The sequence below is a fragment of the Antechinus flavipes genome, chromosome X (assembly GCF_016432865.1).
Source record: "Antechinus flavipes isolate AdamAnt ecotype Samford, QLD, Australia chromosome X, AdamAnt_v2, whole genome shotgun sequence".
NCBI classification, from domain to species: Eukaryota; Metazoa; Chordata; class Mammalia; order Dasyuromorphia; family Dasyuridae; genus Antechinus; species Antechinus flavipes.
The window spans coordinates 31,167,812-31,239,900 of NC_067404.1; the positions used below are offsets into that span (position 1 = coordinate 31,167,812).

General features: G+C 40.7%; 1 protein-coding gene across 1 annotated transcript; it reads left to right on the forward strand.

The window, feature by feature from the left end:
- The first annotated feature begins 17,198 nt into the window (after positions 1-17,198).
- IRS4 (insulin receptor substrate 4) lies at positions 17,199-53,791 on the forward strand. Its single transcript, XM_051968362.1, has 3 exons — positions 17,199-17,902; positions 18,032-20,656; positions 52,167-53,791. The coding sequence occupies exons 1-3, from the start codon at positions 17,350-17,352 to the stop codon at positions 52,169-52,171; spliced, it is 3,183 nt and encodes a 1,060-aa protein (XP_051824322.1). The 5' UTR covers positions 17,199-17,349; the 3' UTR covers positions 52,172-53,791.
- Positions 53,792-72,089: the final 18,298 nt, after the last annotated feature.

Here is a 72,089-nt window from a genome sequence, read left to right on the forward strand (position 1 = left end):
AGATCTTATCTTTCATCATTTCTTAAGGGGCAATCATATGGCATTCGATTCCTATATCACAATTTGTTCAGCCATTCTCCAATTGTCTAAGGAACAATTCAAGGCAACCTCTTAAATTCTAGTTCTTTTCTTTTCCCCCTCCCTTTTCAGTATCATGAATTTTTTTGCTTGTAATAATACTCCTCCAAGTATTATCCTCCCTCTTATACTCTCCCCTTGTTTCCCTACTGAGGTTGGCGTATTTCTATACCAAAACAGGTGTTTTCAACCATCATTTGTTCACTTTGGATTAGAGTTAGATTCTCCTGATGCTCACTATCCTTACATGTTCCTCCATGTTTATACTCTTTATTCATTCAATTACGAAAAAAAGTATTCTCTCTTCTTTCTCATTTCTATACCAGTGTATTCCTTCTTTATCCTCACTTCTCTTTCTCTTCCTCCTCTTCAGACCCTCAAAATACAATCATATCCACCCTGACACTTACCATTTTCTAACTTAACTCTCTTTCAATAGTCATTAAGGTTCTCAAGGGACACTTGTTTCTGTTTTTCCCCTCCCCCATTAGAATGTTAGCACAGCATCACCATTCACCTTCCTCCAATTGCTCAAATAAATTTCCCTTTCCAGATCTCTCTGAACTTGTGTGTTTGTATGTCAAAGTCCCAAAGTTCCTATGCAGCTCTGGTCCTTTCATTAGAAATGCTTCAAAGTCCTCTATTCCATCATTGGAATATTTTTCCCCTTGGAGGATTTTATTCAGAGTTGCAAAACCAATCATTCTTGATTGTAAACCTGTCTCTTTTTACTTTTTGAATGTGATATTCCAAAATGTCCTCATCTATTGTAGATGCTATCATGTATTATACGATCCTGAATGTCATTCCTTGGTACTTCAAATGATTTTTCGTAAATGTTTGTATTAATTTTTCTTTGACCTGGGAGCTCTAGATTTTGGCTGTAACATTCCTGGATCTTGTCATTTGGGAGTTCCTTTCAGGAAGGGATCTGTAGATTCTTTCTATCTTTACTTTGCTCTCTGGTTTGAATATATCTGAGCAGTTTTCATTATGATTTCTTGAAAAATAGTATCCAGACTTTTAAAAATTATCATTATGATTTTCAAGGAGTCTAGTGATTCTTAAATTATCTCCCCTTGACCTGTTTTGCCAGGTCAATTGTTTCTGATAATCATACATCTTACATTTTCTTCCATTTTTCAATCTTTTGACAGTGTTCTAATAAGACTTGCTATCTCATGGAGTCATTGATTTCAGTTGTCAATTTATCTAATATAGGTTAAATATGTACAATCCTTCCAAACATATATTCCATATTTGTCATGTTGTGCAAGAAAAATCAATTAAAGGGAAAAACATAAGAAAGAAAAAACAAACAAAAGAAAAAAGGTGAAAATACTATTCTTCGACCCACATTTAGTCCTCATATTTCTCTTTCTGGATACGGATGACATTTTCCATTCCAAATCTATTGGAATTGTCTTAGATCACCAAATTGCTGAGTAGCTAAGTCCATTATAGTTGATCATCACATAATCTTGCTATTACTGTGTTGTACTTTTCTTTTTTATTATAATTTAATAGTATTTATTTTTCCAAATATATGTATAGTTTTTAACATTCATTTTTGTAACACTTGGTGTTCCAAATTTTTCTCCTTCCTTCCCTTCTCTTTCCCCTCCTCAAGACAGCAAGCAATCTGATATAGGTTAAATATGTGCAATTCTTTTCAACGTATTTCCATATTTGTTGTGTTGTGTAATTTTCTCTTTGTCAATGATTGGAAACATTCTTTCATGTGGTTGTTGATATGAATTTTTTTTATTTTGAAAACTGACCACATCTTTGACCACTTCAATCACATGGTTTCACAAAGCAGGACATGTCCAAATTTCATTGGCAGATCTACAGAGAACTGGGTGATTACAAACTTACTACGTAAGCCTCAGACCACAGGTCTTACTACAGTATGAAATCGGGGGAGTACCTTTCTCCTCCCTGCCTTGTAAAAAATTCTATTTCCTATGTGTCTTTGGACACCATGCCTCTCACACATACCTGTTGGTTTTCATATTTAAATTTTTCTATTCCTTTCTTTTTTGGGGAGAGGGGGAAGTTAAGTCCTTATTCCTATATATTTGTTTCAGCTATATACATATATGTGTATGTGTATATATATATATATATATATATATATATATATATATATATAATATCAAACTCCTATCAGACAAAAATATTAAGAAAATTCTCAATTAATTACTTTTCTCCTTATTCTAGCAACATTGGTTTTGTCTGTGTACAAACTTTTCAATAGTACATAATTGAAATTATCTATTTTATCATTTATGGTAACTAATTAAGAATTGCCCTTTTACTAGTTGGTGATGGAGGAGATATAATATTGGCCAAGTTGTGAATTGGTCTAATAATTTTGTAAAGCAATTTGGAATTATTCAAAGAAAGTGACTAAAATGTCCAGAACTTGTGATTGTACAAATTCCCCTTTCTAGATATAATCCCCCAAGAAGGGTAAAGACAGAAAAAAAAGTCCTACCTACAACAAAATGTATATGAAAGGCCATGGCCATTATATAACTCTTTCCAGTTGTTCATCATTATTTATCTTTTTAGGTTTCTCTTAGGTTACATTTGTATTTCAAAGGACCAATATAGCCCTGGTTTTGACGACAGGAATATTTGGAAGCCATTGAATGTATTCCAGTTTATGGATTCTTCAAGTACTGAAGTAAAAATATTACACATATAAAATAACTTTATTTTCTCAAGTGGATGCCCATCAGTTGGAAAATGGATGAATAAGTTATGGTATATGTATTTTATGGATTATTATTATTCTATAAGAAACGATCAGCAAAATAATTTCAGAAAGGCCTGGAGAGACTTACATGAATTGATGCTAAGTGAGGTGAGTAGAACCAAGAGAACATTGTGTACAGCAACTACAAGATTTCATGATGATCAACTCTGATGGACGTGGCTCTTTTCAACAATGAGGTAATTCAGGCCAGTTCCAATAGACTCGCGATAAAGAGAGCCATCTGCATCCAGAGAGAGGACTATGGGGACTGAATCTGTATCACAAGATAGTATTTTCATCTTTGCTTTTATTCTTTCTTTTTTTTTCCTTTTTGATATGATTTCTTGTTGTGCAGCATGATAAATGTAGAAATATGTAGAGAAGAACTGCACATGTTTAACCTATATTGAATTACTTGCTATCTAGAGGAGGAAGGTGAGAGGAAGGGAGGAAGAAAAATTTGGAACACAAGATTTTGTAAGGGTGAATGTTGAAAATTATCTTTGCATGTATTTTGAAAATAAAAAGCTATTACCAAATAAAAAATCAAATAAAGGAAATATATGGAAACATTAAGTAGCATGCAAATAACACAGCCTTCCAAATAATCTAGACAACATAGTCCAGAGATTCTTAATCTCTGTTGTGTCCTGGATCCCTTTCCTTTGGCAGTTGAAGAGGCCAAAACTATGAACCCCTTTCCAAATTCATGATTTTAAATACATAGAGTAAAATACAAAGTAAAGCAACACTACTTGGGGGGAAAGATGGCTTTTTTTCCTATCTACGATCATGGACTCCTTGAAATCTATTAATGTATCTGTGGGCCCCAATCTCTTCTGACAGCATACCTAGACTCCTTTTGAGGGCTCTGAGGTTGGAATGACTTTCAGAATTGAGGAGTTAAGGTTAACATATTGAATTGGTCAGATAGTCTAATGGGTCAAAGGCATTAATGTTGGCTGGTTTCACTCCCATTATGGGAAATACATCTCTACATCACCGATTTCATTTATATGTCAACCAAATCATATCCCATGTGTACATGGTGATCATTAGAGTTGAACTTTAGATCTAGTACAGGAAGACTATAATGCATGTGTTATTGTTATCTCCTGACACCAGGGTTAGAATGAGGTTCTCCTATATTTATTTTAGCACTCAGTTATTTAATATTCCAGTTCTCTGCCCCTGGTTTTTGGTTCTTCTGAGTTTAGAACAATGACTTCTTCCATGACAATATTTGAGATTTCTCCATAAAAGTAAATGTGAATATTAATTTGAAAATACTGCTATGGATCATCTAAATGGTAAAAAAAATCCCAGCTCTCTTATACTTTGAGGGGCAAGTAAGTTGAAATTTGTGAAGTTACATAGGACAAGGACATTAGAAATTAAAATGGTGATCTTCATATCTGTTCCTTACTCCCTTGCCCCATAATCCAGAACTTAGCACAAAGCCTTGTACATAATAGACACTGAATCCATTTGTTTATTAAATTTGGTTTGTTGAATCCCCAGTGAGGCATATCTTTCAAACGAGGGGAGACTGAAGTTTACCATATGGTACCTTTCTTTAAAACACTTTCACTTATTCACCATCATAGTTATTCTCGCATAGAGACAGCATGGAATGGCACCATGGAAGCATCAATACACAGTTGCTAGACTTCCAATCCAAATACCTGTTGAGCGTGGTCAGCTCCCTAGATCTGTCTCCTCTTCTGTAAAATGAGAAGGTTGATCTAATAGGCCTCTGAGGTATCTCCCAGCTCTACTTCCCTGATCCTCTGATCATTTCCCACCTAGAGTTTTCCATCATGCCCTTACACTGGTATTTTCTGGAAAGAAAAGATCTTAAGGGAACAAATATGGCCAATAAGGAATTGATAGCTGAGACAATTAAGGAGATAAGAGGAGGCCGTCTGGGTGCCCTTGATGAACTCAAGTCACCTGTCTTGGATGAACTATATCCTGTGGCAATGAAAGAACTGGCAGATGAGATTGCTATCACTGATACTACTGTCAGTAATATTTGAAAGACATGGGGAATGGGAGAGGTGCCACAGAATTGTAGGGAAAATTTCCAATTCACAAAAATGGGAGAGAATGAATCTGCAAACAATCTTAACTCTAATTTCTGGAGAAATTCCAGAATGATCCAACCATTCTAGAGAGCAATTTGGAACTATACCCAAAGGGCTATAAAACTGTTCCTACCCTTGGATCCTGCAATACCACTGTCTACATCTAAGAGACCTCAAAAAAGGGAAAAGGACCTATTTGTGCAAAAATATTTATAGCATTTTTTTTGGTGGCTAAAAATTGAAAATCAAAGGGATGCTCATCAATTGGGAAATGGCTAAACAAGCTGTGGTGTATAATTCTGATAGAATATTATTATGCAGTGAGAAATGACAAGCAGGATGACTTGAGAAAAACTGGAAAGATTTACAAGAGTTGATACAAAATGAACAGAACCAAAAGAACATTGTACATAGTAACAGCAATATTGTACAATGGAGAACTGTGAATGATTTAGCTATTCTCAGAAATACAATGATCCAAGACAATCTCAAAGGACTAATAATGAAGCATTCTATCCACCTCAAGAGAAGGAACTGGTACTGTCTGAATACAGACTGAAACATTTTTCTTTCATTCTTTTTTATTCAAGTCTTCTTGTATAAAAATGACCAAAAGGGAAATGTTTTCCATGACTGAACATGATGTATAAACTATATTGGATTACTCACAAATCTCAAGGAAGGGGAAGTGGCAAGAAATAGGATTTGGAATTCAGAACTTTTAAAAATTGCTTAAAAGATGTTTTAACATGTGTTTAGGGAAAACAAAATGTATTTACATAAAAAAGAAAGAGAACTTCCAGAATGTATCATTAAAAATGTAGGCTGTGAATATTTAGTAAGGGAAATAGTAATTTTTTAAAAATCAGCATAGTCTCATTAAGGTCACGCCAGATTATTTTATTGTCATTTTCATAGGGTTATTAAATATCTGACAAAATCTCTCATGATATTGCCATAGAAAAGATAGGGAGCTGGAAGCTAGACAATAGTACTGTTATATAGATTTAGAGCTGGTTCAATAGCTGGACTCAAAGAGCAGTTTGGTTAGGCCAATCTTGAAGGTCTCTAGTGGAGTGTCCCAGGGATCTGTCCTAGGCCAGGTGTTGTTCAGTATCAATGGCTTGGATGAAGACATAGAAAGCATACTTATTGAATGTAGAGATCACACAAAGGTTGGAAGGAGAGTGTCCAACTAACAAAAGTGGCATCCAAAAAGCCCTTGACAGGCTTGAGCATTGGGAGTGAACGTAAGCTTCGACTGAATAGGAATATATATGGAGTTATATATTTTGGTTCAAAAGACTTTACGAGGGAGAGACAGAATTAGACAGCAGTAGGTCGGCAAAAAGATCTGGCAATTTGAATTCATTGTGAACTTAATGTGAGTCAGCAGGGGAATGTGAAAGCCAAGAAAGCCAATGTGGTCTTGCGGGCCATTAGGAGAGTCAAGGCATCCTTGAATAATGAGTTGATAACCCCACTGTACTCTGCCCTGGTCAGACTGTAATACTGTATTCCATTAGGATGATGCTCTTTGTGGATGACACAGTGCTCACTTCACTGACATTCTCCACCACACTGTTTCCATTTTTTCCTTCCTTTCTATTCACATAAGCACCCGGCTAGGACAGTGTCTCATCAGATCCTTCAGTCTCCTTTCACCAACCTATCGTCCATACAGTTGACAGATCAATATTTCTAAAACACAGACCTAATCATACCACTGGCCTACTCAAGAACTTTCAGGAAATAGTCCTGCTGGGTCTCCTGCCTCCTGCAAGAAAAGGAAAAACATCATTCTATCAGTCCCGCTTCTCCAGCTTCTGGGGAGGGGAGAAAAGTGAAATTTTATTATGCTAGTCTCTTGCTTGGTCTCCAGCTTTCCTTAGGAAGTAGGGCAGAACAGGAACCTTCTCTGTCAGGAAAATAAAAACGTTATTCCATCAGGTGTCCAGCCTGGTCTCCTGCCTCGAAGGAAGGGAGAATAAGGCTCTAGATGCCTATCCCCTCATCTGAATTGCCTGAGGTCCTGAAAGGACTCTACCTTGAGGCCAAATCCCTATGAGCAAGGAAAATGTTAACAAATTTAATTACTCACTGATTAACAAACTCCATACCTTCCCCACACCGATGGTTCTGAATCCCCAAAACCTCATTCCCTACTACCTATTCCTCTCAACCCCTCCTCCTGCCCCTTAGATGTGCCCCTCTACAGCTATCCAGCCCTTCCACTGTGCCCTCTGGAATGCTTATTCCATGCCCAACAAGCTTGTTTTCGTTCAAGATCTTCTCCTTTCCCACTCCTTCCAAATTTTGACCATCACTGATGGATAGCTCCCTTCTGATGATCCAGACTTATCAGTCTCCCTTCCCAGCACTGGCACATTATTCACTGGTCAGAGGGGGATGTTGGAATACTCTTTACTCCTCACTGTTCCTTCTAGACTCTCCCTCTACTACAATCACTCAGTAACCTCTCCTCCACCTAGGTTCATTCAAAGACATGTCTACTACCCATTTAAAATTCTGGTAGCTACTGTCCACTGTAGACCAGGACCCTCTCCTTCTTTCTTCATTTGATCCTTCCATTCCTGATATTCATATTTCTTCTGCCCTTTGTAGATAAATTTCCCCCCCAAGCCTCTCTGCTATAAGTACCTCCATTCCTACTCCTCTCACTCCCTTTGTAACTCCTTACCATTCAGCTTTTGACTTTAGCATTCCACCCAAACTGCTCTCTCCAAAATTACCACTGATCTCTTACTCACCAAATTCAATGGTGTTTTTTCAATCCTCATTCTCTTTACCTCTATATAGCCTTTGCCACTATTGATCACCCTTTCCTCTTTGATACTCTCTTCTCAGGTTTTTTAGGATACCCACTTTCTCCTGGTTCTTCTCCTGCTAATCTGATTCATCGTTCTCAGTCTCCTTTTGCTGGATCCTTAGCCATCATTATGCCCTCTACCACAGGCATGCCTCAGGATTGTCTCCTGGACCCTCTGCTCTTCTCTTTTTATACTTCACAGGGTGAGCCTCTCAGCTGGTGATAAGCTCAACCATCTCTATGCTGATGATTCTCAAATTTCCCAATCCCATATCAATCTCTCTGTTGAGCACCAATCTTGCATCTCCAACTGCCTTGAATGGGATATGCAGCAGACCTCAAACTCAACATGTTCAAAACAGAGCCCACTCTTTCCTCCTATTAATGTAGAGAGCAACACCATCCTCCTAATCCCTCAGGCTTTTAGGCTACACATCATCTTAACTTCTTCACTGGTTTTCACCCTCCCAGACTCAATCTGTTGCCAAGGCCTGTTGATTTCACCTTTGCACATCTTTCCAACACACCCCCTACTCTCTTCTGACACTGCCCCCACTTTGGCATTGGCCCTAATCACTTGATATCTGGATTACTGCAATGGGTTGCTGGTGGGTGTGCTTACTGCACTCCCATCTATCTTCTATTTAACTATCAAAGTGATCTTAAAAGACAGGTCTGACCATGTTACCCCCCCCCCCCCCACTCAATAAACTTTAGTGGCTCCCTATCACCTCCAGGATCAAATATAAAATCCTTTTTTTTTTTTTTTTTTTTTTTTTTTTTTGGCATTCAAAGCCCTTCATACCTGCAGCTTCCCACACCTTTCTTTCTTCCACCTTCTCCTTCTCCCCTTCCCCACGTATCACACAGTGATCCAGTGCCACTGGCCTCCTGATATTCTTCAAACAAGACACTTCATCTTCCAACTAAGGGCATTTTCACTTGCTGTCTGTCTCCCATGCCTTAAGTTTCTCTCCCCTCATTTCTGCCCCGTGATTTCTCTGGTTTCCTTCAAGTCCCAGTTAAAATCCCACTTCCTGCAAGGACCCTTTCCCAATCCTCCTTAACACCAGTGTCTTCCCTCTGCTAATTACATTTCTCCTGTCTATATTTTATTTGTGCATAGTTGTTTGTATGTCATCTCCCGCGTTAGACCGGCTGCTTCCTGAGAGCAGGGACTCTGGGATTTTGTTTTTGTTTCTTGCCTTTCTTTGTATCCTCAACACTTGGCACTGTTTCTGGTACATCATTAGGTGCTTAATAAACATTTACTGACTTTCTGGTTCACTAGTTCCTCTTGCCTTCAAGGGAACATAAGGCTTTTAAAACCTTTTAAAACTTGACTCTATCCAGTCTTTCCAGACTGATTCACTTTATACTTTATCACTTTATTTACATATCTATATATGTGTATATGTATATGTATGTGTATACATATATATTATATATATGTGTGTGTGTGTGTGTATGTGTGTGTGTGTGTGTATGTATACACCACCTGATCTCAAAAAGAACACTTTGTATTTCACCAGACACCATGCTGACTAGACCTGAATTCAAGCCCAGTAAAGTCTAATCCTTTCCTGCCCAGAGCACTTGCTCTGGGGTTCCAGTGGGCTAACTGAAGACTGCTTCTTAAAATGTAGTTCAAGACTCCATATATGATCTTGTAATTGAATGCAGGAGTCATGAACTTGTGATTTATCATCAGTAAATGTTGTATTTTTTCATATCTACATATCTGAAGTCACATAAAATTTCCTCAGGCAAAAAGGGGTCAAGAGAGGAAAAAGTTTAAGAAGTCTTGGTCTGCACTGCACCTGGAACTAGCTCCAGCTGGGCTTCCCTTTATACCTAGGTTATCTCAGCAGTCACCATCCTGCCATATGGGTACCCCTTTCTGTCCCCTCAATTCTACTTTCTAGTTCTGGCCCTCCAGATAAGATTTAAGTGCCACACAGGGTGAAAATCTTATAAAATTACATCAGATGACTATAATCCGTAGATACCACATGCTAGGTATATCTAGTACAAGCAACATGTGCGCTAGAGCTTGTGCTCCCAGGTCTGGTTGATCCTGACTAAATGCCCAGGCCCCCCACAACAATAATTCTGCCCAATGTTGACTTTGCCCAGCCATGCAAAGGAAAGAAAGAACACCTGGAGGAATGGAATAGAAATATGACTAATGCAGAGGCAACTAGAAGAGAAAAGGCTTTTGTGCTCAAGGAAAAGGGAAAGGAGAGAACTTCAGCTGGGGAAATCTAGATTTCGCATTGGGCAGGGATGCACTAGTCTCTCAGACTTTTCAAATCAAGAATACTGAGTTTGTCTATTCCTGGGGGGATCTGAGAAGCACTGGAAGATTTAAAAGAGTAAAGAAGACCAGAGCACAATAAAAAGCTGAGAGACTAAAAGTTCAAGGAACAAATCTTGAGTACAAATCTCTTACAAGTATACAAACCAACAGTTACTCAAAAAGACAGGTGAAATGAGTAAAAATATTAAGAGCAAGTATTATATCATAAGGGGAAATGACCCCAAAATCCCTGATGAAAATGAAAATCTATACTCTCCAAAGATCATGGAACAAAACAAAACAAAACAAAACAACAAAAAAAAAAACAAAACACAAAAACAAAACAAAAAAAAACAAACAAACAAAAAAAAAAACCTCCAGCACAGTTCAAAGAGGAATAAATCTTTAGACAAAAAATTAATATATTTTGTTTTATAACATTCATTTCCCAATATATTCCTTCCTCCTTCCCCATTCAGCTAGTCTTGATGACAAAGAAGAAAAAAGAAATATATGAAAAGCAACCAAAACAGCAATTGAGTCTAACAATATAGAGAGAGAGCCACATATTTACAGTCAGTTTCCACCTCTGCAAAGCTGGGAGGGAGGTGTATTTTCATATGCCTTCTTCTTTGGGGCCAAGCATTCTAATTAAGTTGTATCATTGTTCCTTAACCCTATTATGGTCATTGTGTATATTCCTGAATTTGTTTACTTATCAATTCATATGTCTTCCCATACTTCTCCGTGTTCTTCATATTCAACATTTATTCACAGAATGACAAAAAGAATATAAACTTTTAAAATGCTAGGAATAAAGTAAAGTTTGAAAAGAAAAGCTCTTAGTGCAGAATCAAATAAGACAAACAACAAGATAGAAAAATAGAAAACGTGGATATTATATTTATAGAAATAGAAGCTCTAGAAGACAAAGGTTACAGATGTGGAACAGAAAAATCCAGAGGAAAATTTGGCAGAAGAGAATCAAAAGACAATAAAGAACACATGGATTCTATAGAAGCTCAAATAACTGATCTGGAAGACAAAATGTGCAGTGATAACTTAAGATTCAGTGATCCCCCATGGGAACACACCTTAAAAATTCCAAATATTGTACTGCAGAAAATAATATAAGAAAACTTCCCAGGCATTTCAAACATATCCAGCAAAGTATTGATTAAACAAATCCACAGACACCATCTGAGAAAAACCTCACCCTTAAAATTCCAAGGCACACAGTAGTTTCAAAATGAAACAACACATTTTAAGTAGCCAGGAGAAAGATTATAAACTATAAAGGAACTCCAGCCCAAATTGACTCTGCAGACATGAGAAATAATGGAATAGATTTAAGTATTCTAAAAAGCAAAAAAGCTCAAGCTGTAACCCAAAATGAAAAAAAAAAATTTGACGTTCAACCCAGAGGCATTTAAAGTTTTCTTATATGAAGAAGGGGAAGGGCAAGAAGAACCAGAGTATTCAATTTGCTGACACTTAAAAAATGTGAATCACAAGAATGAATGAAGACCTACACTGAGTAAATCTTTTTTAACTCATTGACATCCCCTCCTCAGTAATATTATGCCTCCAGTTTGCTTTGTTTGCTTGACACAAACGTCAGCTGTTAATTGACTGAACTACACGTTCTCTGTTGTGTTGAGCAAAAAATAAACAAAACAAACAAAAAACCCACTCTCACATCCAAGCAATAAATCTCCATAGCTTCATGTACAACCGAAAGGAATTAGCTGGCCACAATGTACCGATATACCCACCACTGGTTTTACTATTAGCACATTTACACAGTACATGAAATTTAATTTGCTGTTAAAACCTGTATAAAACTCATTATAGATTATTAGAGGGGCAGCTAGGTGGCACAGGGGATAGAGCACCAGCTTTGAAGTCAGGTGAACCCGAGTTCAAATGTGGCCTCAGACACTTAACACTTCCTAGCTGAGTGACGCTGGGCAAGTCACTTAACCCCAATTAACTCAGCAAAACAAATAAATAAATTATTAGATACCAAAATTGTTAATTTTGTTAGTATTAAATTTTTAACAGATTTTGATTTACATTAGAGGGAGAAGGGTCTCCCCTTCTTCCCCTTTCCCTTCTCTGCTTTTATGTGTCACCTTCTCCCATAAGATTATAAGCTCTTTGAGGGCAGGAACTATCTTTTACTTTTCTTTGTATTCCCAGAACTTAGCATAGTACCTAGCACATGACAGCACAATAAAATATTATTAGCTTACTGATATACAAACACACATATGTGCGTCTACTGATACCAAGATATTATATACATATGTACATATATATGTGTATGTGTGTGTGTATATATATATATATATATATATATATATATATATGCTGATATACACATATATATGTGTAAAACTGAAAAAAAAATTTTTGGATGTGAAACTGAGATATACTAAATTTTGTTGAAAACAGACAAAAATATGAGAAATATAAAAGTCTTCTACTTTATATATTGCAAAAAGGAAAAAAGAAATATGGATAATCTCTTCAAATCAAAATCTTCCCTTGGAATGAACAATGTGGGTATAAATTCTGTAAATCTCTTTCTATGTGTAATAAACTAGAGTCTGTGAAAGGAGAGGAGAGAAGAGAACAGAAAGAAAATCTCAGGTCTGGAGTCTTTGTCCATGCTCCCGTGAGGTTGTTAGGAACTGACGATCCAGTCTTTTGAAAGGCAATACTCCCTTTTACAAATCCCCTTTTAGGACTTCAATTTCAAACCAGCCATTTGACTAAACAACCTTAATAGAAGACAAAATGTGTTGTAACCCTCATTTTCGATCTTTGTTCTGGCAACTGAGAGAATTTATAAGTTTTTCCTAAAAGAAAGATAGCCAGCAGTCTCTAGTTTTTTTGTAATTGTTTCAAATCGTACTCTTCTGACACCTCATCACGGTATGGAAGTAACCCTAATTTCTCAAAGGCTCCTGTGGAGCACAAGCTGTCAGATTCTACCAAAATGGATAGATTTTGAAATAGACACTGTCAAACTATTAAATATCATAAAACTATAAATTTAGAGCTGGAAGGAATCTCAGAGGCTCCCCATTTTACAGAAGAGGAAATTGAGGGTCCTTAATCATGAGCCATAAGCTTGGTGTCCATCAAATTCAATCTCTTCGCTTTCCAGAGGAGAAAAACTGAAGCTCAGGTAAGTGAAATGACTTGGCAAGGTCACACAGCTAGCAAACATCTGACTCAGGAGCCTATGTGTGTGTTTTCTATACCATTAACTGCCTTAGTCTAGTTAAGTGCAGAAAGGAACGTCACCAAAAGAGTCTATCAGATAAAATTTGTTTTTGCCACAGCAACTCATCAAGGCCACCTGCTAAATTGGAAGCCCTATTATAGATGTGTAGGAGGAAGAAGTGTTCGCTCCAATGAAGGATGATCTGGTATTGAGATGTCAACTTGAAGTTCCCCCCAAATCTCCAAATCTTTATCTTCACTAATACGGTCAACTACTTGAAGGGCTGTCACTTGAGATTGTAAGGATAACGTTTGCTCTACTTAATCCCAAAGGATATACTAGAAGCAATGAGGAGAGGTTGCAGGGGAAAAGGGAAGGGAAGAGGAAGAGAGGGAGGGAAGAGGAGAAAGGCTTAGGTTCTTCAAACAGTTGAATATATTAGTAAAGATAAAAAGGTCAAGGTCTTTGGGGAGCCTCAGGTTGACATTTGAGCCCAAGGATATGTGACTTCATCAGAGTAGTCACCTCCTTCTTTGTCACAGGACCATATGTTAGCCACCTTCTAGTGATGCTCCCCTTTGAACTCATTATAGGCTGAAGCAGCATGAAGTGCTGGGGAGGGCAAAGGCTCTGGCATTCAGGAAGGAGGCTCAAATCTTAGCAAGTGGTTTTCAGGTATTCTTTCCCTCTCGCCCCCCCCCCCCCAACCAGCCACTCTTGTTGATTCTACATCTCTCCCCTCAATCCCCTTTCCTCCATGCATTTCAAGCACCAGAGTAGGTCCTCAACACCCATCGCCTGAATTCTAATCGCCTAACACTCATTCTCTCCCTCTCCCAGTCCATCCTCCACTGCCAATGCCAAAATGATCTTCCTAAAGGACAGCTCTGAACATGTCACATCCCTGCTCAAGAAATTTCCGTGGCTCCCTATTACCTCTAGGACAAAATACAAAACTCCTCTGGCATTGAACAGCTTCCACAATATGGCGCTAATATGTTTGTAAACTTATATTATTATATTTTATTATTATTATTAAATTATTAAATTATCTTTTATATTATTCCCCCTCTCTCACACACTCAAAATTCCAACCAAACTGGCTCATTTGCTACTTCTTACACATGACATTTCTTCTACCTCCATGACTTTGCACAAGATGTTTCCCTATGCTTTCAATAGGCTCATTCCTCACCTTTAGCTCGTGGAACCCGGCTCCCCTGCAAGGCTCAGCTCAAGGGCTACCTCCAACAAGAAGTCTTTTCTGATTCCCCGCCCCCCTCCTTAATTAGTACACTCTTCTGCTCCAGGAAATGGTTGCATTTTGTATAGATTTTGTATCAATTCACCTCTGAACATGTTGTTTCTACTTTGTAAAATGCAGACTACTGGACGTGAGGGACTGTTTGAATTTTCAATTTTTTCTTTTTTATTATCATCTTAATCACCAGTCGACACAAACATTCTGATTTACAGACAAAAAAGAGTTACATATGAAGCTGTGATCTTCTGCCACGTAGTTTTGTTTTCAAGTGTATGTTAGCTTTAACACCATGATAAAAAAAAAAGCCCCGTGTTCCCTTCTGAGTTTTCTTCTGTTTATTTGTCTCTTCTCCCTCATTCATCCCTTCATAAAGCAGATGCACCATTTTAATTTTTACATTGTATTTCTAGCACCTGGTACAACGCCTGACCCACAGACATTTAAGAAATACACATGCTAACAATGAACCATTGCTGCCTCCCCAAACGGAGGGTTTTTCTTCCCTGGAGATTTTCAAGTGGGCGCTAAATTGACCACTTCTTGGAATCTTGGAAAAGGAATTCTTCCCGAGCTCTAGTTTGGATAACGTGGCCTCTGAGGGCCCTTTCAAATCCGAGCTTTAGATTTTCTTAACATCGGGGGATGTGGTATGCACTCTAAGTACTCTCATTTGTTCTTGTTATCAGTCTCTTTTTAAAAAGACAAGTGCCTCAGTTTCACTCTAGGGAAGGGGACCGACTCATTTAGGGATTCTTTTAAAGGTAATTTCCCCAGCATTCATCATCTTCCCACTGGCAGATGTGATCGCTTAAACTGGCTGAAAAATCACAGCCCCATTTTTCAACATGGCTGTAGGATTTGGGGACTCTCTCATTTGTGCCCTCACACAACGATCCTGAATCCATGCGAGAGAGAGCTCGGTCCTCTAACCTGTGTCTCCCTCTATATGCAGGCATGCATCCATACTGGAAAAGTTCCCTTTGCTTCGATGTAAACAACTTCGTGCCTGCTTCCTCCAGCTGAGATCTAGAATCAAGAGTGTTTCTGGGGTTTAGGGGGAGCTCAGGTTGGGGTACAGAGAATCGAAGAGCTCCTTATAGTTCCCTCTTGAGTGGCTCTGTGAGCGGCGAGAGGTATACCGAATCGTACACCCGCTCCTACAGAGGGGCAGGGCGGGGGAGGAGGGGGCGGGAAGAGAAGGGGACCGGGAGATGCATCCACCCTGCGGGGTACTCGAGGGGCCCGGGTGTATGTGCTGGGGGTGGGGGGGGAAGACAAGACAGGCTTGCCCATGTGTGTGCACACAGCTGTATACGGGTGGCTCGCGCAAAGAACCTGCCTGGGAGGATCCCACTCTCTCCGGGGTCCGGCCCCTCCCTTCCCTCTGGCCACACCCTTTTTCTCCTCCGGCGGGCCCGCTCGCCACCTCCCCAGAAAAAGCTGCCATTGGTCTCTCGGCCGGCCTATCAGAAGCGGAAGGGGCTTCACCTGGCTTCGCTTCGCCTAACAAACAAACCAACGGAGGCAAGCGAGAGACCATTCGGGCCGCCCCGCCACGCCCACCCTCTCTCCCCTCCTTACACACACACACACACACACACACGCACACGCACACACACATATATACATACACACATATATATACACACACATGCACGCACACACCCCTCCCCCCTCTATACATACACACGCCCACTCCACTCAACCAGCCCTCATCTTGCCCCTACCTCGGCGCCCCGCCCAACCTCTCTACTCCAACCAATCCCAGAGCAGGCTCCTAACTCCCCCCCAACCCCCCCCTTCTTTCCCCTCCCCGGCCCCGGACAGCTCCCGCCCCCTCGAGCCCTTTGCAGCAACCAGCTCGGGCCGGCGTGACTGGGGAGCCCCACCTCCTTCCGCCGCTTCCCGGGCCTCGGTTGGCCAGGAAAGCCAATACTGGGCGGGGGGCGGGGGGCCGGGACCGCCTCTCCGTCACTCGCTTTACTTTCACACACTTGCACACTTGCACACTCACACTTACACACACCCTCTTGCACCCGCACCCCGACACCGACACACTCGTGCATCCGTACATACATACATACATATACACCTCCGCGGGAGGCGGCAGCGGTGGCAGCAGCGGCGCCCGAGCTCCTCTGCCTGAGTGGCTGAAGCCTCCGCCGCCGCCACCGCCGCGTGAGTCCGTGGTCACGTGTTGTTTTGCCTGCTGCCGAGCTCTATGTGTAGTGGGCGGGGGAGGGGGTGAGACGCGCGGAGGGAGCGACCCTTTTCCCCTCGTCCTCCTCCCCTCCGCCCCCTCCGCCCCTCCGGGCCCCTTAAAAGGATCCCGCAGCCCCATGGCGAGTTACTCCGCCGCTGGGGAGCGAGGGGTACGGAGGTGGCGGCTGGAGCGGGAGACTGAGGCTGGGAAGCAGACATCAGCCCCAGTGCCCGGTGGCAGTGGCAGTGATAGCGGGAGCGGCAGCAGCAGCACCAGCAGCAGCAGCACCAGCACCAGCACCATCACCAGCAGTAGCAATAGCAGTAGCAGTGGCAGTAGCAGTAGCAGCGGCAGCGGCAGCAGCAGCAGCAGCAGAAGCAGAAGCGGCGGAGGCTCCGGCTCGGGCTCCGGCTCCGGCTCCGGCTCCGGCTCCTCCGGCTCCGGCTCGGGCTCCGGCTCGGGCTCCGGCTCCGGCTCGGGCTCCGGCTCGGGCTCCGGCTCCAGCTTTTTTTCAGGCAGCGGCGGCAGCGCCGGCGGCGGGGACATAGGCAGCAGCGGCAGCAGAAGCAAAGGCAGAGGCATCAGCGGCATGTGGAGGGGCGCAGAGGACGGCGCCCGCTGCTGCTCCCCGGATCGCGGGGACCCGGGCCTAAGACAGCTGCTGCAGGCGGCCGGAGCCGATGTCCGCAAATGCGGGTACCTGCGGAAGCAGAAGCATGGCCACAAACGCTACTTCGTTCTGCGGACGGCCAGTCGCCTGGCCCCGGCGCGCCTCGAGTACTACGAGAGCGAGAAGAAGTTCCGCAGCAGCCTTCGCGCTGCGGCGGCGGCGGCTGCCGCCGCCGCTTCGGCTGGCCCCTCCACGGGCGCGCCCCCCGCCGTGCAGCCCAAGCGCGTTATCCCGCTGTACCAGTGCTTCACGGTGAGCCGCCGCGCCGATGCCAAGCACCGCCACATCGTCGCCCTTTACACCAAGGACGACTACTTCGCCATGGTGGCCGAGAGTGAGGAGGAGCAGGAGAGCTGGTACCAAGCGCTGAGTCTCCTGATGGGCCAGAGCAAGACGCGCAGCTCCGGCACCGGCACCGAGGAAGGCGAAGAGGGAGCCGGCGGCGGCGACGGCGGGGCCACCGACGAGGGGGGTGCCGCCGGCGGCGGTGCGGCTGCCAGTGCCGCCGCCGGTGCCAGTGCCGCCGCCGGTGCCAGTGCCGCCGCCGGTGCCAGTGCCGCCGCCGGTGCCGCCGTAGGTGAGGAAGACGACGAGGACGGAGCCTTCAAGGAGGTGTGGCAGGTGCAGGTGAAACCCAAGGGGCTGGGCCAGAGCAAGAACCTGAGCGGCATCTATCGCCTTTGCCTGTCCAGCAAAGAGGTGCATCTGGTGCGCCTGAACGCAGAGGTTCCCAGCGTGAAGCTGCAGCTGCTCTGCATTCGCCGATGCGGTCACTCGGAGCACTTCTTCTTTCTCGAGGTGGGCAGGTCGTCATCCATCGGCCCCGGGGAGATCTGGATGCAGGTGGAGGACTCGGTGGTGGCTCAGCATATGCACGAGACCTTCCTGGAAACCATGAAAGCCCTCAAGGCCTTTACCGACTTCAGGCCCCGGAGCAAGAGCCAGTCGTCCTGCACCAACCCCATCTCGTTCCTCTCCACCAGGAGGCACCTGGGCTACCTGCAGCCCTGCCTGGGGATGTCCCGCAGGTCCCGCACCGACAGCATGGCCAGCACCCCGCCTTCCTGCAAGAGCGGCACCTACCGATTCCGTACCTCCAGCGAGGGCGAAGGCACCATGGACAGACCCTTCAAAACGGTCACGGGAAGCCTGATGCAGCTGAACCCCGGGCGGATGAACGTGGCCCGGCCCGAAAGCGGCAGGTACGTTCGAGCCGCTCTCAACGCCTGCTGTCATGCTCGCTCTGCCTCCCTGCCCGTGTCTCCCTTTCCCTCGGGGACCAGCCCAGCCCCGGACAGCGTGGCCAGGCCTTCGAGCTCCGTGTGCGGGACCCCTGGCGATGGAAGCTTCGTCTCCGATGACCACGGCCCCAGCCCCGGAGACGTGAGGTATTTCCGACTGAGGAGCAACACCCCGGATTCCGTGGGGCACACCCCACCCATCCGAGAGGAGCACTGTTCCAATGAGTACATGTCCATGAATAAGCAGCGCGCCAGTAGAAGCGCCGGCGGTGAGCATATGGAGGCTGAAAAGTTCTTCAAGAGGAAAACTTTTTCCCTGCCTAAGCCAGCAGCTGTAACCATGCAACAGAAAACAACCCAGACTACTCCCTTCGATGAGGATTCCGCCGGAAACCCTCGGCTGCTGTTTTCCTCCGAGCCCCCGCGGGGAAGAGAGACCCCCAAAGCGGAGTTGGGGGAGAACGGATCCAATCGGAACCGCGGCAGAAAAAGAGCCGAGGATGACGGCTACATGCCCATGATGCCGGGAGTCGCCGCTCCCCTCAAAAGCAACAGCGATTACTTGCCGATGGCTCCGCGGAGTGCTTCCGCCCCAAAGCCCGGCGCTTCGTGGTCATCCTCTCAGAAGGACTCCCGAGGCTACATGATGATGTTCCCGAGAGCCGTCCCGCCGGCCCCGGGCCGCAGCTCCCGCAGCAGATTCGCTTCGAAGGGAGCCCCTAATCAAGACGACGAGGACAATGAGTACATGGATATGTCCCCGCAGAATCCTCTCCCGCCCAAGCAGTCTCAGGAGGCAAGTTCTTCTCACCCTCCCTCCTTCTCCAAAAGTCTCAGCTCCCTCTTCTCTCTGCCGAAAAGTTTCCGAAGTATCAGCGAACACCACGATGACAGCGATTATGTCCCGATGGCGTCGCCCGGGAGACTCTTAAGCACCGTGTCCGAAAGCGCCCCGAGGGTCAACCAGGAAGCCCCGCCGCCCAAGAACTCGTCTAAAGCGCCAGCGGCCAAAGGTTCAGACGGGGGGTTCCTGCACCGCAGGGCCGCGAGACCCACCAAACTCCCTCTCGGCTCCAGGGGAAGCAGCGTGCCCAGAATCTACGAGCGCGCCCTGGAAGGGGACAGCCCCGGGGAGTACATCAACATCGACTTCAGCCGAAAAGCGGGCCATGCCCCGTATTCCTTCTCCGCCGAATGCTCTCCGTCTGCGTTCGGCCCCTGCGGGGCCCACGCGCACTCCCCCTTCGCCGATTACATGAGCTTCGCCATTGATAGCAACCCGCTGAACACCGCCAAGGAGATGGTCAATTCCTTAACCCTCTCCGACTCCAAGCCCCCTCGCAGCCAGCTGAGCGTGGGCTGCGCCAGAAGCCCCCTCGGCGCCGCCGCCCGCGCCAGCACCCCGACCAACGCGGATGACGACTACACCGAGATGACTTTCAACCCCGCCGCCGCGACAACCGTGCCTTTAGCCGCCCAGAGCGACGGTCCGCTCAAGATGGACAGCCCCTCTTCGGCCGTAAATCGCCTTCGCATCGCCGACACGTCTCCTGAGGGCAGCACCTCCTCCCTCCCCGACATCAGTCCCGAACCACCGATCGTACCCAAGGTGGTCCGAGCCGACCCACAGGGCAGAAGGCGCCACAGTTCCGAAACTTTCTCCCACGAAGGAGCCGGAGCCGCCTCGTCCTCTCTCTTCGCTGATAGCAGATGGCAGAATTCCGCCTCCTTTGACAGCATCTGGTCCAAATCCGGCGAAGGTGCTTCGAATTCCGAGGAGACCAAGATGTCCAGAATCACTTCAGCTGGCTTTCAGAACGGCCTGAACTACATCGCCCTGAATTTACGTGATGGTAAAAGTGGGGCCGGCCCAGCTGCTCCAAATTCTCGCCAGAGGAACGGGGCTTCTGCCCGGGACAGCGGCGCCTATGTCAGCATCGACTTCTCCAAAGGTGACATCTTCCAGTGTGCTTCTGCGAAAAAAGGTTTGGAACTTTTCCTACTTATTTCTGGGCTGCCGGGCCGAGGAGTAGCGGGCGATTTTAGGATTGGATTTAGGGGAGAGTTGGAGGTCCTCAGCCTGTCTGGGCGAGATCTGGGCTAGGGGAGTTCCTTGGTGATTTTCGCTAGTGAGAGGAACTGGAATTCAGGTTGGATTAGTCATTTGCCAGCTGCTCATCTTGATTACAAAGTCTATTTTTAACTTAAAACAATATTAGAATAGGAAAGACTAGATTCTCAAAAGGATGAGGACTTCAGACTCAGTCATATTGTTTGCTTGCGTTTTCTTACAATCGAGGACCCCCCAAAAATCAGTTTTAGAAACTTTTTTCAGTTTGAAAATGCTAACTTCTGTTTATTTTCATATTTCAAGCATTTGTAGGGGTATAACAAGGCTCAAGATTATTAAGCAATAATAAACTCTGTATTTAGCACGGTGTCTGGCACTGGGTAGGCGCTTAAGAAATGTTAATTGATTGATTATTGATTTGGGCTGGCTAACTTCTGATGAGAAAGATTCATGATGACAAGAGATCTGCTGTGGTTTTTTTATTCCTGTGCCTTATGAATAGAGTAAAAATCCTCATTCTTCTCATTGGGTGAGAAAGAAATGTGGGGTGATTAATTTTATTTTATTTTTTATTTTTTGCTGTGGGATGTGTGTTTTATACAGGATGGAGAATCAGAAGGCCTGAGGGGCTTTTGTTCTTTTAAAATTCTTTTTTTTTTTTTTTGCCAATATTTAGTGGTGTGATTTTGGAAAAGGGACCCAATTGCCCTGTGCCTCAGTTGGCTCATCTGTAAAAGTGGTGATTCCCCCCCCCCAAGATATGAGTTTCAAATGGCTGATTTGAAAGATTCATATGGACAAATGATTGTTCTGGTTCCCCCCCCACACACACACACATCCCTGTGGCTTCTTAATACAGTAAAATCCTCAGTATTGTCATTGGGAGAGAAAGAAATGTGGGTAATCAATTTTATTTTTTTGCTGTGGAATGTGTATTTTATACAGGATGGAGACCTAGGGGCTTTTCTTTCCTTTTAAAATTCTTTCTTTGCCAATATTTACTGGTGTGATTTTGGAAAAGGCATCTAACTGTTCTGTGCCTCAGTTGCCTCATCTGTAAAAGTGGTGATTTCCACCCCCCTATCTCAGATATGAGGTTCAAATAGCTGATTTGAAAGATTCATAGGCACAACTGATTGTTCTGTTTTTTTTTTTCCCCTGTGGCTTATAAATACAGTAAAATCTTCATTATTGTTATTGAGAGAGAAAGAAATGTGGGTAATCAGGTAATTTTATTTTTATTTTTGCTGTGGAACATGTGTTTTATGCAGGACTGAAAATTAGAAAGCCTGAGGGACTTTTTTTTCTTTTAAAATTCTTTGCCAATATTTAGTAGTGTGATTTTAGAAAAGGGATCTAACTGTTCTGTGCCTCAGTTGCTTCATCTGTAAAAGTGGTGATTTCAACCCCCCATCTCAGATATGAGGTTCAAATGGCTGATTTGAAAAATTCATATGGACAAATGATTGTTCTGTAAAATCCTCATTATTGTCATTGAGAGAGAAAGAAATGTGGGTAATCAGGTAATCAATTTTATTTTTTTTTGCTGTGGAACATGTGTTTTATGCAGGACTGAAAATTAGAAAGCCTGAGGGACTTTTTTTTCTTTTAAAATTCTTTGCCAATATTTAGTAGTGTGATTTTAGAAAAGGGATCTAACTGTTCTGTGCCTCAGTTGCTTCATCTGTAAAAGTGGTGATTTCAACCCCCCATCTCAGATATGAGGTTCAAATGGCTGATTTGAAAAATTCATATGGACAAATGATTGTTCTGTGTAAAATCCTCATTATTGTCATTGAGAGAGAAAGAAATGTGGGTAATCAGATAATCAATTTTATTTTATTTTTTTTTTTTTTTGCTGTGGAACATGTGTTTTATGCAGGACTGAAAATTAGAAAGCCTAAGGGACTTTTTTTTCTTTTAAAATTCTTTGCCAATATTTAGTAGTGTGATTTTAGAAAAGGGATCTAACTGTTCTGTGCCTCAGTTGCCTCATCTGTAAAAGTGGTGATTTCAACCCCCCATCTCAGATATGAGGTTCAAATGGCTGATTTGAAAAATTCATATGGACAAATGATTGTTGTTCCCCCCCCCCTCCCCGTGGCTTCTAAATACAGTAAAATCCTCATTATTGTCATAGAGAAAGAAATGTGGATAATCAGGTAATCTATTTTATTTTATTTTATTTTGCTGTGGAATATGTGTTTCACACAGGACTGAAAATTAGAGAGCCCGAGGGGCTTTTTTTTCTTTTAAAATTCTTTGCCAATATTTAGTAGTGTGATTTTAGAAAAGGAATCTTAACTGTTCTGTGCCTTAGTTGCCTCATCTGTAAAAATGGTGATTTCAATCCCCCCCATCTCAGATATGAGGTTCAAATAGGTGATTTGAAAGATTCATATGGACAAATGATTGTTCTGTTTTTTTTTTTCCCTGTAGCTTATAAATAGAGTAAAATCCTCATTATTGTTATTGAGAGAAAAAAAAATATGGGTAATCAGGTAATCAATTTTATTTTTTTGCTGTGGAATATGCTAGTAATAGAAGGTTGAATTTAGGTTGGATTATTCATTTACCAGCTGGTCATCTTGATTACAATTTCTATTTTTAACTTAAAACAATATTAGAATATGAAAGACTAGATTCTTTTATGCAGGATTGAGAATCAGAAAGCCTGAGGGGCTTTTTTTTTCTTTTAAAATTCTATGCCAATATTTAGTAGTGTGATTTTAGAAAAGGGATCTAATTGTTCTGTGCCTCAGTTGCCTTATCTGTAAAAGTGATGATTTCCCCTTCCCCCAAAATCTGGTAAATGAGGTTCAAATGGCTGATTTGAAAGATTCATATGGACAAGTGATTGTTCTGTTGTCTCCCTGTGGCTTCTAAATACAGTAAAATCCTCATTATTATCACTGGGAGAGAAAGAAATGTGGGTAATCAATTTTATTTTTTTGCTGTGATGTGTAATTTATACAGGATGGAGGTCTGAGAGGCTTTTCTTTTCTTTTAAAATTCTTTCTTTGCCAATATTTAGTGGTGTGATTTTAGAAAAGGGATCTAACTCTTCTGTGCCTCAGTTGCCTCATCTGTAAAAGTGATGATTTCACCCCCTCATCTCAGATATGAGATTCAAATGGCTGATTTGAAAGATTCATAGGCACAATGATTGTTCTGGTTTTTTTTTTCCCCCTGTGGCTTATAAATACAGTAAAATCCTCATTATTGTCATTGGGAGAGAAAGAAATGTGGGTAATCAGGTAAGCAATTTTATTTTTTTATTTTTTGGCGTGGAATATGTGTTTTATGCGGGACTGAAAATTAGAAAGCCTGAGGGCCTTTTTTTCTTTTAAAATTCTTTGCCAATATTTAGTAGTGTGATTTTGGAAAAGGGATCTAACTGTTCTGTGCCTCAGTTGCCTCATCTGTAAAAGTGGTGATTCCCCCCCATCTCGGATATGAGTTTCAAATAGCTAATTTGAAAGATTCATATGGACAAGTATTGTTATGGTTTTTTTTCCCCCCTGTGGCTTCTAAATACAGTAAAATCCTCATTATTGTCATTGGGAGAGAAAGAAATGTGGGTAATCAATTTTATTTTTTTTGCTGTAGAATGTGTGTTTTATGCAGGATGGAGAATCAGAAGGCCTGAGGGCTTTTTTTTTTTCTTTTCAAATTCTTTCTTTGCCAATATTTAGTGGTGTGATTTTAGAAAAGGGACCTAAGTGTTCTGTGCCTCAGTTGCCTCATCTGTAAAAGTGATGATTTCCACCCCCCACCTCAGATATGAGAATCAAATGAGATATGGATGTTATTTGCAAAATGAAAATAATGCTATCATCCTATGTCTAGGTGGTCTTCTGACTGAGTATATAGACTGGTCATCTGGAAAACTTCAAAGAAAATAATGAAGCTATATTGGGAAGATCTTACTTAGGCTTTCTAGTTTTCCCATCCTGTCCTCCTAGCTCAGCACACTCCGTGCTTGCTGGCAATAGATTACTCTTTTCACAGGCATCAGTCTATGAACTGTTCTCGTTGGCTCATCCTGCAAGAGGAAAGATGGTTAAGGGTTTAGATTTCAAAAGGCTTCCCTGCAGGCTGCATGTAAAGTAAATAGAAGGGAGTAGGAGATGTTGAGACGTCAATAGAGCAGTGAAGGCAGAGTCAAACTTGAAAGCTTGACTTGCCAGTGGATCAATGTGGATAATTGGAAAAGGGCTTGTGTTCTCTTCAGTGTTACCACATCACAATCTGTCAATTAATCAGTGAGATGATAGGCATATATACATCCACAAATACATTTGTGGATTTCAAGTTTATAAAGCACTGGGCATCCATTATCTCATTTGTTCCTCACAAAAACTCTTTGAGGTAGTTCCTCAAGGTAAAATCACTTATGCCTGAAGGCGTTTTAGAGATTATTTTGTCCAACCACTTCATTTCACAGATGTGGAAACTGAGGCCCAGACAGGTAATGATTTGCCCAGCCCTGAAAGGGCAGCAAACGTCAGAGCCAATATTGGCATCCAGGTCCTCTGACTAACCTCACGCTCTTTGGTCCACTGGACGCACTCTAGAATTATTTCCCCCGTTCTCCAGCTGAGGAGACAGGCTGAGAGACTTTAAGAAGCTTGCCTGTGGTCACTCAGCTAGTAAGTGTCAGGTGGGAGAGCAGCCAAAGTCTTTCCTGACCCCATCTGGCACTTTTTGTACTACGGCCACATTAGCAAGATGTGATTTTTCAAGTAGCTTTCGTTCTCTTGCTTTCTTTTGTTTACAAAATTTTTTAAGGAGGGGAAATGGCTGAAATCCAGCAGTTTTTATAATAGAAAGCCCCTTTGCTTTTGGTTTTAGCTTTGTTTGACTTGCGGTGTGCTCTTGTAAGATAAGTACTGTTCCAGACAGGTAGAACATGTCAGGTACTGAGGACGTTTACCTTCTTTTTTTAGGGGTGCTTTCCCACTATGCATAGAATTAAAAAAAATTAGTATGCACAAATCAGATTGGGAAAGCAGATGACTTAAATGATGATACTTAGCAAGGAAAAATGCTCTCGAGTAAACCAGAGGATTCTGGGCAGGGCTTCTGGGTAGATTTTAAATGATTTTGATTTGGATATTATTTCTTGGGAACTCAGTTTTTGTACACAGCAAGGGAGTAGTTGGCAATTTCAGTGGTATACCATTAGATTTATTACTGAAGCACTTGGGAAAGGATTTAATATTTAAATCTTCCTATTCCCTCCCAGTGTTCCGAGACATCCCCCGGTTCACCTGTTGAGAAAAAGGTTGTTTAGAAGAAGTTTGTAGGGAATGTCTATTGATTCTTGCTTGCAGATTTTTTTTCTCTTTTTAAGTGAAATGCATTTTCCTGACTGAGAAAAATCTGAACTTGATGCTCAGAGGATAAAATGAGGAGAATCACAATTTTACTCGGGTTGAAGTTTCAACAGATTTCATAGAATCACAGAATCTGAGTTACAAAAGGACCTTAGAAGCTCACTAGTCTGGCTTGTATTTGAAGTAGTCCTTCTAAGTGATATCTACCAAATGGGCATCTGGCCTTGGCTAGAACAAATATCTGTGTTAATGGGAACCTTGGTCTCGGTGGAGAATGGAAGAATGGAACACGAACTCTGGAGTTGGTGGATGTGGGTTCCAGTCCCATCTCTGATGCTTATTACCTATGTGATCTTGGGCAAGTCATATCACCTCCCTGGACCTCAGTTTACCTCATCTGTAAAGCAACAGGGTGCAGTCAGATATCCTCTGAGATTCCTTCCAGCCCTAAGATTTAGGAGGCCCTTTCATTTGGAGCTAGGTTTAGATGTTGGGAAGGGGGGAGAAAATCCATCCTTTTTATCAAGCTCATATTGTCTTTTTTCAGCTTTTATGCATTTTTCTCAGTTCTTCCCTCTAAAGTCGGGCAAAACAAATTTAATCCTCTTCCATATCGAAGACAGCTATCAGTTTTCTCACCTGAGCCTCCTATGGCATAAATTTAAGCCCTTTTATTTTACTCCACCGGTTGTCTTCCTGTGCACCGGTTTATCAGTCATCTTCCTGAAATGTGGTATCTAGAGGTAAACTGTATATAGTCTAGCCAGGGCAGAATATAACAGAACAGTCATTTGTCCAGACCTGGACTCTATTCCTCTACCATGCAGTCCAAATTGGCATTAGGGCTCTCTGTGTTGCCTTAGCTGGCCACACCTTTTTTTTTTAATTTTAAATACTTATGGGATTGATTTTTTTCTGTCCCCCAAATATATTTATCTAAATTAAATGGCATCTGCTAAAATTCCCAAGATTTACAAGATCTGTAGATTATATTTCTTGCAAAAATGATTGGTCTTTATGAAGTGAATGCAAACCCATATTTTCGTAGCTCAAATCTATTGCCCTGATAGTCTTATCAGGATGCAGAGGTGCTTGATATATAAGGTACTGCAATGGATAACAAGGTCTGGCAGGTTCTAGTTCTTTGGAAGGTGACACATATGGGTTTGGTTAAAGATTTGCCAAGCTCTGAGGCACATCACTAGGTTTGTCTCAGGGTAGTGAAGTGTTCAGGGGTAGGAACCCAAGAAGGCTTTTTATCAGAGTGCAGAGGCATTATCATTTGCTTCAGGGGAATGACCACTTCACCAGGAGCCGTCCAAGTACATAGCCCTTTAACAAAGTTTCTCCTTGTAAGATGGGAGGCACAAAAGGGTACCCCATTTTACAGATGAGGAAACTTAAACTAAGGTTAAATGACTCGCCTACAGCTAATACATTGTTACAATTGAGATTCAAACTCGGGTCTCTTAACTCCCCAAGACCAGTATTCTGCTCCCAATGCCACAGGGGTGGTGGGGGGAAGTGGGGTACAATGTAAAGATCTGATGCATGAAATTACTTTAGATTTTTGTGCAAATAAATGTGACAGTGTTGATTGCATAAATTGTAAATGTAGTGATACCTTGCTTGAAAGTCAGTTTTAAGAAGCCTTTTTATTTTCACAGAATCCAAATGAAAACATTCTTGACCACAGTCTTTAGGTAAAGAATATTAAAGCTCTTAGAAAGCAAAAGTTCATAATCATTTTTTACTGGGCTTCTTTCTCTGTCTTCCTGGCTATTTACAGTGGCTTCAGAAGAGTACTCTCACTCCCTGTATAATCTTAGGCCAGTCACTTCCCTCTCTGTGGGTCTTGGGTTCAACAATGAAAAGATTGGATTAGCTGGCTTCTATATGCCCTTCCATCTCCAGCTAAAACTGTGAGAAGAGGAGAAGAAAAATAAAAAATAAGCTATACCTATTACATTAAACCAGGAAAAATCTTGGTGTTAAGTATGTCAAACGTTCGTTTTGATTTCTTTCTCTAGAATATTTAACCTACACCTGAACTAAAATTCTCTCATAGCCAAAGTCACACTTCATGATCTGTTTGATTTATGTCGAATGGATACCTAAGTATTTTAAACTGTTTTACATGGTCTGTTTATAATCTCAAAAGGCAAAGCGTGTCTGTGAAATATTGAGACTGATGTTCTTGGGTGGCTGATGGAAATTAGCCTTGTTGCTTTATAGTCAACTATTGAAAATCACCCCTCACAATCTTCTTAAAATGTATGCATATTTAAAAAAATAAAATGTATGCATATTACAATCTCCAGTCTATTTGGAAGATCTTTCATGGAGGATTTATGGAAGGAAATGTTCAGTCCCCGTAGATATGGTTTCACTGATAGAAGTACTACTCACATTAGTGAGATCCCGGATCCATCAAAACCTGAGTGGATAATTATATTTATTTCTTCGAACCAACTAAAGAGAGACCTAGAAATATTATCTGGCCTTACGCTTTAAAACAAAATTTCAATTAAATGACCCAAAGGCATTTATTATCTTGAATAGTCTTTTTAATATCTAAAACAACTAGATTGTAATTCAAGCACTTGAAAAATTTTCATTTCTAATGTGGTCATCTGCACTATTGAACCCAGCGTTCTTGTGCTTTTAATGTCCCGATATGGTATAGAACCAGTAGTTTCAAACAATATGAAATAGAAAATCCTCTGCATTTTCCATCCTCATCCGAGGATAAGGAAGGGAAGTTATTCTTCTTATAAAGAGCAAGAGAATTGCTCAAACGAGACAGTAGTGAATATGACATTTTTTGTATATTCCAATGGATCTCTAATCTCATTAATGTGGTATTCCTTCCAACAGTGTAAATGATAATTATCCACAATTATCTGTCTTATACAATATTTATCTAAATTCTCTCCTAAGTTCACAGTGGATCCACCCAACATGTTCTTCATTCTCTCTTGACACATTGCAAGGATACTAAGAGTGTGTAGGTTTTCCATAGATTTATCTCTTGCCATGTAAAGAACCCATCTGTTTTTTTTTTTTGTTTTGTTTTTTTTTTTTAGATCATACATTTCTTTGAAATCCTTGTTTGTAAGGTGCTGCAACCTGCTCACATTTACCTTGCACTTCTCAGCTGCCTTTTGGGATAATCTTTCTCCATCCTTTTTCATGAGATTTACAAACAAATTGCTCTTAGTTGCAGAGTACTCTCTTTTGCAAATAAGTCAATTGTTTGCAGACTAAGGCAGTTTTTCAGTTATTTGGGACTCTTCCTTATGGCTATGGGTTTTATCAGTAAAATCTCTGCATATAATTGTAATCAATGTCAATGTCCTTTACGCCATCCCTTTCCCATTCTTCATCAATAACTTATTTAAATAGGTCAGGATCGGTTCAATTTGAGTGGTTATTTTTTCTCATTCTTATTTTTTTCTAGCTTTGTTTTAATTTTGATGTTTGCTTTAACATGACAATAGAATGACTTCTCACCGACAACGAATTCAGCGATGACTCTCCCTTAGGTAACAAATCACACCCTGTCTTATTAAATCTAATCAATTTCTTTTGTATATATGTGTGATTACTGAATCCACCACTGGTCCACCATTTATCTTTATCAGGAAAAAAATGTATTTATGTGAGATATAGGTGTGAGGCTTGTGTCATCTCTAAGCCTTTGACCATTCTTATTATTTCTTCCTGAACCTTATTTCCAACATGATTTTTTTTCCATCCTCGCTTCAAACCTGTCCCCCCACTCTTTTTATTGAAGGGAAAAAAGTAAGATCTTTAAAATCAATATTCAAGTCAATAAAATATCAGAAGTAAAGTGGCATTATTTAATATTTGATTTAAAATGTGGTTCATTACATTCCTGGCTAATGAAATTTTGTACAGGTCAAATCCTGTCACAGTGGAGTATAATGGCAGTGTCAAATTGCTTTCTCCGTGCTAGATTTATTCACTAGAAATACCAGTACAACAAAAGTCTCACTGTAGCAAAGATTCTAAGCCCAAATTGATAGCCTATTAATTTCAGACTATAGTCCATAAAACAAAATAATTTTGACAGTGTCTTTATTGTGAGGTATTTGAGTTTAAGCCAGTTTTAAAGGAGTACTTCATCTTTTTAAGAGTACTTGTAGGAAAATATGTGTTTTACGATATTCCGGGGGAAAGACTTGGGCCAGTCTTCCCACCACCATTCCACACACACACACACACACACACACACACACACACACACACACACACACAAAACTAAACTAAAAACTAACATTTACTTTGGGGTAAAAAAAGAATTTATTTTTTAGTCCCTGACAAGAGTTTGCAAATTTTCATGGTTAGCCCAACTATCCAGATCCTATGCTACTTGACTCTCCCCAATGCCAGGCTTTGTAGCATTGACACTCCCTGCCTGGCCCATGCACTACTTGAAGCAGCAGTTTTCTCTGAGGGAGCTTCAGGAAGATCCTTGGAGCATGGAGTGAGTAACGTCACCCCGCCCCAGGTAGTTTTCAAGGGGCTTTTTGACAAGTTAGTAGGATCTGGAGGGAGCTGTCATTTAGATAGATGTTCCCCAGGTTAGGGGGTTGTGGGAGACCCACAACTTCTCAGGTATCAGAACATACCAGCTACAGGTGAGGAGACATTCACTAATCTCTGTCTGCCAGGAATCATGCATGCTGCTAGAAGCTGGGAGTCGCTCGAATTTGCCCAGGGATCTTTGTCTAGTTGGACTTACCTGGTTGCTATAGTGATAAGAGAAGACATTCGCTACTTTAAGGTTTGCAGAATGCTTTACATATTTTTTTATTTAATCCTCACCATGCCAGGAAGGTATCACCACTATTGCTCAGATGAAGAAAAATAGACTGGGGAAAATTAAATGATTTTTCCCTGGTCATGTCGCAAAATCAGCATTTGAACCCAGGACTTGACTCTAACCCACTTCACTATTATACCACCCTGACAGTTTCAGTCTTGCTAGGGAAGTAGAGAGCTTTTCTCAGTCTTTTTCAAGTATCCCAAGCACACATCCACTAGCTGTGAATTCTAGTTGTAGCTAGTTGGATAAAGTCCTTTCCTACCTCCTGGAAGCTATCGACATTTTTTTGAACAGAAGTGCTCTCAAGCTGTTGGCAGAGATTCTCACACTGGGTTCTGTTGCTCAAAAGGAAGGTGGCAGTGAGGTGGGGTGGAGAGTCAAGCAAAGCCCCTAGCAAAACTTGGTAGGGTCACTATTATCTCCCCCCAGAAAAGATGAACATGGAGCCATGAAGAAATGGCCCATGAAGACTAAGGCTTAGTGATTGCCATTACATTGTTGACTTCAGTCCTTCCATTCCAACAACTGGAAACGTTTTGATATAATGGAAATAATAGAAAAGGACCCAGTGGAGGGGGCAAGTACAGCGATTCACTCGCAGCGGCACTCTGAAGGGATCACCTGAGAACTATTACAACAGTTAGGCTTTTAATTGTAGCAAAAAGATTTGACCTATAGAGGAAATGAGAGCTTTAAAGCTAGCTTGTGCAAGAGATCTCTCATTTTCCTTTTTGTTAAGTGTGGCTAATTGGGTCCATCTAGAGACTCTCCAGTGGAAAGTAAGTAAAACAGAAGTCAGTAGCCTATAGTAAGCAAGGATGTCCATAACTCAAGTCGCTTTGTCCCCAATTACTGAAGCCAAGTTTTCAAGGTCTATTATCACAAGTGAGTTAATATTCCTTGTTGGGTTTTGAGACATCACACTGTTGAACATAGATAATAGGAAGGGAACAGGCTTTTTTCTCCTACCTTTCAGTTTTACCTAGCCTGAGGTCAAAGGATGACAGGTAGAAGGAATAAAGGTGTAGCAATATGAACTCTACTATTGTCTTGAAAAGCAAACTTGCTTTTTTGACAGGCACGCAAATTGGATTTTATATATTTTGAAAATTAAAATCTGCCCTTTTTGGACATGATAGTTTAGCTGAAAAACGGTTTGATGTTTTCATACATCATAAGATCGTATAAACATAACTGATCAATTTTATTGGCAGCATTGGAAAACATTTGTGTGCCAGTACGTCAAACCTGTGGTAAAAATTATTCAAATATATGTTGCTATACTTCCTGGCCATTAGAACCCTTCAGAACCGAAACTCGCCTGGACTGGGGTGAAAAGTGTGATTTTTCTTACCCTTTCTGTAGGGTTCAAATGTGTGAGTTAGAGAAAACCCAGTTTTGACCAATGACATTTTATTAGGCTGTCAAAATATATTTGATCAAATTACCAGGATAATGTATGTTCTCTAGAAACTTAAGTGTTCTCCAGTAATTCTGCATAGATTGTGTATAATTCTGTTATTCATCTTTCTTTTGAAATATAAAAGGAACGCTTTAGCAATTAGGACTTTAGAAGTTCTTTTTATGTGTAGACATATAAACTAAGCTTGATTGTCAACTCCAGTTTTTGATCAGTGGTCCTTTTAGAGGCTGTGATTCAACTTCTGGCTTCTGAAATGTGTAGCTAAGAACAATGGAGAGAAACTGTGGATTCAGACAGAAGGAAATCCTTCTAACTAAAAAACCTGTCCAGAGGTGGCTCGGGATGCCTCCGAATTTCCAGATTGATTCCTATGGTGGAAATCTTTAAGCAGAAACTAGATGATTTTAGGGAGCAGGTAGGTGTCTCTGTAGTGAATAGAACACAGGCCCTGGAGTCAGGGAGACCCAACTTCAAATGCAACTTGAGATTTTAATTAGCTATGTGACCCAGGGCATGTCATTTCACCTTGTTTGCCTCAGTTTTCTCATTTGTAAAAATGAGCTGCAGGAGAAAATGACAAAGCATTCTGGTATCTTTGCCCAGCAAACCCCAGATGGGGTCACCCAGAATTGGACACACCTGAACACCAAAAGATGTTGTCGAGGGGAGTCCCGTCTAGGTGTGATTTGATCTCTGTTAACTCTCTTCCATTTCAGGATCCTTTATGCTTCTATGCCAATAAATTGCTGTGGGCATCTTTTACTGGACAAAGAGGTCTGGAAAGGGACCGATAGTTTCTTAACTTACCTTAGCTAGAAAGGCAGACATGTTACAACAGGTCTCCTCCCTGTCCCCCAGACATGACATGGTGATTCCTACCTCCCTGCCTTTTCCTTGCCCAGAACATGCATTCCATTCTTTTCTCCCTACCTCGAGCCTCCCTGTCTGAGTCATAGCTCAAATCCTATCTCTTCCATGAGCCAAAACTCATCTCCCCCTTCTTCGAATTCTTATAATGCTTATTGTCTGTACCACATAGTTTAGGGCATAATTATATTCCATTTGGTGGCAATAGTGTTATTCACAGATGTTGATTTTTTTTCTGTTTGTTTTTCCAATTAGATTTATAATTGTGTAGACATTAGGTAGTCAAATGATAATTGTTTATATTCTTCATAGCCTGGAATCATGAGTGGTTGTGATGATTATAATAATAATAGCTAACATTTCAGGTTTGCCAAGTACTTTTTACATGTGTTATCTCATTCGATCCTCATAACTCTAGGTTATAATAATCCCCATTTTACAGAAGAGAAAGCTATGCATGGAGAAGTTAAGTGACTTGCCCAGGGCAACACAGCGAGGATCTGAGGAAGGATTCGAGCTTGGGGTGGGTGGGGCGGGGCCCAGAGTCCCAAGGCCAGTATTAGACCATCCAGCTGACCCACAGCTCACTGTTATCTAGTGCTTTACCCTGGATAAAATAGTTTCCTTGCAACAACCCCGGGAAATAGGGAGGAATCTTCGTTGTTTTTACAAATGGGGAAACTGAGGCTTACAGACTTTGAATGGGTCAGCCAAGATTCTGTGGATAGTAAACAAGTTAAAGTTCAAACCTGGATCTTCTGGCTTCGGGCACAGGGTTGTTTCTGCTCTGCTGGGATGCTTCTCATATTTACATGGTAGGTGTTCATTAATTATTTGTTGAATGGATAAACAAACGATGACTGAAGACAGTTTGAGACTAGCCAGGTTGCTAATTACTACATCTTAGATGGGAACAATATATGAGGCAGGCCAAGGTTTGAGCACGTTACAACTCTTTGGGGTATTGTATTATTTCCATTTTACGTAGGGTTTTTTAAAACTGATTTTTGAATATGTCACTGTTATTTGTACAAAAAGAATTATTTCTTGTTGTATTTTAAAATATTACTTTACTAGTGTGCCAAATTCAGGTTATATCCAAGGGCCAACTTTGTATACTGGCAATTGGGACTCAAAATTCAGATTTTTTTCAAGAAATGAGAGTCCAGAGTATCTGAGTTCCATTCCTAGCTCTGCAAACTCACTACCTCTTTATCTCTTTTGGCTTGTTTCCTCAGGTGCAAAATGAGGGATGTGGATTAAAGTTCCCTTTTAGCTCTAAATCTGTGATCCTAGAATACCTAGAGAGCAACAGGTTAAAGATCTGCTGTTTGAAATGTGAGAGCAGAAAAGACAAGGGCAAGCTGATGCTGCTTGTAAACCATAGATTAGGAAAGAAACTACGCCCATTTCATTGTTTACCAGAATCCTCCTGGCTGATGCTTGGAAGCATCTTTTCTACAGTGGTGTCAAAATCAAATAGAAACAGGGGCCATTAAGCCACACTAAAGATTCCTTTGGACCGTGTATTCGTTTCTAAATGTGAGGTTAGCAGTTACTTATCATATTTTGATTTATTTTGTTAAACTTTTCCCAATGCTATTTTCATTTGATTCTGGCTTGACAGAGAGTAGCTGCTGTGTTTAATGTCTCTGTTTTAAAGCACTGAGGGTCATGTAGCCAGTATATACCAGTCAGGACTTGAACCCAGGTTTGCATGGCTTCAAAGCCAGATTTCTAGTCATTATGCCATTTTACCACTAACATTATTGCTAGAAACATATCCACACATATTTTATGGTCCCCATATCTGCAGAGAAAGGAGACTTTTAAGTCCTCAGTAGCTTTGCCTAGACCTGCTAGAGGAGTGATATTAGTTACTTCAGGGTCCCCAGACTCCTCTGGTAGTTTCTTCTTGTCTCTGGGATAAAATATAAATCCCTCTGTTGTAACATTTAAAGTACTTCACGATATGACCCCAAACTCTCTTTCCCCTCACTCCCTTTCATGTTACTCCCCTTTATACACCACTTTGGCTTTTGAGCCAAGCTCTCTGGCTCATGTCACATTCTACCATCATTCCTTGATATAGACTGTCCACCTTGCTTGCAGAGTTCCCTCTTCTCACCTCCAAATTCATTCATTTCTCTATATTTTGTATTACTTTTTCTACCCACCTGCCCACATACCAGAATCCTTAGTGCCTGGCATATAGTAGCCACTTAATACATATCTATTGAATTTCATAGAAATCACTTCTTGAGCTTTACAGATATTGGTTTTGGCATAATTCCTGTGAAACACACACATACTCGGAGGACTTTCTGAGAATTGTGGTAGCCCTGTAAAAATTTATCTCGTAAAATTTAAATTGTACAGTAAAACAAAACAAAACAAAACCAAAAAAAAAAAAGAAAGAAAGAAAGAAAGAAAGAACTTCTTGGCTATTGTCCAAATGTGTGGCCAGCCCTTGTTATCCCCAATAAAACTATGGGTAATCCAGAGGTCATTCATTCCAAAATCTGATACTGAGCTATAGTTTTTACAGCAAATTTATATTTCCTTTACATTAATACAGGGCTTTGAATTGTGGTCTCCTCCACTTGTTATAGCCTTTTTGTAAGCCACAGGGCTACTTTACACCACAACCAAATCACCGAATGTGTGCTAAGAGGCAGAAGAAAGCTGACATGGGTTGAAACATTTTCTCTGGATGATCAATAAAGCAATCTGTGCACAGATAACCAAGAGTTGACTGTTCATCACAGCTTAAGATTGAATTACAGCTAATGTCTGCAGTGAGTTAAAGTAATGAATTGTTTCTGTTTACTTTCTCATCATAAAGCTAATTATTTAAGTAATGAATTCTATCATCTTCTGAGTGCTTATTACGGGAAGGTATATTTCCTAGACTTGAATGGCCAGTGGAAATGTATGCTTTGTTCAATGCGAGGATACTTATTTATTATGAACAACAAGTAAGGTAGATGCCAAGCAGTTAGTCTTGTTACCCAAGCACTTGAATTCTTTTGTTGATTTACTTTCATTGTAGACATTATCCAGAATTCATTATTTTTTTGTTTTCTTTTTGCTTCATGTCATACGAATATTTAATGACATTAGAAACTAGATCGCATGTCTTCACATTACCAATAGGTTTTCCCTACTACATTATATCTTTAAAGCTAAATAACAATTTAAAAACTAATAAGCATTTATTTTCTTTATTTCCCACACTTGCTAGAAAAAAGGGTGGGGGAAGCTTACAACAAATTTCAGAAACAAGCAAACAAATTCCCATTTGGGCCATATCTGAAAATACATGTTTCATCTTGAATATCTATTCCTTCAGCTCTCTGTTGCATCCTTCATCCTCAGTCCTTTGGAATCATGATGGATTTTAAGTTTCTTAAAGTTATTTGTTTTTATAATACTTGTGTTATCGGTATCATTTTTTCTCTTGATTGTAATCATTTCGCCTCACATCACTTTACACAAGTCTTTCCAGATTTCCGAGAAACCATCCCCTTCATTGTTTTTTAAGGTATGATAGTATGTCATTGTATCCGTGTGTTGTAATTTGTTTGGCTGTTATCTGTTGGGTATCCCTTTATGTTCTAGTTCTTCTAGTTTCTTTATGTTCTAGTTCTTTAGAAACTACCGCTATAAATAATGTTGCACATATAGAGTCTTTTCTGTTCTCTTTGAGTTCTATATGGAATTTTATTTCCCATTAAAATTCTTCCAAGTCAAAAACTGGGGAGCTATTAAATAGGTGTCCTTAATTCCATTGCAAAATACAGAATTCATTCTTGGTGCCTTACATATCTTTAGTTGTCTTTTTGTTCCCATTTTCAAAATTAAGTAAAAGCCAGCCCTTCCTGACCATACAAATAAGAATATATAGTAGGTTGTTAGTATTCAAGCTCAGAAGAGAACCATTGTTATATATCTAGATGTTAAGTGAATAGACATGGCCACCGAGTAGATTGAAGATTGCGAACCTCATCCATTTTTCCTTTAGATTCTTTTTCTTAGCTCATCACAGAACTGCTATTCAACTTACCCCTCCCTTCACTGGTGGGCTATCCCAGACCTCATCTGGAAGTACCCAAAAGGACATTTCCCTTTCTCAGATAGACTGACTCCCCTCTCTGCTTTGCTTCTCAGACTCAGTACCCACTGCCCCTGTGGATCAGACAGCTTGATCTTTAAAGGACTTTCAGGTCATGCCATGAATCCTACAGCTGCATTCTGATGGCTCCAGGCCTTTCCATCAGTCCTGCTACTGAACTTCTTCCTCAGTTGGATGGCAAGCTCCTTGAGAATAGGGAATGTCTTCCTTTTCTATTTTTTCCCCAGTGCTTAACACATAGTCAGCATTTAATCAATCATTGTGATTCATTCTTAAATAGTTAATATTTGGGGGGATTTTCTCAGTAGAAGGAAACCACACTTGTATTTTTTTCTCATATGAGGAACTCCTTCCATCTTGCAGATTGGCATTTATTCTGCAATTTCTAATTCTAGACAGTTGTCTGGGACTTTTGTAGAGTCACACAGCAAGGATATAAGAGAGGTGGTACTCCAATCCAGGTCCTCCTGACTCTAAGGTTATTGTCACTATCCATTGTGCCATGCTTCCTCCCATGTTAGCTTCTAGCATGCCTTGGATATCAGACTTTTATCAGAGATTTGATGTCAAGATTTTTCTCAATTGAGTTTTTTCTTCTTGCTCTATTTACATTGATTTTGGTTCATGCAAAACATTTCTAATTTTGTGCAACCCAAATTATCTTTTTTTTTTTTTCTTTTTAGAATCGCTTCTCTTTTTTGTTTAGGAACTAACTTCCTAGTTTTGCCTTTTTGGCCTTCTAAATGAATTTTGTTATTTTGTCTAGTTCTATAAAGTAAACCCATAGTAATGTGATTGGCAGAGCCCTAAATGTATGAAGTAAGTCAGGAAATGTCACTTTTATTATATTTGTGTAATCCATGCATGAGCAATAAATATTGTTTTAATTATGTCTTTCTTTATTTGAGTAAAGAAGGTTTTGTAATTGTATATATGTATTGAGTTTGTCTTGGTAAATTGATTCCTAGATCTTTTATTCATTTTATAGTTAGAGTAGAATTTTTCTCTCTTATTTTTCTCTTGGGTATTATTGCCATATAAAATGCTGACAATTTTTGAAGATTTCTTTTGTATCCTACTACTATACTGAAGCAATTAATTATCTTAATTAGTTTATTTGATGATTCTCTGGGGTTTTCTAAGTAAACCATCATGTCATCAGCAAATAAGGATAATTTCATCACTTTTTGCAATAGTTATAAATTATATCATTTAATGTAACACCATTTCTGATATTTTTGACATGCCTAATTTAAGAAAACTTTGCATTCCCTCTGGCCAGGAGTTAACTGTAATTTTTTTTCAGACTATTAAAAGGGTGCTACTATATATTTCTAGTTCCCAGTTTTGAGTAATAATACTATGTTCTGGAAGCATATATGGACTTTGGATAAGGAAATAGGCGGGCTTGAATTTTAATCCTTTTTTTTTTTAGGAGATGATAACCTGGTATACTTTTGACTCCAAGATATATGTTTCTATTTCTCAGTACAGGTTTTTACTGATAATTACTTAGGTAGCTTGATTTTTGCTTAATCCTGTTAATTACCAATGAGTTGTGCTGATAACAGAGTGACTTCTGAACAAAATGAATAAGCTCAGTACAGAGGCTCATAGCTTACATGTATAACAGTCAGATTTTCAAAGAGCTTTACATCTTTATCTCACCTAATGTGAGATGGGTACTGAATATTTTTGGCAATGGCAAACTCATGAAACAAAGGATAATATGCAAAATATTTTTTAAATATAGGAGGAATAAAGTGCATTGTTTCATTTGAAGATTTCTTGGCAGAAGGTACACCTCAAAATTTAATAGAGGCATGTTTATGATTCATGCTAAAGTGGCCTGGTGAAACGGTCTTCTTGGCCCACCCTACAAATTGCTAGGGGTATTTTAGTTGTGTAACTTTATTAGTATATTAAAAATTAATGTTCAGGTTTATATCATTATAGGAGGAGAAATAGAAAAGTTGACTTCATTTGTTTTTTGAGAAGTAGATTTAGTAGAGAAGAATGGGGAGGGTTCAGACATTAGAATTCATTGAGAAACTATCTAAAAAGTGGTTCTCCCCTTACACAGAATGCAACTATTGTTTAAGAAATCTTTGATTAATTGGAAAAATTTAGTTACAGAATAATGAGAAAAATCAAAAAAGGCAACAAGTTTTAACATATAAGTAGCCAATGTAAATTACAAACTGAAAACATACATGCTTATCTAATCCATATATATTGGACAAATGTACATAAGCCACTACTCTGTAGTTTTTGTGGCCTTTCTCTCTTTTTATTTTAGGAGAAAAATTCACTACTTTTTTCACCTAATTAAAATTTGGTCATAGTAATGGTGCCTCTTCTAAATTTCTTTGTAACATAGTAACATAAGTGAAATTTTTCTATATGATTTTTTAAAATTCTTAATTTTTTCCTCATTGCTCCACTTTTAAATTGGTGAACTCAGTGCTGGATTCACTGGGAAATAAGTTGGATGTTGGGTCTTAGAAGATAAGATCATGAAAATTCAAATATTTAAAGTATTATAAGTGTTGTGAGTCCATATTTCAAATATTTCCGCAAGGTCAAGAATCGCTAGAAACTGAACCAACTTCCTACGTGACTGCTTTCTGACCTGTACCTCATGTTCAGTTAATGTGTGTCTAGATAGAGTACATTCAGATCATGGGTAACATTGCCAAGGTAGACACTAGATTGATCAAAGTGTTGAATGCTGGCCTTCTCCCACGTGTAAATATGGTGTTGTCTTCCTGTTGTCCAGTAATAGCTTTGATACTTGCATATCTCTACACATATATCTACTTTTATAAACTTTAATTGATGCCCTCTAAGGGACATAATATGAATAAATCAAGACAGCTGCCAGGTCTAGGCCCACTTCTGCCTGCCTCCAGTTCTACTGATAGTACTCAGAAAATCACTGCCACCATAGAGGTAAGTCATGTCCCTAGTTTGTAAGTCTCAGCTTTCTTCCTAGTGTGGAAAAGTTTCATATTAATATATTCACATTACATATGTTCTAGTCCTAATTGTGGGTTTTATACACACTCACACATTCACACACACTCATGAAAACTCAGATGTATTTCATTGGGGGAAAAAATTGACCATCCAGATACAAGTATATCTTATAAAATCATATTTTATATATGTTGTGATCTTAGGCTAGCTTCTTTTCCTATCTCCAACCACATCCTACCCTCCAAAAGCATCTAAACAGCCTCTCCTTCACTGTCTTGGAGTGTGCTCAAGGAATTTGAGCTCATTTTAATATTGGCCAAAGCAAAGTAGGATTAGAAAGGGAAACACGCTGCCAAAAAAACCTGTGCTGCATTTCAAAGGCAAATTTAAATTATTTTTGGATTATCCCATTTTAAATTATCTGTACCATTGCTCCCCTCTATTAACATGGCCAATCAAGAATCGATTAATGTATTTTATAATATAAATTTGAAATCACAGTATAATTTGACATTTGAGTCAAATAAGCATTCGCTTAGTGCCTACTTTGCACACAGTGCCATACTAAGTGATGCAAGAAAGTGGAGCTACTTTTAAGGTCAGGCATGTACCTCTAGAGGATCACAGACTTTCAGAGCTGATAAAGGGAGTTCTGGAACCACTGAGGCCAATCCAACCCCACTTCCCTCCCCCAAATCCCCACTACATTACACCTGATCTAGTCTGTTTGAAGATCTCCAAAAATACTTCCCAGAGTGGCCCATTCCACTTTGGGGTGGCTCTAATGGTCAAGAAGAATGGTTCTCAAAGTATAGTTCAGGGACTCACTCGCAAGGGTCCCCGGGGCCCTTTCAGAGGGTCTACAAGATCAAGACTTTTCATAATAATACTAAGGTGTTCTAGTTTCTAATATGTCACACAGAGTTCTTTGGGAGTCCTCCCTAATTATTGTAAGATGTAAAAGGATCTTGAGACTAAACAGTTTGAGAACTGCTGGTTAAGAAGTGTTTTCCTAATATTAATTTTTCCTCTTTGAAATTTTCACTAGGTAGTTTGGATTCTGCTTTGCGGGACTAATCAAATAAGGTGAATCCCTCTAGAACATGAAATCCCTTCAAATGCCTAATGGCCATCATGTTCCCCCATGAGTCTTTTGTTCTCTTGGCTAAATATCCCTAGTTATTTCCCCCAGCCCTTCACTATCCTTCCTAAAACCTGATATACAAAATGAACACAGATGTAATCTGACATGGACAAAAGGAGAAAGGGAAGATGTCCATAGTTCTGGATACGATACATATCTTAATTCAGCCCAAGATCTCACTAGCTTTTTTAGGCTGCTGTATTATTGAGCTTCTAGTCCAGTAAGACCCCTAGATCTTTTTCAGATAAACTGATATCTAACCAATGCTTTCCCATATTCTGGCTGTTAAAGGGGATCCAGTAACATTTTTCACATCGCATAGGTTATTCCATAAAGCTTGGAATAGCCATATTTTAAAGTGCTTCTTCCAGTCACCGCAATCCACTAAAACAACTGAAAATGTCATATCCAGAATGGTTGCTTAGCCACTGAAGCTTCATGAATCAGTGGGCATTCCACTAGAGACTTCCTCTCAAGTTGTAGGTGCTAATATCTCCAAAATAATCTCCAAAAATATCTCCAAATTTCTTTAGAAATTGGAGATTGGCTTCTCATTCAGGTGCTGCTCTGGCCCCTCAAGGGTAGCCACCTCCCCTCTGGAGATCCCATTTTCCTTGTTATCAAATGAGGGTGCTGGGCTGGTTGACCCCTTCAGATCCCTTCCAGTCTTAGCATTCTGTTGAAAAATTCTACTGTGCCCTTTAAGGAACATCTTGCTTTTGTTGGTTCACAGTCCATGGGCATTTAATTCTCATCTCTGAGACAGAGGTTAGTCAAGTGAGCAATCAATCCATGGGATCTTTGCATACTGATGAAAACCACGCTTCCATTGTACTAATTCCAGTTGAGTTCTCCCTGCCACATGAAGCTTCATTATTTAAGCAGCCACCCTGGTTACCATTTCATCAGTTCAGTCGAATGTCCCAATTGGAAGAATCATATGGAGATGTGGCTATTCCAGCTGACTTATTTATGAAATAACCTATGCGGTGCAAAATATGGTCCTGCCTCCTTTAAAGGCATGTACTTAACACTCAGAACAGAACACGGTAAGGGGTCAATATTGATGGATTCGCTTCCGCTAATAGAATGGGCATCAGGTGGCTTTTGATTGCATTTTGCTCCCACCTCAGCAGAAACGAGAATGGAAGGAATTTTTACTGGTTTGGGAATTTGAGGAGAGGAATTTCTTTTTCCTCTTTCTTCCCTTTCCTCTCTTACTTCATTCTCTCTTATCTTTCTTTTCTTCCTTTTGTTTTGGCCCAACCAGTAAGGAAGCCAAGAGGGCCATGACAGTGACTCAAGTATATGTAATTATGAGACCTTCCACGTGTAAGTCTGGCATTCATTAAATGGGTTAATGCAGAACTGTGTCAAATAAGCATTCACAAAATAAGGTTGACCTGGATGGTGAAAAGGGTATCAATTGAAATTTTATACAAAAAAACACTGAGACGTTAATGTCAGGCCTGCTATTACAGTGATGGAGCATTGTCTTGTCAATGTATGAGCTATACTAAACAATGCCGTCTAGTGTGTCATGCTGCCTTCAAATGAGCTTTAGCTCATGGTCAACACTTCCTCTTTGATTCTGCACGGTCCTTTTCCTCTGATCCAGGCTGAGAAGTTTATCCTATTTCATTTAAGATACTTAAAGGATGTTGAAATTCATATTTTTCCTGAACTCTTAAGCAGCTCAATTGAAAACCGAGCTGCTTGGGTATTTTTTAAAGCTGTATGTTAAATGAACTCCAAAAGGAAGGACATCTTTCTTATATCATTTGAGTCTACCTGTTTTATTGTTTTCTAATTTGTACTATTTTGCCAAAAAAGCAGGCTGCTGTCTATTTACTGTTAGGGAAAGAAAGTGAGATGTTAGTTGGAAGAAATAGTGTAGCTCTATTATACTGTTTTCTTAACTCAAACATATATATATATATATATATATATATATACATATAGAGAGAGAAAGAGAGAGAGAGAGAGAGAGAGAGATATTCATATCAAATATATATTTCAGATAATATATTATAAATAAATAATATATAAAATTCCTTTTATAACTTTGCTTCCCCTTTATATTCATTAAGTGCTTTGTTCTGTCATCCTTCTCTTTGTTTATTAAGGACTACCATGTGCAATGTTCTGAATCATTATGGGGCGCAAAGCAGGTGTTCTGGTAGCAACTTTCCCCCTCAACCCTAGCTAATCAGAGGTCAGAGGAAGACTGGCTGGTTAGAGAAAGCTATAGAAATTTGTATTCTTTATTTGCTTTAAAAAGAAATTTGCCTTTGACCATGAATTTTAGAATCTTTAAAACTCAAAGCCTATCTTTTAGACATTAAAAACCTAGTTAAAATTAAATGGAGGAAGTTTGGTACATTTGGTACATTTTTTTTAAACTGTAAGACCATAGTAAAAATGACTCGGACGTTTTATTGGCAGTACTCAAAAATCTTTCTGTACGAGACTGGAAGTCTGTACTGATCATCCAAGGATGATAGAATGTCTTGTGCTGGGGTACTTGGGATCACTTAGAAGTGAAATTCACTGGGACTTAAGTGAAATGCAAGAAATTTGTACTCTTCTTTTTGTAATGATGAAATTGCACTATATAGCACTCACATTTGATCAAAATTATCTTTAATAGACCACCCTTTTTATTGATGAAATTGCCCAGATAATATGTCTTCCATAGAAACTTAAGTGCTCTTGAGTAATTTTTCGTTGATTGTGAAGCTTCAGGTTATTTCTGTCCATCATTCATCTCCCTTTTGAAAACTAGGATGAGCACTTCAATAAGAATTCTAGCAATTCTTTTCTATATAGATAACAAACTAGATTATAAACTCCTATTTTTAGTCAACCCCCTTTTCTGTGCTCTGAGAAGGAAGCAGCTAGTTGTTCTCCCAGGAGCCACAGAAACTGCCAGGTACAGGATCATTCGGGAAGGATCAGAAGGAGACTTGTGGATCGTGAGGAACTCCCTGCTCTGCAGGTTTAAAGCACCTGGTCATTGTCTAGATAATAGCAAGACAGAGAGGGCTGTTATCTTTCTGGAGCACATAAGACATAACAGAAAGTCTCCCCAAACTGGTTTACGACCCACCTATCTGATGGAGAATGGCTGCAATGAAGGAAAGAGAGCCGCTGATACCAGAAATGCACTAGAGACAAAATCCTAGAAAGGAGCCAGGAGGAAAACCTATAACATTAAATGCCTATGCCAGAATGCAGGAGCTTAGGCAATTGAAGGAGAAGAATCCTAATAGGAGGAGGTATATTTGATCTCATAGGTATCATTGAGAATTGGTGGCATGTAATTCATGACTGGACTTTGGCTCTGGATAGGTAAATTTAACTCAAAAGAAACAGGAGAGGGAAAAAGGAGAGGGGGGTTGCTTTGGATTCTCAGGTGAGGAAATCTAGCAACCGGAGCAGGGGAAACAGGGTGGAGAAAATTTGAGGAAAGATCAATGGGAAGAGAAACAAAAGCAGCATAATATAGATGACCTGAATGAAAAGATAAAATAAAAGAAGAGGGCAGGAAATGGATCTCCTCTCTTCCCCCTCCATCTCTCCCCTTCCTTTCTCCTCTTCTCTCTCCCCCCTCATTTTTGGATGACCAGTTCTACTGTGGGAGTGTTTCCACCTCTACCTTTTAACTCAAGTGCCAATTCCTTTGGGAAGCCCTTCCTGAGCAGGCAATCTTAGTCTTTTCCCCAATATACTGAATATGGTACTTTTTTCTTTTCTTTCATCCTTGTATATTATTCTGTAATAATCATCTGTGTCTGTATCTTCTGTCATACTAGACCATATACTCTGTGAGGGCAGGAATTATCTTAATTAAATGTCCTACCTTGTCTAGCACAAAACAGTTCTTAAATAGTTTGTTGAATTCTGACTTTATCACATACTGTCTTATTTCCCAAACTATTATTTCTTATTCCCCAAACTAGATTCTAAAATCAAGGGCAGGTCTTAGGACATTACCTTCTGAAGGGCCTCCCTAGTGTCTGGCATATAGTAGCCATCATTGTTTACTGAATGACTAAATGGTCCTGGGAATTCTCGGAGTTTTGAATAAGAATAAAAAACAAAAGTGGTGTGAGCCAGAGTGATTGTGGCATCTTGTTTACACTAAATTCCATTGCAAATCCCCAGCTATTAGGGTTTTTTTTTTTAAATCTTGGTAGGGGCAGCAAGGTACTGCTGTGGTCCTGGAGTCAGAAGGGCCCAAGTTCAAATATGGCCTGCGACACTTGACACTAGCTGTGCGACCCTGGGCAAGTCACTTTACCCTGATTACCTCAACTCCCTCCCCCTAAAAAAAATTTTTTTTGGCACTACTCTTTAATATCAACAAAGAACTGGAATCCAAGTGGATGCCAATCCGTTGGGAAATAGCTGTATCAACTGGCACATAAATATAATGGGATATCACTGTACAGTCAGAAAAGAAAATTATGCAAAAGAGAAACATGAGAAGCTTTGTATGAACTGACGCAAAGTGAAGTAAACAGGACCAAAACAGTAGACACACTGACTTCATTAATCTAAAGGGAAAGACCATTCAAAGGTGGACTTTTTGATTATTATAATTAGTCAATCTTGGGTCTAGAGAGCATACAAAACCTTCCCCTCTCTCCATCAACACAGGCAGGAAAGAGACTTCAGGAGCAGATGGACCTGTTGGTTGTTTGAGCTTCATCATTAACCTTGATTATGAAGGAGAGTTCAATTCAGATTGTGTCCAGAAATAATAGAGATAAAAAATAGATATATAAGTAGAAATAAAAAATAAATAGATATAAAAAAAGATATATAAAAATAGATTTTGCACCAGGAAATTCTTTTTTAAAAACCCCATGGAAATTAGGCTAACAAAAGCCATGGAGCTGGGTTTGTATTTTACCAAACCACCCTGTGGAGTCCTTCAGGTACTCAGCATCCTAGGGAATATACAGACATGTAGTGACTGAATAGAAACAATAGAGTAGGATATTGATTTTTTGATCTTCATTGGAAACCTTGAACAGAAGGGATTCCTAACTTACATCCATCATCACTTTCATAAAGATACCAACTACAAAAGAGCCCAGTTCTATTAAACCCATAAATAATGAGACCGGCAGAGGAAGAGGACTCGGTGTTCAGAAGTAGGCTCCCCAGGCATAAGAAAAATAGGTTGGGTCCCAAGGAGAGTGATCAGGGTGATTCCAGAGATCAGAAAAGGACAGTTCACCCTTCTTTTGAAGTATTGTAAAGACTCCTGCTGGTATACTTGGTTAACTTTGCATTCTAAAGGACAGGTGCCATTGTGATTCCTTCTCACCTTTTTCAGTGATTTGGTCTGGGGCAATGGCATTTCCACTTTTAGAAGAGAAGTCAATGGGAAAATAGGATTAACTTTGCTGGACCTAAGAGATGCTTCTATGATAGCACATGAAAATCCCTGACTTGCACTTTTGATATCTTAATTCTGGGGTTGCTTGAGTTTGTATTTTAGGATTAAATGTAAAGAAATAAACATTGACTGCAGATCATGACTAATAGCCACAAGTAAGTAGAAGGGGAGTGGAGACCTCTGATGCTCCATTCAGCTATGAATTTGTGTTTTTAAGCCTCTTATAAAAATAGTGACTAGTTAAAAGTATCTGCTTGAAGCCCACATGACGGTTGCTTTCTCCCATTCTTTTAGGTCCAGTCGGCAAACTCAATATAGTGCCTAGGACTTGGGGTTTGGTATCAATCTTAAAGTAATACTAGGATCCTTGGGGTAAATTGCTGATCACAGACCCATGGTCTTCTTCCATTCCCTTTCCCTCCCTTCTAAGAAATTCTTAGATTGATTTCTCCTTGCCTCATTGGAGTGGATGTCTATCTTTGAGTATTTCTCGGTCAGGAAACCTGGTTTCAAATCCTGCCTCAGACTCTTCCTAGCTGTGGAAGGATGTTTTTGGCACCTCCCAGGGCCTTAGTTTTTCCCATTGGCTAAATTGGGATAATAATAATAATTGTAGCGCTTACTTCCTAAGGCTGTCATGAGAAAAAAGTTTTAAATACCTTAAATCTGATTTGTGTGCATTATGGATGCCATAAAAATCAGATGAATACATTTTAAAAAGTATTTACGAAGCACTTACTGTGTGCCAAGATGTCTTCAAGGATTCTAACGGAAGAGACACTAAATATAGAGGTACAGCGACAAGGCTAAGGAAAGCTGCCTCAGTTTGGAAAGTCACAGGGAAGTTGCTCTTTCCAACAGCAATGCTAACTGATTAGGGTTCCCTGAGGAAGCTTGGGGTGTGGGTGTGGTGCACAGTAGCTAGTAGAAGTCTGTTTTAGAATAGGAAGCATGGCTGGAGCCAGCAGGCTAGCTCCAATCTACAAGTTGGTCCCTCCAAACTGTTTCTCCCCTGCCTTCTCCCCTCTCCCCCCTCAAATCTCTTGGCCTGTTGCTACCAAGTGTATCTGTTCTTGTCTGTCTGCAGACTGCTCGAAGCTCTGTTTTCCATAACATTTTCTCTGGAGGTATTTCCTCTGGAAGTTGCCCTTTCTGGAGACTTTTAGCCCCGGGTTCTTCACTCCTTATTTTTAGGCATTTCCCCCAAAGATCTAATTCTCTTTACCCATCAATGCTTGTGTGAGTGGTGCATGTTGCTTGTTGCAAATGTTGCTTCTGTTTTCTATCACCTTGTATTCTGTAAAGTTTTAATACTAAAGATCTTTCTCCATATGTGATCATTTGCATTATCCCCACCTTTGTCTATGGCTCAGCAGGAATTGGAAGGACAGGAAGTTTGAGTTCCTTCCTTTTTAAACCTGAGCACTTAATTAGCACTCCCCCCCTCCACATACTTCCAGAAGCATTGGATGTGGGAGGGGAGGCACTTCCAGTTGAACTTAACTGTCCCTTTTCAATAGGCTCTCTAACATAACAAGGGAGAGGGGAACTTAGGAAATAGGAATAGAGTTTCCTCACTTAAATTGGGTTCCATAATTTAAGGTGCCCATTTGTTAAGGCATTATTTTATATCGTAGTTACTTGTCCACCACAGTGGTTCAAGCAGAGTTCTGAGTGATATCAGAAATAAAAAAGGCATCACTTTAGAGACCAGATAGGAATTTGGCCTAGTGGGGGAGTGGTTGAAGGGAGAACAGAGGGGAAAATGCTCGAGGGAACTGGGGACGTTTAGCTTGGAGAATAAAAGACTTAACCAAAGTTAAGGGCCATAATAAATGTCTTCATGACTTCGAGGGGCTTTCACCCAAAGAGATTTGGGCTTGTTGCTCCAGAGGGAGGATGGAGTTGTGGAGAGATGGGTTTTTGACTGGATCTTTGAAGTATTTTTCTAACAATGAGAACTGTCCAGATGTGGAATGAGAGGTAGTAGGCTCCCCCTCAGGCAGAGGCTGGCCAGGCAGAGGGGATTTCTGTTCAAATACTGATTGGAGTCAATAACCTCTTGAGAGTATTTCAGCTCTGATTCTGTAAAGGAAGAAGCCACTAGAGGCACAGAATAGACAGAGACAGGACCCCTGGGGACAGGGGGTAGTTCATTTTGGCTGGAATGCATACGCATACGCAAGGAGTTACTTGGTAAGAAATAGGTGGCCCTTAAGAGTCTGAGCAGAATAACAAGAGCAAATCCATGCATGGGGAAGATTAAATTGGAAGAGTCCATTAAGTAGGGAGACAATTGAGGCAGGAAGCTGTTGTGGTTGGTATGAGGACTTATACAAGGCTTGGCAGTAGGAATGTGTGGGAGAAAACAAATGTGAAAAAGATAGAAAGAGTAGAATCAGTGACTTATTAAGTCTAAAGAGGACAGAGTCAATGATAAAACTTTTTTTTTTTAATAGAAAAGTGATTTAAATGGTGGTGACAGTGATAGAAATAGCAAAGGGAGGAACAAATTTTGGAAAAAGCAAAGTGTCACTGGGACATCTCAAGTGGAAGTGAATCATCTGGATGGAAGTGAATGAGAGGCCAAGGAAGCCCATGTTGAGAGAGAGGCTGAGGTCAGGACCTTGGGAAGTACACTAAGGAAGAAGAACAGAAGACTAAGCAGCAGTCTTTAGAAAGCTAGGGAGAGAACCAAAAAAGAGTAGAGTCTCCAAAGTCATGAGGATTGGCCAGATATAGCTCATTACTGTCAAACGCTGCAGAGAGGTCAAGAAAAATGGAGATTTTTAAGGCCATTGGATTTGGTGATTAGATTAGTGGTGGAGCAGAAACCAAGTCGCAAAGGGTTGAGGAGAGAGTCAATGAGAAGTTAGAAGTATTTGATGTAGAAATTTCAGAAGTGAAAGTCAAGAATGGTAAGGAATCAGTAGGTGGGGCAAGAGAAGACTTTAAGAGAGGGAAAGAATGAAAATAGAAGAAAAAGAGGACACAGAGAATGGGTAGAACACAGTCCCAAAGGAGTCTGGAGGCAGTAGAATCATTGGTGCTTGTCGAGTTTAGTCTTGGGGAGGACTAGGGCTATCTCTTCCTCTGTAGCCCACTCAATTGAATATAAAAGAGGACAGAATGGCTGGTAATTTAAAAATTTAGATGGCCTCAATCTCATTGAAGTTGAGAAGTGGTGGTTATAAGCAATCATCTTAAGTGTGGGAGGTAGGAGTGTGATTGAAAGGGAAGGAGAAAAGATTTAGAACATCCTCGGAGAAATGTATGTATGCATGTACGAGAGAGACAGAGACAAGCACAGAGAAACAGTCACATGCAAATGATGCGGTTAGTGGCAGTGCAGAGAGTTGTGGGAATGCACTGCCACCCACCGCATCGCAAAGAGATTCTAAAGCCATTTTATTATTATTATTAGCCATGCTACTACTGCCTTTTAATATCCTTGTGAATAATTGAGAATAGACTGTAATACGTACAGACAGAGGTGATGTCATGACATGCAGGAGAATTAGAGCTAAGTGAGGGAGGACTGGGCAAGGTCACCTGCCTCAGTTTCCCCTCCAGAGCCATTTGGGTCCAGTGGCCAAATATGGATCAGAATGACTGGAGTTGGCCCTGGATGAAGTGAGAAACCTTTTAAGGTCTTCAAACAGGTCTCAGGTTGAGGCAACATCCATTCAGTGATTAAGGCTAGGTAGCAATGAAGGCCAAGAATCTCCTCTTTCATCTAATCCAAAGAAATCTAAATGAATGAATGAATGAATGAACAAATGAATGAATGGATGAATGGGTGACTGTGGAAGGGGAAGACCCTCAGGGTTTCTGGCCAAAGCAAAGATGACTGCTATTTGCATTCCATCTGACCAAATGGGCCTTGGCTGGGGACCTACAGGTGGCCAATTAATAGGTCATGACCTGAGCCAAAAGAGTATCCACACCAATGAAACCACAGTGGCTTTATTTAGAGCAAAGCTTCTTAAATTGGGGGTTTCAACCCCATAATTGAATGTGGGGGGTCACAAAACTCTGATTTCTAATCAGTAAAGTGTTTGATTTGTCTACCTATTTGATATACTCTACACACAGGGTCTGGTAAAAATTTCTTGGGAGAAAAAAGTCTTGAGTGGAAAAATTTTAAGATGCCCTTGTGTAGAGAACTGGAGTTCTAGACTTGGAATAAAGAAATAAAGAATAAAAAATAAAATAAAATAAATAAGAAATTTTTTTAAAAAAAGGAATAAAGAAAACTTGGGGGCAGCTAGTAGAGCACCAGCCCTGAAGTCAGGAGGACCCGAGTTCAAATCTGGCCTAAGACACGTAACACTTCCTAGCTGTGTGAACCTGGGCAAGTCACTTAACCCCACTTGCCTCAGCAAAAAAAAAAAAAAAAAGAAAAGAAAAGAAAAGAAAAGTCAGATTTAAATCCCGTCAGATACTTCTAAGCTGTGTAGCTCATCACAGGCCACTTAATCTCTCTGGGCCTCATCTATAAAATAAACAAACCAGACTAGACTGGATGGTGACTGAAGACCCTAAGCTCAAGCTGCATGAGCAGATGGGCAACCTTGGCCATCACTTACCTTCTACAGAGGAAAAGGTAGCCTCTTTGGGCCTCTGAGGATCCTTTTAGCTCTAGCTAAATAGGCTCTTATGTATGACAGTTTTCTCTCAACTAAGATAAAAGTGGTTTCTTGAAAAGAACATTCAATGTAGGGAGTTAGAAAATCAGAGTTCAAGTCTCTGTGACTTTGTGCAAATCAACCTTTATGGACCTCAGTACTCTCATCTGTAAAGTGGAAATAATAACACCATAGTTTGGGGAGCATTTGGGGGGGATAAATTAGATCATCTGTGATTGCTTTTGATTTGGACATTTAGAGTTTCAGCATGCTGTCACTTAGGGAAGTTGACTTGGGCTGCTATGTAGGAATTATGTTTAATTGACAGATCAACAGTGGATGGGGAGGTGAAGAAAGATCCTCTTCATCTGGCTCTCACGTGGGCTATAACTTAGTCTGCTGGGAAGAAGTAGAGCAATGCACAGCCATGCCAGACTATTTGGTACTGTGGCTGATGTTTCCTAGCCCAGAGATGGATTGGGGGGGGGGGGGGGGGCTTTTGTGGAAGAAACCGGTACAGGTTTTTCTGCATGTCTGCTAGAAAGAGTTCTTTTTGAAAATGAAATAAAAATGATCTAGCAATAATTGCAAGAGGAAAATGGTCTTCACACTTGAATTCTAAAAGTAACTGTCGTTATTCTTCCTAGACTGAATCCATCGCCTTGGAAATTGTTTTGAGAAGAAGGTATTAGTTGTGGAATTTCAGCTGGTATCCTGAAGACCTGCTTTTGAAGAGACCAGAGGCTTCGGAACAGAAAGCAACTTTGGTTTCCTCGAGCCCAGAAATGGACCCCGGTGGTGTAACGGCTTTGTTCACACCCAAGTTGGCCAGCTGCCTTTGATCTAGCTATTTGGAATTACTGATGTTGACAACTTGCTTTGAATTGTCATTTGTTGTTGTTGTGGTTGTGGTTGTGGTTGCTGTTGTCATTGTTGTTTTCTTCAGTTTGCCTCTTTAGGAGGAAACAAGTGCTTAATGAAAGATTTGGAGCCCCCCCTTTCCTCTTGAAAAGGTTTTTTCTTCTCACATTAAGCTACATTAAGCGACACTAAGACGGTGGCCCATAACGTGTTTAATAACGAGCTTGCTTATCTAGTAAGTAGTAGTTTTCATAGCCTGTAAATTTTGCTCACTTTCCATTCCATTTTTGAACTTGAAAAACCTTTTGAAGGGGCCAGAGAAAGAGGGAGAACACTAAGAACTCGGCTCTATGAAACAGGCTGTTGTTGCTCAGTGCTATGCGAGGCACTTCTTGATCACAGATCTTGAATTGTTTGAATTAAATAAACTGATGCCTTGATTGAAAATTTCGAATACTTAAAAAGTTCAACCAAAAGGCAGACTGATTGGTTTTGAGGTTTTTGCTACTTGCTTAATACTTAAACCTAACATTAAAGTTGGGGGCTTCTGTGCATTCCAATTGGACGTTTCCAAACTTTATTTTTTAATCACAGATGATGTTTTTGTTCCATAAGTCCCCCGCCCACTCGCAAGTAGTCTTATCGTTACCAAGTTATACCATTCCCCTCCCCTACCTCAATCTCAATTTTGGACCAAGTTTGCATCCTGAAAAAAAAAAATTCGACTTGATCCTCAATTTATCACTTGCCTTAAAAACAAACAAAGAAACAAACAAAGCTTCTCAAAGGTCATTTCTCACCTTGGAAAATGAGCTTACAGAAAATGTTAGGAAATTAAAGTAAGCTCTGCTACTTCTGCTCTTATTTGAGTTGGAGCTGATTTAAAATTGTAATGCTGACCTTTGAGAGTATTTCATTGATTGGTGGTAAGTGCAAAGGATCCTTACCCAGGTTCTAGAGACTGCTCGAGGGTTTGTGAGATGGTGCTGGTAAAAATTCGTTCCACCTTACCGCACTACTCCCGGCAGACCTCCTCATTGTATATTGTGGAAGCGTATGTGGTGTTCGTTCTTGTGTGTGTGTGCGTGTATGTGTGTATGTTGTGTGTGCCTCGTGTGTAAGTTGTGATATGTGTTGGTGTACTATGTATCCTGTACGTTGTGTGTGTTTAAATGATCACCTCTAACATACAATCTTTATAAAACGATGTATGGTTTCTATAACAATTTAGCCACTCGGTTTTGATGTCAAATATAACATGCATTTTTATTTTCAAGAAGTTTTAAAGTACATGCTAACTCAGAAGCAATTATTTGATGTCAAAAAACATGTACTTTTTTCGAGCAGTCTTAAAGTACATGCTAATTAAAAAACCAACCAGTTGATGTCAAATAAAATGTGCTTTTTCTGAGCAGTCTTAAAGTTCGTGCTAACAAAAAAAAAAACAAAAAATAAAAATAAACAAAAAAAAACAAAAAAACAACTAAAAAAAAACAAACACAAAAAAAACACAAAACACACAAAAAAACAAAAAAAAATACAAAAAACAAAAAAAAACCACAAAAAAACCTACAATCATTTAATGTGTCAAATAACATGTGCTTCTATTTTCAAGCAGTCTTAAAGTACATGCTAACCAACCCCCTCCCCATCATTTGATATCAAATAACATGTGCTTCTACTTTGTCTTAAAGTACATATTAACTAAAAAAATTATTTGATGTCAAATAACATGTTGAACACTCTTAAAATACATGCTAACCCCCCCAAAAAATCAATGCAATCATTTGATGTCAAATAACATGTGGTTCTATTTTCAAGCAGTCTTAAGGTACATGCTAACTAAAAAACATTTAAAATCAAATACTATCTCTAACACTCTTATAATACATATTAGAAAAAAAACCCAACACAATCATTTGATGTCAAATAACATGTGTTTCTATTTTCTAGCAGTCTTAAGGTACATGCTGACTGAAACGACCAAAAGAAAACAAAACAAAAAGCCCAATACGTAGTTATTTGAATTGGTAACAAATAGCATGTGCTTCTACTTTCTAGAAGTCTTAAAGTACATGCTAACCAAAAATCAAAAACAACAACAAAATCTCCAATACAATCATTGGATGTTAAATAACACGTGCTTCTGTTTTCAAGCAGTCTTCAAGTACTTGTTAACCAAAACAAAAATAAAAGGTTCCCCTGCCCCAAAATAATCATTGGATTGTGGAATAACTTGTACCTTTATTAGGCACAAGGTACATGTTAAATAAAAACAGTTATTTGATGTAAAAAAATGTACTTTTTCCTTAGCAGTTTTATAGCACATGCTAACTAAAAAACCCATTCGTCTAACAAACTAGTTAAGCCCCACTTCTTTGTAGTGGTAGAAGGTGTATGGGGGGGGGGATTGTGGGAGGGGGATGGTGGTGGTGGTGGTGGTGGTGGTGGTGGTGGTGGTGTTGGCAGGCTGAGCTCTTTAGCTCTTTTCTTGTGAATCTTGCTGATGGCGATCGTTGGTACACTTACTAGTTGCTGCTGGAGCATAGACTCACCCAGTTCAAAAGTTATTCCTTCTGTTAACCCCATCCTATCATGCTATGTAGCTTTTCTTCATTCTTTAACAATGTGATATTTAGATGATCTTTTTTTCAAGCTGTGTCTTTTTTCCTTAAAAAAAAAAGTAATTTGAGTGTTAATTGTTCAGAATTATGAAAAAAGTAGAGTGGGGTGGGGGGAAGAATGTTAACTTTATATTTCCACGTTTGGGCCTGAGGCTGTCGGCGCGCAACAAGGGCAACACTATAATCTGTGCTGAATATATAGGTGACCTCAAACACCACACACACACACACACACACACACACACACACACACTTAGTAACAGGTACGACATATGGATCACATATGCAATCTTTCCAAATCTCTTAGTTTACAGACAAATAACTTATTCAGTATTGCGCTGGAAAAATATTAAACTATCACTATATATATGTGTGTATGTGTGTGTGTATATATATTATATACACATATATACATATATATGTATACGACTTTCCAGCTGCCAGTTGACGCTGCTGTATAGTACAGAAATACCAATGATGGAAGGATGTTTTGTGACCTGTAAATTTCATTTGATATTGGACATAGTAATTTTTGTCTGTAAAAACTAAAACGTATGGTGGAAACTGTGTTATTTTGCTATTCCTGCTTCACAAATCTGCTTTGAATTGTTTGCTCTTTGCCCTCCATTGTAAATATTGTCACATTGTTTTCTCTGTAAGCACATTGCTTCGCTGTTTGGGGAGACTGACTTGCACCTCTGTATAGTGTTCATATTTATCTGACTTGGCTTTCCATAGAGCTACTTGCAGTAAATGTGTTCGTTATCCTATTTGTATGTGTGTGTGTCTTTTTTTCTCTAAAAACAATGTTCTATACTAGATCATAATAAATATCACCCTCGAATGTGGTGAAATTGGCTTTGCTCACTTCTTTTTCATGGAAGAATAAAGGAATTGGGAAGTTTTGAAATGGGATAAAGTTACTTTGCCTGGGAACACAGTTGTCCCAGTAAGGCCATTCCTTTCCTAAAAGCTCTCCAGTGGGGTTGGGATAGTCAGTTCTTGAGCCCCACCAAATAGAGGGGGGCAGGGAAAAGAGCTTTAGTGCAGAAAACCCAAGCCAGCCATTTGCTAGGGCTTTCCTTTCTTCAGAGCCCCTCGCTGAAGAGCCAAATGGATCCCCTCTTCTCTATATGACTCCTTTTCATTTTATCTCATACCAGAGAAAGATAAGACAATCACACAAAATAGACTGTTAGCCTTTCTAGCAGGCAGGACTTGATTTGATTTGATTTGATTTTTTGCATGGGAGAGACCAGGCACTAGAGAGTTGAATGTCAAGAACTGGCCAGAAGAGTGGGGTTTAGATTAATACCAGAAAAATGACTGCCTTCACTCTCTCCCTTTGTCCAGTCGTGCCCACAGAGGGGGCAAAGAAAGTAAACAAGGCTTTATGTGGCTCTGGGAAAGAAGCCTGCCTGGGGAGCATTGGGCAGGGGGAGGGAGGGAGCATCTGTGGGACCAGATGGACAATTGGAGTGGGGGTGTGTGGAAAGAAAGGACAGCTCCCACAGCATATGTATGATCCATAAACAACGTAGTGATTCTACATGCAGATCAAGTGAACCTCACTTGATGTCATTCACTCATAACACAGAGTGTGTCCTCCATCCATGGCACATTTCTGGAAAAGTTGAGTTTAAAAGGAGAATTTCTCTTATCAGTATGAAAATACAATTAGGCTTCCATTTAAAATTCCAGTGATGTTGTTATGCATAATAACAATCACATTAAAAATCCTAGTCTTCTGTTCAAGGGGCAGTTTCTTTTATCAGGGCCAGTGCAATTTGCATCAAAGGCTTCCTACCCAGCCTCCACCTGAGAAACAAGAAACGTGTAATATGTCCTCATATATTGATCTATCCACATTTTCACGCGTGCATAAGATGCACCCATTTTACTGGATCTGGGGGGGGGGATGATTTGAATACTTGGAGCAATGACCTATTTGGCTGCTGTTCCCCAGCCCAGAGAAGGATGGGGTGGGTGGACGGGGCATATTGTGGAAGAAACCACCACGGGAGAGTAGCTAGTCCACTGAGAAGGAAGCATTTATAGGACAGAGCGTAGGTTTCTCCAGTTCACTAGTACCAACTAAATTGTATCATTTCCAAGTTTGATGGAAACTCAGTCTAAGCTGTACCTGAAATTGACCCTTATGGAAAATATACCATTCTTTTCATTGTTGAATGAATCTCATTTTTAGAAAGTTCTTCCTAATATAGAGACAAGAATTTATAGCAATCATTGATTTCAGTTCTCTCCACTGTTGTCTTAAGAGGAAGAAAATTGAGATTTGTCTAAAGAAAGCAACCAAATTAAATTTTTAAAAGGCACGTACAGAAAATGGAAAAAAGAGCAGTTAAGAGAGGATGAATATAAAAACATCACGTAGGACTGGGAGTATGTGACCAGTAAGATAGCCACATGGTAGTTTTGCTCAAGTCTCGGCATTCAACAGCTTCAGAAAAAGTGATGCATGCTCGATAGAAGGTACAGCGTAGGGCTGTGTTAAATCTGAATCCCGAGGCAAAACAGGAAAGACCCCAAGGTAAAAATCTCACACAATAACATTGCTCTCAATTCTTAGAGCTCCGGCAGCATACCCATCCTTGACCACACTCATGGGCACTGAGTATAAATGAAGCTTATGATATGGGGTCCAGTTGTGGCCATACTTGCCTGGTCCCACTACAGTAGTGACTCACGAGCTGAATCCCCACCCACGGGAAGTAGACAATTATGATTCTGCCCAGCCATGAAAAGGGAATAGTGATTGGGAGGAGGAGGGGAAGGGACAAGTGGGGATGTTCAAAGGATTAGAGCCTCTCTGCCCTGGAAAAGGGGGTCTGGAAATTCAGTTGAAGCCTGAATTTACTTTGGGCAAGGGCCCAGGGTCCAAACTTCCTCAATATGAGGTGGATGAGGATGCACGCCATAAATGGAGAGATTGAGGGGGAAGGGAGCGTCAAGCTAGGGAAGGAAGAAGGAGGTTCGGTCAATACGGAAGTGGAAAGGGGCAATGAGTGAGAAGAAAAGTCATGAGGCAAGTTTAGGACAGAAGAGAAAGAATGAAAATCCAAAAAGTTCAAGAGAAAAAGGTCTTCCTCTATGAAGGACAGGCAATTCTCCTAACTCAAGATGAGAAATCAGAAAAGAGGGTGCAAGAGGAGATTCCAAAAGCTGCAGCCTCAACTAATGTAGATGGCAAAGCTAAGTCCCAAAAAAGATGGACCTTGGAAAAAAAGATGAGCGTTACAGTCTAGTCCATAAAACAAAACAAAGCAGTTGGCAATAAGAGTTGAGAAAGAGATTAAAGGAATAAGAATAGGCAATGAGGAAACCAAATTATCACTCTTTGCTGATGATATGATGGTTTACTTAGAGAACCCCAGAGATTCTACCAAAAAGTTATTAGAAACAATCTACACCTTCAGCAAAGTTGCAGGATATAAAATAAACCCACACAAGTCATCAGCATTCTTATATATCACTAACAAAACCCAACAGTTAGAGTTACAAAGAGAAATTCCATTTAAAGTAACTACTGATTGTATAAAATATTTCGGAATCTATCTGCCAAGGGAAAATCAGAAACTTTATGAGCAAAACTACAAAATACTTTCCACACAAATTAAGTCTGATCTAACCAACTGGAAAAATATTAAATGCTCTTGGATTGGGCGAGCAAATATAATAAAGATGACAATACTACTGAAACTAATCTATTTATTTAGCGCTATACCAATCAGACTCCCAAAAAGCTACTTTGATGAATTAGAAAAAATAACAACAAAGTTCATATGGAAAAACAAAAGGTCAAGAATTTCAAGGGAATTAATGAAAAAAAAATCAAATGAAGGTGGCCTCGCTGTACCAGATCTAAAATTATATTATGAAGCAGCAGTTACTAAAACCATCTGGTATTGGCTAAGAAATAGACTAGTTGATCAATGGAATAGGTTAGGTTCAAAGGACAAAACAGCCAATAACTTTAATAATATAGTGTTTGACAAACCCAAAGACACCAGTTTCTGGATAAGAATGCATTATTTGACAAAAATTGCTGGGAAAATTGGAAATCAGTATGGCAGAAACTAGGTATTGACCCACACTTAACACCGTACACCAAGATAAGGTCAAAATGGGTTCATGATCTAGGCATAAAGAATGAGATGATAAATAAATTGGAAGAGCATAGGATAGTTTACCTCTCAGACCTGTGGAAGAGGGAGGAATTTATGACCAAAGAAGAACTAGAGATCACTATTGACCACAACATAGAAAATTTTGATTATATCAAATTGAAAAGTTTTTGTACAAACAAAACAAATGCAAACAAGATTAGAAGGGAAACAATAAACTGGGAAAACATTTTTACAATCAAAGGTTCTGATCAAGGCCTCATTTCCAAAATATATAGAGAATTGACCCTAATCTATAAGAAATCAAACCATTCTCCAATTGATAAATGGTCAAAGGATATGAAAAGACAATTCTCAGATGAAGAAATTGAAACTATTTATAGACATATGAAAATATGCTCCAAATCATTATTAATCAGAGAAATGCAAACTAAGACAACTCTGAGATACCACTACACACCTGTCAGATTGGCTAGAATGACAGGGAAAGATAATGGGGAATGTTGGAGGGGATGTGGGAAAACAGGGACACTGATACATTGTTGGTGGAATTGTGAACACATCCAGCCATTCTGGAGAGCAATTTGGAATTATGCTCAAAAAGTTATCAAGCTGTGCATACCCTTTGATCCAGCAGTGTTTCTACTGGGCTTATACCCCAAAGAGATACTAAAGAAGGGAAAGGGACCTGTATGTGCCAAAATGTTTGTGGCAGCCCTGTTTGTAGTGGCTAGAAGCTGGAAAATGAAAGGATGTCCATCAATTGGAGAATGGTTGAGTAAATTGTGGTATATGAACGTTATGGAATATTATTGTTCTGTAAGGAACGACCAGCAGGATGAATACAGAGAGGACTGGCGAGACTTACATGAACTGATGCTGAGTGAAATGAGCAGATCATTATATACCTCAACAACGATACTGTTTGAGGATGTATTCTGATGGAAGTGGACATCTTTGATAAAGAGAGCCTTAATTGATCAAAGATGGACAGAAGCAGCTACACCCAGAGAAAGAACACTGGAAATGAATATAAACTGCTTGCATTTATGTTTTTCTTCCCGGGTTATTTATACCTTCTGAATTCAATTCTCCCTGTGCAACAAGAAAACTGTTTGGTTCTGCACACATATATTGTATCTAGAATATACTGCAACCCATTCAACATGTAAAGGACTCTTGCCATCTGGGGGAAGGGGTGGAGGGAGGGAGGGGAAAAATCGGAACAGAAGTGAATGCAAGGGATAATGCTGTAAAAAATTACCCTGGCATGTGTTCTATCAATAAAAAGTTATTTAAAAAAAACAAAGCAGAAAAATACAAAAACAAGCAAGCCCCCCAAACCCAGATAGACCCATTACTTGACTTGCAAACACCCCCAGAATTACAGAGGTATATGAAGGTTAACTAAGTACAATTATCAAGAAAATATGAAGTAGTGTAATTAATTCTCTCAGATTTATAGGTAACTTTTTAAAATTAAATTACAAAAACAACAAAGAGGGACCATCAAAGGGGCACAAAGATCTAAGATTTAAGGATAATAAGCAAAGAGAAAGGTGGAGAGGCAAATGGCCTCTTCTGGGAGGTGATAACAGTGGGAAGTTTCACGAAAAAGAAGGAAGGTAAGAGACCAAGAGGATTAGGTGAAACATCACAGCTAAATTGGGAGATGCTAAGAATTTAGTTTTTCAACAAAAGAGATGATTGTGGGAAAATATAATGAAAAGCCATGCAGAGGAGGAACTGGGATGGGGGTGAGGGAGAAGAGGAAAAGAAAGACCCACCTAAAGAATATCTTCTGGGGGAGCAAGGGGATTTATGGTGATAAAAAGGGAACTTGTAGTGAATTTCATGGGACGGTGTGATTTACCAATGGACTGGCTGGGCAGGACGCTCAGCTTCCGAGCTGACACTGCCACCAGACTAGGCTGGGCAGATCACTCGGACATTGGGCAGCTGCTGCTGGGCCGGGGCAAACAGTGTTGAGCCGCCGGGTCCTTCGCAGGGTGCCGTGTCTCTGACAAGCAGATCAAGGTGCTAGATTCTGCCATCCCATTGTTTGATGTGCAGTCAGTTTCAGCTGAGTATCACTGTCCCTTTTTCAGCTTTAATGTTCCAGTTGTCTTTTCAGCTGGAGAACTTGCTCTTTAAGCAGTCAGGACAACAATTTTTTGGGCAGAGAACTGGAAGAAGCCAGTTCAAACTGTCTAGCGAGAGCCACTTGTTAAATTTTCAGCGTGAGCATTTATACCTGAGCAACTGGATCAGAGATGGACTTATTTTGTTGTCGATTGTCTAATCTTAAGAAAGTATTTGTAAAATGTTAAGAATACAGATTAAACTTAAATGCCTGCATGGTTTTTTTGAGGGGTCAGGGGAGCTAGTTGTTAAACATTTGCCAGCCCATCCATCCCTTTTGACCGACGTGGGGGCCTCGAGCAAGAAATGGGAGAGGCCTCTTAGTCCCCTCTTTCATTTTTCCCGGTCCAGAACATGCTTCTCTCAGTGAGGGATCACACCCTTACTTGGTGATCAGCCAGCTACACTGACCAGATTTCTGTTAGGATCTTAACAAGACGAGTTCCTGGGTACAAAGGTAAGGAGGAAGTCTGTGGCTGGGGTCAATTTCTTTGTCTTGGCTGAACCGTTCATATGTGGTTGAGCTAGCTGAGCCTCCGACCCTTTCCAAGGTATAGAATGCTTCTTTTTGATCTGAATAGATATTAATTTGAACGCCTCTCTCTTGGTCCCTTCCGACCTTTGGCTTTTCTGAAGTTTAAACGGCGCTTCTCTTCCCTTCAGTGAAAAATCTGCAGTCCCTGAAAGTTTCTTGAGGGGAGTCAGGATGCCCGGGTTGTACAAAACGTTAACATTACATAGTTCCCATAGTTAACGCAGGGTTAGCAGAACTCCAGTATCTTTAACATGAAATTCCCTCTTATAGAATATTATATATAATGTGTACTCTTGCAGAGAGATATGTTTCTATAATCATATGACAGCCAAGTACTGTTGTAATGGTAAGCATTCTAAGTGCCGGGGACACAAACAAAACCCCAAACCCCAAACCCCAAACCAATGCCGGTCCTCTAGGAGTTCACCTTCTACTGGGGAGGCCACTTTCCAGCAGCTGTGTATACATAAGACACAGAATAAACTGGAGATAAAAATAAGAATAAACGGAGAATAAACTGGCACGGGGCGGGCAGAAGCACTAGCAATAAAGGAGATTGGGAAAGTCTTCTCCCAGCCTAGAGCATGAATGTAGCACATATCATAGACTTACGTGTAATAATGATGTATATGATTCACCTTTAACAACATGGCAATGTACATGTAGTGGTACTCCACGTCTAGAAAAGCATACATCAACAGTATATGCAAAATACCATATACCATCATGTAGACACATCAGATCTGTGTGCATTCACATGTGTGTACATATATAGCATCCGCCTATATACACACGCAACACATGTATGTAAGCATTACATACTAATAGGAAGGTGCAGCATATTATACATGTACATACGTGTGTGTACGTGTGCAAATTATATATTGTAACACTGTACATACGGTAACCCTACATCCAACATCATAAACCTAATGCATGGTGTAATGAAATATGTCATGAAATATATCTCAGCAGCATGCAAAACACACATTAGATATACTCTCTGGCTAGAGGAGTAAGCCCTGCTCCTGTTTTTCTTGAAGAATCATAAATAAGTCTGGTCACCGGTCAAAGAACCCTGGCATCCCCAGACTCCTTCTACCACTTCCACCCAAAGGTCAGGAGCTCTGCTGACAATCAGGATCCTACAGACCTAAGCTTCTTAAACTGTAACTAGCTATTATGGATAGCCTTCCTGCTTTGGGATATCCTCATAATTTTGGGGTCATGAGGCTGATGGGACAGACCATCATCATCTACAATTTAGAGTCACTGGTGACTGGTGCTACTCCCCATCTGCTACATCTCAAGTAGCATCTGCCTTTCACAACACATCCACCTAAAGGCTGTTCAGATGGATAGAGAATTGACTCTGGAGTCCAGAGGACTTGATTTCAAATGTCATCTCAGACACTTATTAGCTGTGTGACCCTGGGTAAGTCACTTAACCCCAATTCTAAACAGTCAAAATAGATATACTCATTCAAAATACAAATCAGTGGATTTTTATCTACTTAGACTTGAAAATTAACTCCATCCAGAGAGTCTTTTAATTAGGTGATCATCACTTAAAAGACAAGAACTTCAATAGAGGTACAGGATACTGAATTTCATTGCTAATAAATCCTGTATTAAAGAATAGAGCAGGTTTTTTTTTTTTAAATAATGACAGTTTTTCTATATGCTACTCCACAAGCTACACGGATGGTCGAACTATTCAGGTAATGACTCCTGGCTTGCTTCTTATACTCAATTGTTAGTATCTTGAATAAACTGAAATTATTCCCAATCAAGTTTAGCATACAAGAAATGTGCTCTGGGTCTCAGCAGTCAAAGACAAGGTATCTACTTCCCTATCGACACCAACGACTTGTTGAAGCAGACGTCAGGATCACTCTGATCTAGTCCTGATCACTTAGCTCAGAGGGTCCTAAGTCTTACATGGGTTAGAAGGGGATTTTTCTCATGTGTCTTTCATAGAAACATTGGAATCCATTAGTCACCTAGGATCCATTGTCCAGTACAGAAATCCATTAGTCACCTAGGATCCATTGTCCAGTACAGAAATCCATTAGTCACCTAGGATCCACCGTCCAGTACAGAAATCCATTAGACACCTAGGATCCACCATCCAGTACAGAAATCCATTAGACACCTAGGATCCACCATCCAGTACAGAAATCCATTAGTCACCTAGGATCCACCTTCCAGTACAGAAATCCATTAGACACCTAGGATCCACCGTCCACTATAGAAATCCATTAGTCACCTAGGCTAGGATCCACTGTCCAGTACAGAAATACATTTCACATTTTTATTCTTTCATGCCACTTCTATATGTGAACCTTTGTTGTTGTTCAGTCACCTCTAACTCTTTGCGACCCCCTTTGGGATTTTCTTGCCAGAGACACTGGAGCAATTTTCTTCTCCAGCTCATTTTACAGATGAGGAAACTGAGGTAAACAAGGTTAAGTAACTTCCCCGGGGTCACATAGCTTATAAGTATCTGAGGTAGGATTTGAACTCGGTCTCCTTGATTCTGTTCCTGGTGCTTTAGCATGACTTAGCCTAGCTGCCTCTGCATATAAATCTAGTTGTATTGCTACATACACGAGTGGTGTCAAGCTCGAGCTCAGTGTCTTCAGAGCCATGGAAACCTCCATCCTCGGCCCCATCTTCATTATAGTTCCAGAGGAATGAACCATTTGCACGCTAACCGCACATCCCTCTCTTGAGTGCGCACATCGCTCATGCTCAGACTATGGCTGCAGCAGAAGATTGCTTTGCCCTTTCACCTGCTGTCAGTTGATGGTGTTGTTTCAAGAGGTCATGACCTCTGGTCTCCCGGCCTCTGGCTTTTCCCAGTGGAATAGTCTTGTCTGATGTTCTGTCTCTCTAGGTGACTACCTACAATTCCTCCAATGATATAATGGCTCCATCTGAATCCTACTTTGGGAGAAATTCTACTGCAGTGAGCAAAAAAGGCAAGGGGTTCCTAATAGAATGAATAAGACTACAGAGGGAGGAGACCCCAGACCTACTTTTGGCTTTGGGACTTGATCGTCGTGTGACCTTGGGCACTCTCTCTCTCCCCACCATCTGTAAAATGGGGATAAGAATACCTGTCTTTTGCCGACTTCACAGAAATTTTGATGAGGCCTCTGAGTTATCCAAGAAAAGACCATTGAACTGCTCAAAAGGAAATACCTGGGAGACATTGTATTTAGTGGCCAAGTAATAACTTTATCAACCAGGATTAAAGCTCTTTTAAAAAAATAATAGCTTTTTATTTTCAGAATACACGCAAAGATAGTTTTCAACACCCCCCTTACAAACCCTGTGCTGCAAATTTTTCTCCCTCCCCTTCCCCTCTTCCCTCCCCTAGACAGTGATCCAATATACATTAAACATGTGCAATCCTTCTATACAGATTTCCACATTTATCATGCTCAAGCTATATTTTTATAAGCAGAGCTTTGTTCTGTGTGTGTGTGTGTGTGTGTGTGTGTGTGTGTACATATGTAAACACAAACTTCCATTTTGCTGCATTAAAAAAAATCACCTTATTTTGCCACACCCCTCCTATATCTCCGAGAAGCGGTATCTTGTCTCGTCTATATGGTGCAAACGTGAGAAGATGTCCTAAACTGACGTTAGGAATTTTTCCAAGTAAGCTCATTTTGGCATCTTAGAAATCATATACAAGCCAGTTTACTTTGTCCATCAAGTGATCGAAATTTGGCAGGTTTTTGTTGCCTGAAGACCAGTTAGGGATCCTTCAGCAAGAAGGAGCATACCATACCCCAGGACACGCGTTATGGTGGTCTAACCTCATTTATTTCTTTTGTTTCAGTCTGTATAATTGACTACCCACCCAAGTTAGCTCCTCTTTTTGTGGAATGGTAGGCTGAATAAACCATCACCATGTCACTTTTCTAGTATCTTAACGGGGATCGGTGACATTTGATTTCCGGTTTTTAAATCTTTATATTCTGTATAATTCCAAATGTTGCGCCTTTAAGACTTTTTAAACATCTTATCTCTTTGTATGTGACATGCGCCAAAGCCATCATGCTCAGGCCACATTCCTGATCCATCTCTACCCATTTGCTATCCTGCCATATCTTTCTTTTGTAGCTAAACTCTGAGAAGCCCATGGACGATAGCTGCCTCTACTTCCTTTACTCTCACTCATTTCTTAACTCTCTATAGCATGGCTTTCAAACTCATCATTTAACTGAGAGTACTTTCTCTAAGGGCAGCTAGGTGATACGGCACTAAGCTTGGAATTAGAAATCATCTTCATGAGTTCAAATCTGGCTTCAGACACTTATGAGCTGTGTGACCCTGGACAAGTCATGTCACTCTGTTTGCCTCAGTTTCCTCATCTGTAAAAGGAAGGGAGAAGGAAATGGCCAACTACTTCAGTATCTTTGCCCAAAAAATCCCCAAATGGGGTCTTGAAGAATTGGATGTGACTGAAAACTCAACAACAAACTCTTTCCAAAGTTATCAACAGTCTTCTAATTGCCAAATCTAATGCCTTTGTCTAAGTTCTCATTCTTCTTGGTCTCCCTGTAGCCTCTGATACTATCAGTCACCGTCTTCTCCTTGAGACTTTCTCCTTCCTAGATTTTTGAGAAACTGTTCTTTCCTGGTCCTCCTCCCTACCTATACGAACGCTCCTTCCCAATCTTTTGGATTTTCACTCAGGTACACTGGGTAATAGTTGGGTCTCTCACAAGAATCCATCTTGGGCCCTCTTCAGTTCTCCTTTTATATGATTTCACTTGATCTCGTCAGCTCCCATGGATTCACTTTTCACCTCGCTGATGATGATTTTTAAATCTACTTTTCTAGCTCTAATCTCTCTGCTGGTCTCCATTCATGTATCTCAACTATCTATTGGGTATCTTGAACTGAATGATTAGTAGATATCTTTAATTTAACGTGTCCAAAATGAAACTCATCTTTTCCCTCAAACTCTCTCCCTTCCAGACTTTCCTTTTCCTGCCAAGAACATCACTATCCTTTGATCTGGGTGTCAGCCTAACTTTCAACCTTTCAGATCCAATATGTTGTCATCCCCTGTTGATTTTTACCTTTTTAAGCCCCTTTCTCTCCTTTGAAGCTTGCCAGCACCCTAGCGCAGGACCTCACTAGCTTACATCTGAACTGTTGAAGTAGCCTGTTTGGTGTATATACCACAACTCTCTCCCCACTTCATTCTAGCCTTCACACAGACGTCAAAGTGATCTAATTGAAGAGTAGGGTCTGACTCTCTTACCAGCCTATTCAATCGACTCCAGAGTTCCCTCTCACCTCCAGGATCATTTGATGATTTCTATTTATAGAAATCATTTATATTTATAAAACTCTCAAGTTGGCATTCAAAGCCCTTCATATCCTGCCCTCACCCCCACACACCTTTTCAGTCTTCTTAAACAGTACATCCGTTCACAATCTCTACCCTTCGATGCTACTGGTCTCTTTGCAGTTCCCGAACCAAGACATTCCATCTCCCAACTCTAGAAAGTTTTTGCTATCCTCCATGCCCTAATATTCTCCTCATTTCCTGGCTTTCCTCAAGTCCCAACTTAAATCCCACCTTCTACAGAAAGCCTTTTCCAACTCCTCGTAATTCCAGTGCCTTCCCTCTGTTGATTATTTCCTATTTCTTCTATCAATAACTGGTTCCTATATAGTTGTTTGCATGTCATTAGACTGAGAGCTCCTTGAGGGAAGGGATTACTTTTTTACCTTTCTTTGTATCCTCACCAGGACATCACAATAAGTGTTTCATATTATAAAATTAAATATAAATTCATTTATAAATAAATAAAAATTTAATATAAAAATATAATATTTTAAAAATAATAAACTCAGCAAGTGTTTAATAAATATTGACGATTGCCTGACTTAGATATTCTCTTAGTTTCTATTTTTTTTCCCTAGGGGAACATGGCTCTTTTCCTGAGAGAAGTCCTAACCTACTTCTGGGGTTCCATTGTGGTACACAACACAGTATCACACTCTCAAGTTTGGAACACTAGCAGCATCTGTAGTTGCTCCTCACACTTCCAATGGTTTTTCCTTCCAAGTCATTCTTGAGAATGGAACTCTAGATGTATCCACATTGATGAACAGTAATCGATCCCATACAGTATCTTCTCATCCCCTGTGAGAAGCCTAATCATCAATTGCTAAGTACTTTCTGAAACGCCTATCCTACCAGAGAGTTCAGAAGGGTCCACATTCTCAGGTAACAGAGAAAACAGTTGGCCATTTTCCTCAATTCATTTAGTGAAAGAAAAAATTGCTCTCCAGCCTTTGGAAAGCACCTCTTGAAGAGTCCTCAGTACACTTGCCTCAGGTCATGTGGTCCCCCTTTAATCAGAGTACTCTGTGGTTCTAGCTACATCCATGGTTCTAGAGCCGTGATGTCCATACTGCATGGACCAGCTTCCATACTCGTAATGGATGCAGTAATGGCATAGATATTTAGCCTGAAACATTTAACCAGGTAAAAATTGGTTATCTCAAAAGAACGGGTCTTACTTGGAAAGGAAGCACGCTTGAAAATTGTATCTAGTTCCAGTCTAGAACAGTTAGTCAATTAGCTAACGAGTATTTATCAGCATTTATTATATACCAGCTACTGTGCTAAGTACCAGGGATACAAAGAAAGACAAAACCATTTGCTTCCCTCACGGAGTTCACAGTCTAATGGAGGAGATAATATGTATACATCCGTTTACACGCAAGATGTGTATTCGATGACTCCATTTGGAGTTTTCTTGGCAGCAAAGAAACCGGAGTGGTTTGGCGTTTCCTTCTCCAGCTCATTTTAAGGATGAGGAAACTGAGGCAAAGATCTAGTCAATATGGCTTTGGGATTTTCTCAAGTTCTGCTTAGCAGCATGAATTTCGAAGAGAAAGAAGAGGGAAAGAGTAGTCGAAGGCTGGGTTTTAGCAAGGCATCATTTTCTATAGGTCAAGGGAGCAAAGAATTTGAGTTAGATCATAACATAAAGTTGAACCGATTCAGCAAGGGATCAAGATGGGATGAAGAAGAGTTTAGTTCGTATACGGGGTGATGGCCTGAGAAAAAAGTTAGGGATGGAGAGATTAGAGGTTGTGGTAAGGGAGGGAAAGTGGGAAATAAGCATTTGTAAAGAGCCTACTTTGTTTCAGACTTTTAAAAAAATAAATATGATTTTATTTGATCCTCACAATAATCTTGTGAGATCATGTGGGGATAATGAGATATTAACCTCATTTTACAATTAAGCAAACCGAGGCAGACAAAAGTTAAGTGACATGCCCAGGTTCATACAGCTAGCAAGAATAGCCTTAGTAAGAGTCATAGGACATAAGGAAAGATTGAATGCTAAAATAATATCAGATAAAGACATTTCAGCGTTCCTGAACAGACTTTCTAGAGCACAGTATAAGGGGTATATCTGGAGAAGAAAATCAGGGGTGTTGCGAGGAATGAGGGCAAGGAAATGGGCAAATGGAGGTTTGTACATTGCTATCCAGGGGTTCAGAATAAGTGGGATAGAGAAAGTAGGAGAGACCAAGAATATATCAGAAAGAGGTTCATTGAAGCAGGTAGTGATGTTGAGCCTTGTGAACTATACTACAAATTGTGAACTCTGTGTGTGTGTGTGTGTGTGTGTGTGTGTGTGTCTGTCTGTCTGAGAAATAATCTGTCTCTTTCTTTCTCTGTCTCTCTTCCTCTCTTTCTCTGTCTCTGTGTGTCTGTCTCTGTGTGTGTGTGTCTCTCTCTCTCTGTGTCTCTCTGTCTCTTTGTCTCTCTCTTCTCTGTCTCTGTCTGTCTGTCTCTCTCTCTCTTTCCGTCTCCTTCCACAAGGTCCACTCTAAATCGCAGGCCCCAAAGCATTCTCCCCCACACTGACAGCAACGCCACATGGCAGACAGACACACGTACCGTCTTTGCAGAGCCATCGTCTCTTTTGTCTGCTTTGCTTTTGTCTTTGCTTTATATGGCTGAGCTGGCACGGGGGACAGAACCAGACTTAGGTTTTAGAAGGCCATGCTTTCTCGAGCATTGTGGTCCAGGATCAGTCCTGGAAATGGGACAGCAACATTTACCCCCAGCATAGTGGGGCAGCCACAGGCTAGAAATAGGAGGGCTCTACTTACCCCAAAGTAGGGAAGTGGCATCAAGTCCTAACAGTAGCAGCGGCCCTGCTGCAGCATCAGGGGGTAGCAGAAGCTCACACCCACAGCTTCAGCACAGGGAGACAGAGTCAGAGCTGAGCACGGAGGAACGCTAGCAGCCCTAGCAGCACTCCCGCCCCACTGTAGGAGGGAGAGGCAACCCAAACTCGTGGCAGTGCTCTGCCCTGGCAGAGAGGGCAGAGTAAAGCCCAGGAATGGAGGAGGGGAATGCTTGCCCAGCCTTAGGAGGGCAGAGTCCTCCCAGGCCCCGACAGGCCTGAAGCACCATTCTATTCCAATCCAGAAGAGCAGAGGCAGGCACCCAAAGGGGCAGAGCCCATAGCGCTCCTGCCCACAGCAAAGGTTGAAGGTGGGAGGGGACAGTGGAAACAGAGGCCCAAAGCAATACAAGTGCCCTACCAAAGAAGACCAGCGTCAGGCTCCAATAACGATAGCGGTTCTGCCTCCACAATGGCAATGCCTCAGACAGCTCTCAAGGCCCAGGACGTGGGGTTAATGGCAACCCCGGCGACAAGTCTCAGTCCCTGGCGCAAGGTGGGGTAGTATTTGTCTCTGGCAGGATGAGCAGTGACAGCAAGTTCCAGCAGCAGAGTCAACAGACTATGGCACAGGCCCAGGGGCAGTGGTGTTAGCCCCAAGTGGGAGTGTCAACCCAGTAGCACTGGGATGGGAAAATTCACAGGCCCCAGTAGAGTGAACAGTAGAGGTAAAGACAGTCCTAATAAAGCCTTCTACCCACTAAACTCCTAAACTAAGCCTTTCTACAATTCTGAGAGGACTTGGTACTCTGCTCCAACAGCACAGTTCTACCATACCTAGTCGTCATTGGACAGCTCCTCCCCAGTGTGGGCTGGTAGGAATAAGGGGTATAATTGTTGGGAGATGATTTGCTTTCTGATAGCAAGGAGGAGGTAAAAGTTATCTAGCTAGACCTCACAGAAGAAGAGGAGACATATTGCAGACCTCTCTAATGGGGAAAAATTTTACTTTCCCCTCTTGGGCTTCCGTGGAGGAAAAGGTACTGGATGGTGACCAGTGATGGGTGATGGGATGGGGCAATTACCCCTGACCCAGGCTGAAAGGGAGTAACACGGCCGATTTTGTGCTTCAGGAAGATCACTTTGGAGGCGGAACGTAGGATGGACCTGAATGAGGAGAGCCTAGTGGCGGGCAGACTCACCAGCAGCTGTTGCAATCGACCAAGCGTGAGGTATAGAGAGCCTGCATCGGGGTGGGGACTCATTGGTCACAAAGGTCTTCTTTTAGATAGTTGCTAGATATACATCCTGGTATCTAAAATGCCTGGAGTTTTAAGGGTCTTTGTTGTAGCTATACCAGCCCTAGTGCTCCTCCTGTTCATGCTTATTTCTTTCTATCAAGAGACCCACTATAAGTTTTAAAGGTTTGGTATCCCCTAGCACATGGACCTGTTTGTTTAGATCTGAGATTGGATCCTTCCAAGAGTGACGGGGGTACGGGGACAAATTTTGAGTTCTCATTCTTCTGTATTCAATCGCTCCTTCGGGGGGCCATTACATTGTTTAATTTTATATTATTTTCCTCTCTCTTGACTTTTTCCCTTTTTTCCTTCAGTGTTGTCCATATTGGGTTTCTTGCGTCCAAGAGGTCATGGTTGACCAGTAACAGCTCTAAAATCATTTAAGTGGTAGAAGGCCCTCTAGAAGACTTGAAGAATCTTACCACCAAGGAGTGGAGTAGGGTGAGAGCAGTGTCCTAATCCCCCATCCCACTTCACCTCCATACAAGTTAGGTTAGGTTTTCTTTAAGACTCGATTGGCTCAGAGGACTAAAGGTTTTGGCCATTGACATCACTACCTGGTCTCCTGAGTCCAAACAATCAGAAGTAGCTCCAGGCACGCTCTGATGCTTGGCTGGTAGACCATGATGGACAACTCAGAGGCAGGGGAACTTCACTCAGCTAGATCAACTCACAGTGTCTTTGATCCATATCTTTGTTGAATATCTTCCCCTTCTATGGTTAGGTAAATCCACTAATGTTAACTACTAAATGACTTGCAAGGAGCTAATTTTATC

Bases quoted from the DNA above. Each gene is read 5' to 3' on its own strand.
- IRS4 (XM_051968362.1), top strand. From the start codon at position 17,350: ATGTGGAGGGGCGCAGAGGACGGCGCCCGCTGCTGCTCCCCGGATCGC. The intron at 17,903-18,031 runs GTGCCGCCGGCG...ACGAGGACGGAG, and splicing joins CGGGGCCACCGACGAGGGGG to CCTTCAAGGAGGTGTGGCAG.